General features: G+C 35.1%; 8 protein-coding genes and 1 pseudogene across 11 annotated transcripts in view; 3 read left to right on the forward strand and 6 right to left on the reverse strand.

Annotated features, from left to right (window-relative positions):
* Positions 1 to 19947: 19947 nt before the first annotated feature.
* LOC122296028 (E3 ubiquitin-protein ligase RNF12-B-like) lies at positions 19948 to 20643 on the reverse strand. Its single transcript, XM_043105410.1, has one exon. It carries the CDS (start codon positions 20641 to 20643, stop codon positions 19948 to 19950), a length of 696 nt encoding a protein of 231 aa, XP_042961344.1.
* A 3445-nt stretch (positions 20644 to 24088) lies between these two features.
* On the reverse strand, positions 24089 to 24784 carry LOC122296030 (E3 ubiquitin-protein ligase RNF12-B-like). The gene has a single exon (XM_043105414.1). It carries the CDS (start codon positions 24782 to 24784, stop codon positions 24089 to 24091), a length of 696 nt encoding a protein of 231 aa, XP_042961348.1.
* Positions 24785 to 29992: 5208 nt separating this feature from the next.
* On the reverse strand, positions 29993 to 30826 carry LOC122295466 (E3 ubiquitin-protein ligase SDIR1-like). The gene has a single exon (XM_043104499.1). It carries the CDS (start codon positions 30788 to 30790, stop codon positions 30095 to 30097), a length of 696 nt encoding a protein of 231 aa, XP_042960433.1. The 5' UTR covers positions 30791 to 30826; the 3' UTR covers positions 29993 to 30094.
* A 1889-nt stretch (positions 30827 to 32715) lies between these two features.
* On the forward strand, positions 32716 to 35536 carry LOC122296075. Of its 4 annotated transcripts, none has more exons than XM_043105482.1 (2): positions 32716 to 32876; positions 34984 to 35536. In XM_043105482.1, the coding sequence occupies exon 2, from the start codon at positions 35003 to 35005 to the stop codon at positions 35294 to 35296; it is 294 nt and encodes a 97-aa protein (XP_042961416.1). In that variant the 5' UTR covers positions 32716 to 32876; positions 34984 to 35002; the 3' UTR covers positions 35297 to 35536. The 4 variants fall into 4 exon arrangements, with proteins under 4 accessions (XP_042961416.1, XP_042961414.1, XP_042961415.1 ...); XM_043105480.1 differs by having other exon boundaries at positions 32717 to 32876; positions 34970 to 35536; XM_043105481.1 differs by having other exon boundaries at positions 32718 to 32949; positions 34970 to 35536.
* Positions 35537 to 35684: 148 nt separating this feature from the next.
* Positions 35685 to 38490, forward strand: LOC122296076 (annotated as a pseudogene).
* Positions 38491 to 39067: 577 nt separating this feature from the next.
* LOC122296031 (putative 1-phosphatidylinositol-3-phosphate 5-kinase FAB1D) lies at positions 39068 to 46417 on the reverse strand. Its single transcript, XM_043105415.1, has 10 exons — positions 45765 to 46417; positions 45309 to 45456; positions 44888 to 45229; positions 43351 to 44160; positions 42528 to 42862; positions 42176 to 42302; positions 41893 to 42048; positions 40004 to 41455; positions 39675 to 39941; positions 39068 to 39358 (listed from the first exon to the last, which is right to left on the reverse strand). Exons 1-10 carry the CDS (start codon positions 46346 to 46348, stop codon positions 39068 to 39070), a joined length of 4512 nt encoding a protein of 1503 aa, XP_042961349.1. The 5' UTR covers positions 46349 to 46417.
* Positions 46418 to 58909: 12492 nt separating this feature from the next.
* On the reverse strand, positions 58910 to 64814 carry LOC122296077 (angio-associated migratory cell protein). Its single transcript, XM_043105485.1, has 11 exons — positions 64627 to 64814; positions 64447 to 64500; positions 64256 to 64297; positions 63768 to 63887; positions 62513 to 62658; positions 62282 to 62429; positions 62100 to 62183; positions 60870 to 60985; positions 60243 to 60313; positions 59484 to 59574; positions 58910 to 59327 (listed from the first exon to the last, which is right to left on the reverse strand). The coding sequence occupies exons 1-11, from the start codon at positions 64727 to 64729 to the stop codon at positions 59100 to 59102; spliced, it is 1203 nt and encodes a 400-aa protein (XP_042961419.1). The 5' UTR covers positions 64730 to 64814; the 3' UTR covers positions 58910 to 59099.
* A 1376-nt stretch (positions 64815 to 66190) lies between these two features.
* Positions 66191 to 70062, forward strand: LOC122295933 (IST1 homolog). The gene is made up of 6 exons (XM_043105210.1): positions 66191 to 66529; positions 66825 to 66957; positions 67099 to 67202; positions 68200 to 68371; positions 68470 to 68610; positions 68702 to 70062. The coding sequence occupies exons 1-6, from the start codon at positions 66480 to 66482 to the stop codon at positions 69713 to 69715; spliced, it is 1614 nt and encodes a 537-aa protein (XP_042961144.1). The 5' UTR covers positions 66191 to 66479; the 3' UTR covers positions 69716 to 70062.
* A 468-nt stretch (positions 70063 to 70530) lies between these two features.
* Positions 70531 to 71852, reverse strand: part of LOC122295932 (somatic embryogenesis receptor kinase 2) — a 7689-nt gene continuing 6367 nt past the window's right edge. The window contains exons 10-11 of the mRNA XM_043105208.1: positions 71698 to 71852; positions 70531 to 71054 (exon numbers count right to left, since the gene is read on the reverse strand). The exon at positions 71698 to 71852 is cut by the window's right edge and continues 240 nt beyond it. Coding sequence (XP_042961142.1) covers positions 70740 to 71054; positions 71698 to 71852 — 470 coding nt within the window. The 3' untranslated portion in view covers positions 70531 to 70739. The remainder of the gene's footprint in view (positions 71055 to 71697) is intronic.

Here is a 71852-nt window from a genome sequence, read left to right on the forward strand (position 1 = left end):
ACTCTATCAGTTTTTTTTCGATCTGCATATAATTTCATCTTGACTTGGGCTTCCTTTAAATTTTCTTGGACTAGTTTGTTGATAAGCTCTTTGTTTTTGAGTTCCTCATCCACGGCTTGAACCCTCGTGGATCCTACTTCATATGGCAACATTATTAGGGGTGGTTGCTCGTAGACTGCTTCATATGGTGAAATCCTAGTTGAGGTATGCTCTGATGTATTGTAAGCATACTTAGCCAGAGTTAACCATCATGACCAGTCTCATGGTCTGTCTCCTAAAAAGCACCTCAGATAGCCTTCTAGTACTTTATTCATCACCTCTGTTTGGCCGTCAGTTTGGGGGTGGTAAGTTGAACTTAGTAGAGGTTCAGTGTCACTTAATTTGAAAAGTTCTTTCCAAAATTGGCTTGTAAAGATTGAGTTCCTGTCACTGACAATGGTTAGTGAAAAACCATGCAATTTAAATACATTGTCCAGAAAAATATGTGCTACTGTCACTGCTGTATATCGATGTGAAAGAGACATAAAATGAGCATATTTGCTCAATATGTCTATCACCACCATGATCACTATGCGTCCTCTTGAAGGTGGCAGCCCTTCAATGAAATCCATGCTTATATCCTACCAGTTCCTGGTGGGAATTGGCAAAGGTTAGAGCAGGCCTATGGGTTGAATTGTTTCTACCTTATTTCTTTGGCATGTATCACAAGCTCGTATGAAGGCTCAAACATCCCTCCTCATACCAGGCCAGTAAAATTCTTTTTTTAATCGAGCATATGTTTTATATACTCCTATTTGGCCCCCTAATGGACTGCAATGGAACTGTTGTAGGATCTATCACTGCAATGGCACCAAGTTCCCTAAATGTATCATGCCCTTGTAAAAGAGTAAGTCATTGCGGACTTGGTACTGAGTTTCGTCCAAGATTCTCTGATGGTAGTTGCTCAACAACTCCTGTAACTAGGAATCTTGGTGGTAAGTTTTCTTTAGCTCTCCTATCCATTGGGTTTGCATGAGGCTTATGACTTATGAGTATGGGTGATTGGTTCGTGTGTTGTGGATAGGGGTGAAAATGGTCCGGTCCGGTCCGATTCGGTCCATCATTTTTTCGGTCTATCATTTTTCCCGAACCGGATCGGACCAAACATCTATTCAGTCCGTTCGGTCCGGTCCCATTCGGTCGGTCCATTCGGTCCGATCCAATTATTCTTTTTTTTTCTAAATAAATCAATTAAACATTTTATTTAAATTACTAAATTAAAATTAAGTAAATTATTAATGTAGATTATGTGACTAACTCATTAAAAGAAATTTTATATGGTCAATGATACATATTATAAATTATATATACATAATACATATTCTAAATTATAAATTATAATATATATATACTATATACATATATACATAACGGGGAATTAGTATTAGGTTAGTTAATTTATAATTTAGCAATTATTTTATATTTACTTACAATTTAGGTATTTCCCAGAACATTTATCTAATAACTTTAATTATATATAGATGTAGATGTTAGTAATTAGTTAGTGGTGAATTGGTTATAATTAATTGATAATATACACTACTTAATTAATAGAATATTATTTTGTAATTACATATTTAAAATTTTATATTATAAATGGGAATAGGTTAGATGAAAATTACATAATTAATTATATAAAATAATATATATATAAAATAAAATATATATTTTTAATTTGGTCGGTCCGGTCCACTTCGGTCCGTGGAATCATGGACCAAACCCTAACCCTATATTTTTCGGTCCGGTTGGTTTTTCCGGTCCGGACCGACTGTTTTACAGCCCTAGTTGTGGAGGAAGGGCTATTTGTGTTCTGTTTGGGAGGATGGAATAGATTTTGGTTGGTTGTTGGTTCTAGTTTTTATGTACAAGGTAGCCGAGATAGGGCGTCAACCACCTTATTGGTTTTTCGACTTTTGTACTCCATCGAAAAATCATAGCCCAGCAACTTGGATACTCATTTCTATTGGGCAGGGATGCCCACTCTTTGCTCCAAAAGGTATTTAAAGGCTTGTTGATTAGTACAAACCTTGAATTGTTGCCCAACCAAGTAATGTCTCCACTTCCTTATGGCCATCACCAAGGCCAACAACTCATTCTCGTACGTAGATAGCATAAGACTTTTTCCCTTTAAACCTTGACTTAGATAACCAATCGGCCTGCCTTCTTGCATTAACACAGCTCCCAACCCTTCACATGAGGCATCACATTCAACCACAAAATTCTTAGTAAAATCAGGTAATTTTAAAACTGAAGGACTAACCATGGCTTCTTTCAATTTGTCAAATGCTGCTTAAGCCTTGTTAGACCACACAAATGAGTTCTTCTTGAGTAGAGCTGTTACGGGTGCTGCTGTGGCACCATAACCTTGCACAAAATTTCTGTATTATCCAGTGAGACCCAAAAATCCCCTTAAAACCTTCAAATTTCTGGGTAGTGGCCAACTCTGCATTGTTGTAATCTTGTGGGGGTCGGCTTTAACGCCATCTTTAGAAATTAAATGACCAAGATATTCCACTTCACTAAACCCAAATAAACACTTTGACTATTTTGTAAACAATTGATGAACTTTTAATGTATCCAATACAAACTGCAAATGTTGTCAATGGTCTTCCAATGACTTGCTGTAAACTAATATGTTATAAAAAAAAAAAAAAAACCAAAACAAACTTCCTTAAATAGGTTTGGAATATCTCATTCATCAACCCTCGGAACGTAGAGGGGGCATTGGTAAGCCCAAATGACATTTTCAAAAACTCATAGTGACCCTCATAAGTCCTAAAAATTGTCTTGTGTATGTCCCATTCATGCATTTTTATTTGATGATAACCAGAACACAAATCCAACTTGAAAAATATTTTAGCCCCATAAAGGTCAACTAATAACTTATCAATGTTGGGAATAAGATACTTATCTTTTACTGTATCTTTATTGAGGGCACGATATACATTCTCCAACTCCCATTCGCCTTCCTTACAAGCAACATCGGCAACGAATAGGGACTTTGACTTCCCTTTATAATTCCACTTTCTAACATTTCAGCCACCAGTCTATTTCAACTTTTTGGTAGTATGGGTACCGGTAAAGTCGAACACAAGATGGTTTTGAGTTTTCATGCAAAAACAATTCTATGGTCATGACTCTGAGGTGGAGGTAGACCATGAGATTCTAAAAACACAATTACAAAACCCTTTACTATTTTTTATATTGCTGGTATATTGGCTTCTTCTACTGTCCTCACTTCCCCTCCAATTAAATGCAGCCAAATGCCTTTAATAGCCCCTTTTGAATTTAGGAATATGTTTCTCTTCCTTTAAAGATTCTCGAGGTGGTTGCAGTGCCTGCAATTTGCACTCACTTCCCCTGAAATTAAACTTCATAGTTAAGTCAGTAAAATTTCATAAGATGGAACCGAAATTTCTTAGCCAATCAACCCCTAACATAACATCACAACCTCCCAAAATCAACAAATAAAGATTTGCTTTAATCCTTAAATTTTGCAGTTGGAGAGGAATTGCCCTACAGTAACCTTGGCAAAGAAAGTTGTCTCCATTAGCCACTTTAACTGTCAACTGGCTTTCTCCCACTGGCAGCTTTGATCTCCTTACTACATATATATGGATCCACAAAACTATGTGTGCTACCTGTGTTAATAAGAATTAAAATATTTTGATGATTAATAAAGCCCTTAACCCTCATGGTTTTAGGTGATAGTGAACCTGCCATGGCATGCAGTGATATGCCTAGCAATTCCCCTAACTCATTTTCTTCTTTAACAGGATCATCTAACTGAATCTAGGCCAGCTTCCCTTCACTGGATTCAGCTTCCTCCTATTCTTCTTCCTCTAATCCTTCCAACAGAAAAATCCTCGGCCGACTACACTTGTGATTAAAATTGAATTTCTCATCACAAAAGTAACAAAGCACTTTCTCTTTTCTTTCTTGCATTTGGGTAGGAAAGATTCTTTTTATGGAAAATGTGGGTTTTTAGTTTGGGTTGTAGGCAGTGGGGTAATTTGTGTTTTCAGGTTTGGGTGGTGGTGGTGGTAATCTCATTAATGGTGCAGGTGCCGGTTATTTTGGTGTGTAGGTAAATGTGGTTTGGGTGGGGTTTATATTTCTACTGGTTCCTCCTTTCCTTCTAGCAACCTCTTCCTCCTACAATTTAGCTAACTCAAAAGCAGCTGAAATAGAGTTAGGCTTAAGCATGGTCACCATTATCTTCAAATCATCCCTTAACCCACTAATAAAAGTGCTAATGTGAAATTCCTCCATTAATCCATTGATTTTATTAGATAGGTACTCAAATTCTGTTTGATACTCTTCATCAAGAGCAGTTTGTCTAAACTTAGTAAACAACCCTACTGGATCCTCATAAGTTGAGGGCTCAAAACGCACTTTAAGTGCAGAAACAAACTCTTCCCAACCCTGAATCCATCAACCAACAATACCAAGAAAGAGCCTTTCTTCCATATGGAAAAAGGCTATATATAGTTTTTAATCCTCAGGAGTATTAAAATAAGCAAAGAATTGTTGTGCCTTTAAGATCCATTCCATGGGTTCAAACCATTGAATTTTGGAAAATCCAACCTTAAGGTTTTAGCATGAATACCCCCATTCCATTCAAACAATGGATTATTACTCACATGATTTCCTATTGGTGTATTACCTGCTGCTACTGCTAACTGATCACATGAAGCTGCCAAATTATTCAGTTGTTGTAACATTGCTTCTAGCCTATTTTTTTGTTGGTCTTGTTCTTCACGTAGGTGCACAGTTTTTCCCTTCAGCATGGACACTGTTTCTGCCAACTGCGCATGGCATGTACCCTCAACAATGTCACAAGAACGCGGCTATGATACCACTGTTATGGCTGCTGTAAATTTTTATGTAAATTATATAGGCTCTTCGAGGGGCCTAGACCTCCAATTTGTAATACTCAATATTGTAGAAACTGAATGATTCCATTACTGAAGTACTGAAAGATTATAGACATTACAGATAGATTTGGTCAAACGATGACCAACAGACTCATCATAGCAATTGATGCACTACTTATAACTAACCATTAAAATAGGCACGGACTCCACTTGCAACATGACCCACTAAGCCAACGTGGTCCACGTGAAATAAATGCAATAGACTTAAAACATAACTAATTACAAACAAATGAAATAACAATACAAACAAATAGAATAAAGAAACGAGCCTTTATAATGACTCAGCCCATGGACCCTTAACAATGTTTCAACCCAGGTGAAGAAGACAAATTCCCTAAAGATTAGGGATTCCTTCCAGCTGTAATTGCATAACATTTCAAAAGGGGAAATCGATTCCTAAAAACACAGCATCAATAAAAAGAAGCCAACAAGCATGCAATAAAAAAGAATGGTTGTATCATTAATATAAACCCATATGCCACAAAAGCAAAACACAAATTTCTTGGAAAGAGAGTGAGTATATATCCACTAGAAAATACCAAAGAATCGAAAGTTACAGATAGGGGAGGGAATGCGATGGGTTAGAGAGGGGTTTGGGTTAGGGATTTCGATGTCTTGAGATGGGGGAGGAGATTTCGATGGGGGAAGGAGATTTTAGTTTCGATGTCTTCAGATGTGCCAATTTCAGATGGGGAAGGAGATTTTAGTTTTCAGAATCTCAAATGGTATACGAATACAAAATGCACCATTTGAAAAATTCAAATTTTCCTTCCTCACTCCAGATGCATGAAGAGACTGTCTTCAATGAAATGAATCGTTTTATTTTCCAGATCAGCGTTGGTGCACAATAGGTATGCAACTTCGCCTGAAGATAGACTTTTCCAATCTCAAAACAAAATTAATATTAAAAAATTATATTATAACAATATTTTTTTTAACTTTCAATAAAACATCTCATTTCATCTTATTTGAACCGTGTAATCAAATGAGGCATTAAATTATCTAAGTTTTGACAAATCATTTATTAAAAAAGATAGTTTGTATTAAAAAAATAATTTTTATTATGTCTTTTTAGTAATATTAGATACAATTTTAAGATGTGCAAGTCTCGCGTACTCCTTTTTTATTTATCCACTTTTTAAAAAGTGAGTGTGCAGAGCTTATACAGTCTAGGACTGTAAATATCTTTTCTCTATATTTTTTATGATGGATTGTTATACAGAATTTTTATTTATTTATTTTAATTTTATAGACCAAACATTTCTCATTCACCAATAACACAATACTTTTATATTAAATGAAATATGAAATTAGAATAAGCGAAGAACAAACATTAATGTTAGTAGTGTACGTCCGTGGCCAGATTAATGTTTGCGTATAAGAAGAACAAATTAAGGTTGCATATTAGAATATGATACGAACTGACTTGTTTAATAAATGAATTGGTGATCACTAACATTGACTCATGCAATATTTCAACTCTGTTATAGTACAACATGTAGATTAGGGCTGGTTTGGTTACACAGATAAAATTAGATGAAATAAAATAAAATTTGAATAAAATTTTATTAGAATATAATTTTTATTTTAGAATTTGAAAAAGTTAAATTGTTTATTATATATATTTTATATGAAAATTTTAAAAAAATTATAATAATGAGATCTCAATATATCATCTACTAGACCAAACCGGACCTAATTGATCATCACAACACAAACAAATTAAGTTTGAAATAAATAAATAAAATTTCATTAAATAGGTCGAGATTGATTTATGTGTGATTCGAGCTTGGTTTCACATGAACTAAATCCTAGAATATGCTTAATTTGCAGGTATTTAATTAAATATATAGGATAAAAAATTAATAAATAATAAGGAAAACAAGAACCAGAAGTACTCATAACATAAATTAAAGATCAAAATCTTCTATTAAAACAAAAGCAATATTTCTGGATCAAAGACTTCATTACAAGATTGAAATTTGAATGTACATGATTGAGACTGAATAATGGATCAAAGTTTCTGAAGTAATTAAAAGATCAGATCAAGAGTCAATCCACTTGGCGACGGCATGCTGGACATGTATTCGACTTGTACAGCCAGGGCAATATACAAGCACGATGATAAACATGTGAGCAATCCAAGCGAAGAAGCTCTTCTGCCCCATTCGAAGATGCAAACTCCTCCAAACATATGCTGCACATTCCCAACTCTTGATCATCGTTCTTGCTCGCAACAAAGCTCCCCTTCTCCATCAATCTGATGATCGCACTTCTTGATGCGCCGCCATTGGGTGCCAAATCCCTATCACTCAAGGACGTTATAGGATTAGAGGATCCCTCATCGCGAAATATATTGTGGAAGAAATTCAACTCGACCGTCATGAAATACCCCCCGAACCGGGAGACCGCCTGATGCTGCAACGCGAACGACGAGATATGCTCGGCCACGGTCGCGCGGAGTGGAGCGTCTTCGAGGTTGAGCCGTAAACAGAGCATGGAGTTAAGGTAGCGTTGGTGCCATTCCGGGATTAAGAGCACCTGGGGGGGAACTCGGATGAAAGCCGCAGGTATCGAAAGGTAGTTGAAGTTATCATGGATTGGGGTGTAGCCGCCGTTTTGGTTCCGCATGAGTTCTCGGCAACTCCCGACGAAGCGAATTTCGACGTTGCCCGAGTCGTTCACCTCTCTTGCCCTCATTTGCAGAGATATACCAAAGGATTCAGAAGCCACTACTTGGGAAGCCATGGATTCAGTACTGGAAAAGCGAGAAGTACTCAAAGGTCGAACGAAGGATCAGAGGCAATAATCTTTATATGTACGTAAGTGAGAATGAGATCGCATATATATAGAGATAGATCATGATAGTATTAGAGCAACAGACTACTGCTAAGTTTCCTAAACCGATCCGGAAAAGGACTGCTTTAATTAATTAATTAGTTCCCTAACCCTAATTGACCTGCAGATACGTACCAAGATTGATCTGCAAGTAATTACAAACAGTGCATGACTAGGTTTCTGTCTGCTCTCTAATTGCTCGTCTATATCCGACATGCACAGCGCGATCACAACCTCCCGCCGCTTCAATTTTTATTCATTTATTTATTTTCCTTTTACGTATTATTATTGATAATTATTCAAAGCAATAAATATAAATAATATAACTCAACTTCGATTTCTTTTAACCAAATAAAATATAGAGAAATTGTGTAACATAAAAATTTCCATGAGTAATACTTTTAACGTACAAGTCTACTTTCTTAATTCGTGTGTAGACAGACTTTCTTAATTCGTGTCTAATTTGGGCATCGTTTGTTTATCCAAATATAAATTATCTCATGTCATATTATTATTATAATTTTTTTAAATTTATTTATAAAATATAATAAACAATTCAAATTTTTCTAATCTAAAACAATAGGTGTGGTGAAAAGAGATTAGATCAGAAAAAATAGTCTTGGCAACTAGCTAGCAAATCCACACAATATTTTCTTTTTTGCACACTTAATTTATTTAGTGGAAATTTCAGCTTTTTTTGTTACTTAATCATGGTAAGAAGAAAAATGTTGCATGTAGTAGTACTATTACTACTTAATCATGTTGTTTCTCTAGAGACTTTAAAAGTTATAAAAATCCATTAAATATTCTCTAGATGAAGAAACTTAGTTGCTTGTAGTAGTAGTAGTACTACTTTAATGGTTGTACACTATTAGCTGTAAGTTGGTACTCTTCTACTTCTCCTTTCTTCTTTTGGTAAGCTGTAATCTAATTTCTATAAGAATGTGCTAAATTTCTTCAAATTTAAACAAATGTATTGTTTTTGTTCTTTTTGTTCGTGGCTACTGTTGTGTGCTCTGATTTCAGGAAGAAGATTGGTAGATTCATGGCACTTTTCAATAAAAATAGGAAGAGTAAGGGGAAGAACAATGGGGAGTCAAGCAACAAGGTGTCTAGTATCTTGGGTGATGATATATTGGCCAGATTTGTGGAGCTAGACGAGCAAGAGATTTGTCTAGTATCATTGTTGTTGCTTTTACAAAAAGAAAAATGTGAAGAAGAGCAAGAAGTTGATGATGGAAATCCTCGTATCAATGAACAATCACGGGATAGTGTTGGTTACTTTCTGATCAAGTGTTAGTGAAGCCACGAAAGTATATTCTGAATGCTCAGAAAAATAGAAACACCAACTATTTTGTTGGCAAAATCCAACTTGAGTTTTTGTATTTTGAAATGTAAATTTATAGATACAAATTATAGTGCCCCTCTACTTATGATTTATTGAAGTAGAAACAAAGTCTGAACACTTTCATTAATTTTAGATCGAGTTCAAACTTTTGAACCTCCTAATATCTTCTTTCAGAATCCCTCTTGGGTTGTTTGATGCACTAATGATGAAAGTAACGGGTCAATTGAGGCTCAGGATGCATGGTTATGAATAATGTCAGGGCACCTAATGGGTTGTTTGTTAATCCACATGTCATATTTTCAAATCTTGGTTTCAACACTTGGTCAACTAGTTTGAATTGACTAACTGTCATACTTTCCAAAACTTTGAATTAGTTGCAATATAATCTGAATTAGTTGCAATATAATCCATGGGAAAACACAATCAAGAGTCACATTATTCATGATACAGATTGCATACAGTTTCAAAAGTAATGTCCCATGTGATAAAAAATACTCAACAAATATTTCTTACAATTGTTCAGTACATATTCTAGGCATTTCTAGAACTAATAGTCTAAATCTTACAATCGTTCAGATTTATAGACTAAGTTCTCGTTCAATGGGTATTCACTGTGTACGTATCAAGTACAAATAAATTAATATAGAAATTGCCCAAGAAATACGAAGAAGTGTGCGTTCATGCTGGATGTGTGCTAGTTGACTTTGAATATCGAGATGGTTGTTGTGGACTCCCAACTCCCTCATTAGAATCTTTTCCTCTCTTTTTCAAAGCTTTTCATCTTTCCTTAACGTTTCAATTTCTTCAACAAACATGCTAATCTACAGTCCATAAACAGTGTCAAGAAATGAACCAAAGAATACCAAAAGAATTCTGCCAACCAAATGCACACGTGCTTAAGCTTTACTAACCATAATAAGAAAATCAAAACAAATGCACACATGCAGTTCAAGTTATTGTACCAATAACTTGAACTAAAGCCTCTGTATCCTAATGATGCACAATTTCACTATACTGAAGCTTGACAAACATAAAAGGTTTGACTTTATAGTTCAAACAATTGATGAGTATTAGGTAGAGAAGTCTATCTTTGTTTCTTTTGCAATCAAGAGCTTATTTAATGTGAAAATTACACAAAAAATACCTTGCAATGCAACCTGATCGAGTAAAGCACAAGTACTTAATTGGGCAGAGTTTTACTTCAACCTACTTTAAAGATTTGACAAGTATCCATTGAGCATATGAAAAACACATTAAAAAACAAATAAAAAAGTAGGAAATTGCAAACCACACATGTGAACTGGTTCTCATAATTAAGCTTTTAGAATGATTTTATATCATGGCTTGAACTTGCATGTTTGGTGTTTTGGATAAGATCTATTTCATAAATTTATGTGTTGTCGATATTGAACCAATTCCTTTGGGTACCTGTAAATATCTTTGGAAATGATTGTCATGGAACCTTTAGTTTGGTAAATGTCAAGGAAAGAAAATGAAATGATTCTATATCAGTGACATCATCTAAGGAAATTCATGAACTGGGCAAACTTTGAAGTCTATATATAAGGGAAGATACATATAATGGAACATCTTTAATTTTTTTTTTATCTCTTTTCTTTCTCAGCAGTGGCATCTTCAACCCATATATTGCTCTTTAGGCATAGTGGGGAAATGAATTAGGGTGATCTTTACCTACATGTCGAAAGAAACCACACCAGACCTTATTCAATGCTTCTCGCATATGTTATGGCTGCTGTAAATTTTTATGTTAGGCTCTTCAAGGGGCCTAGACCTCCAATTTGTAATACTCAATATTGTAGAAACTGAATGATTCCATTATTGAAATACTGAAAGAATACTTATAGAGATTACAAATAGATTTGGTCAAACGATGACCAATGGACTCAACATAACAACTGACGCACTACTTACAACTGATCATAAAACAAGCACAGACTCCATTTGCAACATGACCCACTAAGCCAACGTGGTCCACATGAAATAAATGCAATGGACTTAAATCATAACTGATTACAAACAAATGAAATAACAATACAAGCAAATAGAATAAAGAAACGGGCCCTTATAATGACCTAGCCCATGGACCCTTTACAATGTTTCAGCCTAAGTGAAGAAAACAAATTCCCTAAAGATTAGGGATTCCTTCTAGCTGTAACACATCCTCCTTCTTCAGAAAAGCTTGTCCTCAAGATTCGGGAAGCATCGTTTGAGCTCTTCGTGTTTGACCCATGTTGCCTCTTCTGCCAGCCATCCCCTTCTATTGTACCAACATCTCAACGCCTGCCTTCCGTCCTTTCTTAATCAACCTTCTATCCAGTATTACTTCAGGCTCGAGCTCTAAGGTTCCCTCCATTGTAACTCGTGGCAGCTCGGTAAGTGGTTCTATGTGTTCTCCAACCATTTTCTTTAGGCAAGAAACATGAAAAATAGGGTAGATTTGTGAGTTTCGTGGTAGATCTAACTTGTATGCAACTTTTCCTATTTTTTGAACCACTGTGTATGGCACATAATATCTTGGTGATAACTTAAGGTTTCTTTGCAGCACCACAGACATTTGTCGGTAAGGTCGTAACCTTAGATACACTTTGTCTCCTACTTGAAACTCTCTATCAATTCTTTTTCGATCTGCATATAATTTCATCTTGACTTGGGCTTCCTTTAAATTTTCTTGGACTAGTTTGTTGATAAGCTCTTTGTTTTTGAATTCCTCATCCACGGCTTGAACCCTCGTGGATCCTACTTCATATGGCAACATTCTTGGGGGTGGTTGCTCATAGATTGCTTCATATGGTGAAATCCTCGTTGAGGTATGCTCTTATGTATTGTAAGCATACTTAGCTAGAGTTAACCATCATGACCAGTCTCGTGGTCTGTCTCCTAAAAAGCACCTCAGACAGTCTTCTAGTACTTTATTCATCACCTCTGTTTGGCTGTCAGTTTAGGGGTGGTAAGCTGAACTTAGTAGAAGTCCGGTGCCACTTAATTTGAAAAGTTCTTTCCAAAATTGGCTTGTAAAAATTGGGTCCCTGTCACTGGCAATGGTTAGTGGAAAACCATGCAATTTAAATATATTGTCCAGAAAAATATGTGCTACTGTCACTGCTGTATATGGATGTGAAAGAGATATAAAATGAGCATATTTGCTCAATCTGTCTATCACCACCATGATCACTATGCGTTCTCTTGAAGGTGGCAGCCCTTCAATGAAATCCATGCTTATATCCTGCCAGTTCCTGGTGGGAATTGGCAAAGGCTAGAGCAGGCCTATGGGTTGAATTGTTTCTATCTTATTTCTTTGGCATGTATCACAAGCTCGTATGAAAGATCAAACATCCCTCCTTATACCAGGCCAGTAAAATTCTTTTTTTAAACAAGCATATGTTTTATATACTCCTATTTGGCCCCCTAATGGACTGCAATGGAACTGTTGTAGGATCTATCACTGGAATGGCACCAAGTTCCCTAAATGTATCATGCTCTTGTAAAAGAGTAAGTCATTGCGGACTTGGTACTGAGTTTGGTCCAAGATTCTCTGATGGTAGTTGCTCAACAACTCCTATAACTAGGAATCTTGGTGGTAAGTTTTCTTTAGCTCTCCTATCCATTGGGTTTGCATGAGGCTTATGACTTGTGAGTATGGGTGATTGGTTTGTGTGTTGTGGAGGAAGGGCTATTTGTGTTCTGTTTGGGAGGATGGAATAGATTTTGGTTGATTGTTGGTTCTAGCTTTTATGTACAAGGTAGCCGAGATAAGGAATCAGCCACCATATTGGTTTTTCTACTTTTGTACTCCACCGAAAAATCATAACCCAGCAACTTGGATACTCATTTCTATTGGGCAGGGATGCCCATTCTTTGCTCCAAAAGGTATTTAAAGGCTTGTTGATTAGTACAGACCTTAAATTGTTGCCCAACCAAGTAATGTCTCCACTTCCTTATGGCCATCACCAAGGCCAACAACTCATTCTTGTACGTAAATAGCATAAGACTTTTTCCCTTTAAACCTTGACTTAGATAACCAATCAGCATGCCTTCTTGCATTAACACAGCTCCCAACCCTTCACATGAGGCATCACATTCTACCATAAAATTCTTAGTAAAATCAGGTAATTTTAAAACTGGAGGACTAACCATGGCTTCTTTCAATTTGTCAAATGTTGCTTGAGTCTTGTTAGACCACACAAATGAGTTCTTCTTGAGTAGAGCTGTTAGGGGTGCTGCTATGGCACCATAACCTTGCACAAAATTTATGTATTACCCAGTGAGACCCAAAAATCCCCTTAAAGCCTTCAAATTTCTGGGTAGTGGCCAACTCTGCATTGTTGTAATTTTGTGGGGTTGGCTTTTGTTACCCAGATGACTAACACAAAAGGGGGGGTGAATTGAGTTGTATTAAAAAAATATCAATTATAAATCAAATATATAATATAAAATATAAACAAAATATGAAATAACAATAAATATAAAGATTAAGGGTAAGAGAGAAGCAAACTCAGTATGTTAACGAGGTTTGACTCCACTGCCTACGTCCTCGCCTCAAGCTACCCCTTGAGGATTTCCAAATTCACTATTCAACCTCCTTCAAGTGGAGATAGAAACCTATTAATCTTTGAACAACACCGCTACAAAGGATCCGTGTAGAATATCCTTTACACTTGCAATCACCTTACACGTGGTGATTCAACTATTTCCCGTGTAGAATACTTTCTACACGCACAAGGGTTACACACACTTTTTCTGATACAAAAGCTGATAGTGGGTAGGTTATCAGAAAACATTCCTCAATGAGTGAAATAAGAACAATACAACGCAAACTATATCTCTCAAAATGAACAAGGATTAAGGCTCAATATTTAGAGAAGAGAGAATGAAAGTTTTGAATGAATGTTATATGCTCTTGGTGTTGTGAATGTGAAGCTCTCAAATGATCTATTTATAGGCATATGAGACTTCATATTCAAATTAAAAAAGATTCACATGTCAAAGACAACATCATTCACTTTTTCAAAAAATTCAAATAAAAGGTTCTTCTTTTTCAATTGTCAAAGACAGCATCATTCATTTTTCAAAAACTTCAAACCTAATCTTTTACTTTTGGCATATGACAAAAGGAGCACACTTTTTTTTTTTTCAAACAAATCAAACCTAATCTTTTACTTTTTGCATATGACAAAAAGAGCACACTTTACTTTTCAAGAAATTCAAACCTAATCTTTTACTTTTTGCATATGACAAAAAGAGCACACTTTACTTTTTAAATATTTCAAACAAAATCATCTACCTTTTGCATAAGTAAAAAAAAGCATCAATCACTTTTGAAAATGTTCAAATAAAACATGCACATGTGAAAGATGACAATCAATCATATTTAATATTTTCAAAATTCAACCCTTTAATCAATGCATGCATATGTAAAAGATGACAATCAATCATCTTTCAAAATTTTCAAATTTAATTTTCAAAAAAAATTCATGCACATGTGGAAAATGTATTTTAATACTTTATGATAAAATATTAATTTTGAGCCTTAATCCTAATTTCGAATTTTAAAGAGATTTACTACATTACTCTATAATTTTAATGTGAACTTGTTCCTTTCTTGCTCATGCTTGTTTCCTTAATGTGCTTGACTCTATTGTGTAGACAACTTGAGTTTGAGACTTCTTTATTCTTTGAATTCATTTGTTATCATCAAAACCCATGTGTTGATATCTAATTACACAAATCTTGAAACTTTGGGTTCAACAGCTTTAACACTATCTTTAGAAATTAAATGACCAAGATATTCCACTTCACTACACCCAAATACACACTTTGACTGTTTTGTAAACAACTGACGAGCTTTTAATGTATCCAATAAAAACTGCAAATGTTGTCAATAGTCTTCCAATGACTTGCTGTAAACTAATATGTCATAAAAAAAAAAAACCAAAACAAACTTACTTAAATAAGTTCGAAATATCTCATTCATCAACCCTTGGAACGTAGAGGGCCCGTTGGTAAGCCCAAATGGATTTCCAAAAACTCAAAGTGACCCTCATAAGTCTTAAAAACTGTCTTGTGTATGTCCCATTCATGCATTTTGATTTGATGATAACCAGAACACAAATCCAACTTGGAAAATATTTTAGCCCCATAAAGTTCATCCAATAACTTATCAATTTTAGGAATAAGATACTTATCTTTTACTGTATCTTCATTGAGGGCATGACACACATTCTCCAACTCCCATCCGCCTTCCTAACAAGCAACACCGGCAATGAATAGGGACTTTGACTTCCCTTTATAATTCCACTTTCTAACATTTCAGCTACTAGTCTTTCTATTTTAGCTTTTTGGTAGTATGGGTACCGATAAAGTCAAACACATGATGGTTTTGAGTTTTCATGCAAAAACAATTCTATGGTCATGACTTTGAGGTGGAGGTAGACCATGAGATTCTAAAAACACAATTGCAAAACCCTTTACTATTTTTTATACTGCTGGTATATTGGCTTCTTCTACTGTCCTCACTTCCCCTCCAATTAAATGCAGCCAAATGCCTTTAATAGCCCCCTTTTTGAATTTAGGAATATGTTTCTCTTCCTCTAAAGATTCTCAAGGTGGTTGCAGTGCCTGCAATTTGCACTCACTTCCCCTGAAATTAAACTTCATAGTTAAGTCAGTAAAATTTCATAAGATGGAACCGAAATTTCTTAGCCAATCAACCCCTAACACAACATCACAACCTCCCAAAGTCAACAAATAAAGATTAACTTTAATCCTTAAATTTTGCAGTTGGAGAGGAACTGCCCTACAGTAACCTTGGCAAAGAAGTTTGTCTCCATTAGCCACTTTAACTGTCAACTGGCTTTCTCCCACTGGCAGCTTTAATCTCCTTACTACATATGGATCCACAAAACTATGTGTGCTACCTGTGTTAATAAGAATTAAAACCTTTTGATAATTAATAAAGCCCTTAACCCTCATGGTTTTAGTGAACCTACCATGGCATGTAGTGATATGCCTAACAATTCCCCTAACTCATTTTCTTCCTTAACAGGATCATCTAACTGAATCTAGGCCAGCTTCCCTTCACTAGTTTCAACTTCCGCCTTTTCTTCTTCCTTTAATCCTTCTAACAAAAAAATCCTAGGCCGACTACACTTTTAATTAAAATTGAATTTCTCATCACAAAAGTAACAAAGTATTTTCTCTTTTCTTTCTTGCATTTGGGCAGGAAAGATTCTTTTTATGGAAAATGTGGGTTTTCAGTTTGGGTTGTAGGCAGTGGGGTAATTTCTGTTTTCAGGTTTGGGTGGTGGTGGTGGTAATCTCATTAATGGTGCAGGTGCCAGTTATTTTGGTGTGTAGGTAAATGTGGTTTGGGTGGGGTTTATGTTTCTGCTGGTTCCTCCTTTCCTTCTAGCAACCTCTTCCTCCTGCAATTTAGCTAACTCAAAAGCAGTTGAAATAGAGTTAGGCTTAAGCATGGTCACCATTATCTTCAAATCATCCCTTAACCCACTAATAAAAGTGCTAATGTGAAATTCCTCCATTAATCCATTGATTTTATTAGATAAGTACTCAAATTCTGTTTGATACTCTTCAACAACAGCAGTTTGTCTAAACTTAGTAAACAACCTTACTAGATCCTCATAAGTTGAGGGCCAAAACGCACTTTAAGTGCAGAAACAAACTCTTCCCAACCTCTAATAGGTCCTGAATCCATCAACCAACAATACCAAGAAAGAGCCTTTCTTTCATATGGAAAAATGCTATATGTAGTTTTTGATCCTCAGGAGTATTAAAATAAGGAAAGAATTGTTGTGCCTTTAAGATCCATTCCATGGGTTCAAACTATTGAATTTTGGAAATTCCAACCTTAAGGTTTTAGCATGAATACCCCCATTCCATTCAAACAATGGATTATTACTCACCTGATTTCCTTTTGGTGTATTACCTACTACTGCTGCTAACTAATCATATGAAGCTGCCAAATTATTCAGTTGTTGTAACACTGCTTCTAGCCTTTTTTTGTTGGTCTTATTCTTCACATAGGTGCACACTTTCTCCCTTCAGCATGGACACTGTTTCCGCCAACTGAGCATGGCTTGTACCCTCACCAATGTCACAAGAACGCGGCTGTGATTCCACTGTTATGGCTGCTGTAAATTTCTATGTAAATTATATAGGCTCTTCGAGGGGCCTAGACCTCCAATTTGTAATATTCAATATTGTAGAAACTGAATGATTCCATTACTGAAGTACTGAAAGAATACTTATAGACATTATAGATAGATTTGGTCAAACGATGACCAACAGACTCAACATAGCAATTGACGCACTACTTATAACTAACCATTAAAATAGGCACGGACTCCACTTGCAACATGACCCACTAAGCCAATGTGGTCCACGTGAAATAAATGCAATAGACTTAAAACATAACTTATTACAAACAAATGAAATAACAATACAAACAAATAGAATAAAGAAACTAGCCTTTATAATGACCCAGCCCATAGACCCTTAACAATGTTTCAACCCACGTGAAGAAGAAAAATTCCCTAAAGATTAGGGATTCCTTCCAGCTGTAACTGCATAACATTTCAAAAGGGGAAATCCGTTCCTAAAAACACAGCATCAATAAAAAGAAGCCAACAAGCATGCAATAAAAAAGAATGGTTGTATACAAACCCATATGCCACAAAAGCAAAACACAAATTTCTTGAAAAGAGAGTGAGTATATATCCACTAGAAAATACCAAAGAATCGAAAGTTACAGATGGCGGAGGGAATGCGATGGGCTAGGGAGGGGTTTGGGTTAGGGATTTCGATGTCTTGAGATGGGGGAGGAGATTTCGATGGGGGAAGGAGATTTTGATTTCGATGTCTTCAGATGGGCCAATTTGAGATGGGGAAGGAGATTTTAGTTTTCAGAATCTCAAATGGTATACGAATACGAAATGCACCATTTGAAAAATTCAAATTTTCCTTCCCCACTCCAGATGCACGAAGAGACTGTCTTCAATGAAATGAATCGTTTTATTTTCCACATCAGTGTTGGTGCACAATAGGTATGCAACTTTAAGATAGACTTTTCCAATCTCAAAACAAAATTAATATTAAAAAATTATATTATAACAATATTTTTTTTCAACTTTTAACAAAACATTTCATTTCATCTTATTTGAACTGTGAAATCGAACGAGGCATTAAATTGTCTAAGTTTTGACAAATCATTTATTAGAAAAGATAGTTTGTATTAAAAAAATAATTTTTGTTATGTCTTTTTAGTAATTTTAAATACAATTTTAAGATGTGCAAAGTCTCGCATACTCTTTTTTTATTTATTCCATTTTTAAAAAGTGAGTGTGCAGAGCTTATACAGTCTAGGACTGCAAATATCATTTCTCTATATCTTTTATGATGCATTGTTATACAGAATTTTTTTTTTTAATTTTATAGACCAAACATTTCTCATTCACCAATAACACAACACTTTTATATTAAATGAAATATGAAATTAGAATAAGCGAAGAAGAAACATTAATGTCAGTAGTGTACGTCCGTGGCCAGATTAATGTTTGCGTAAGAAGAACAAATTAAGGTTGCATATTAGAACATGATACGAACTGACTTGTTTAATAAATGAATTGGTGATCACTAGCATTGACTCATGCAATATTTCAACTATGTTATAGTACAACATGTAGATTAGGGCCGGTTTGGTTACACAGATGAAATTAGATGAAATGAAATAAAATTTGAATAAAATATTATTAGAATATAATTTTTGTTTTAGAATTTGAAAAAATTAAATTGTCTATTATATATATTTTATATGAAAATTTAAAAAAATTATAATAATGAGATCTCAATATATCATCTACTAGACCAAACCGGACCTAATTGATCATCGCAACACAAACAAATTAAGTTTGAAATAAATAAATAAAATTTCATTAAATAGGTCAAGATTCATTTATGTGTGATTCGAACTTGGTTTCACATGAACTAAATCCGAGAATATGCCTAATTTGTAGGTATTTAATTAAATATATAGCATAAAAAATTAATAAATAATAAGGAAATTCACTACAAGAAATCGGGTCTTTTCCAGCAAATTTATTGTTGTTGCAAATAAAATCGCTGAAATAGAATGCCAAAAGCAGCGATTTCAGTACGCTGCAGGTTTTTAAAACAGTAATTTTCTTTTAAAATTTTTAGCAGCGATTTTTGAATTATTGCAACGAAATTTTTTGCTGCTTAAAAAAATTACTGTTCACTATCGAAAATTACAGCGATTTTCTATGTTAATACAACGACTTTTGCCGTCGGGGGTAGAATTAAGTTTAAGCAACGCACTAATCTTTGCTACAACTGAGACTAACGCGCTAAACACCAATTTCACTTTAATTTCCCCCAAACTTTTTTTTCCCCATGTTTGCTCACTCCGACCGATTTCTCCAACCTTCTGCACTTCGAGTCTTCGATACATTCCCACCAACAATATCGTAGCTCAATCCACCCAACCGAAAACAAATTTATCGCGTTCGAGAGTGGCTTGAGCTCCTGATTTTAAGCGCTGCAAAATACCTGATTTCTTGTAGTGAAAACAAGAACCAGAAGTACTCATAACATAAATTAAAGATCAAAATCTTCTATTAAAACAAAAGCAATATTTCTGGATCAAAGACTTCATTACAAGATTGAATGTACATGATTGAGACTGAATAATGGATCAAAGTTTCTGAAGTAATTAAAAGATCAGATCAAGAGTCAATCCACTTGGCGACGGCATGCTGGACATGTATTCGACTTGTACAGCCAGGGCAATATACAAGCACGATGATAAACATGTGAGCAATCCAAGCGAAGAAGCTCTTCTGCCCCATTCGAAGATGCAAACTCCTCCAAACATATGCTGCACATTCCCAACTCTTGATCATCGCTCTTGCTCGCAACAAAGCTCCCCTTCTCCATCAATCTGATGATCGCACTTCTTGATGCGCCGCCATTGGGTGCCAAATCCCTATCACTCAAGGACGTTATAGGATTAGAGGATCCCTCATCGCGAAATATATTGTGGAAGAAATTCAACTCGACCGTCATGAAATACCCCCCGAACCGGGAGACCGCCTGATGCTGCAACGCGAACGACGAGATATGCTCGGCCACGGTCGCGCGGAGTGGAGCGTCTTCGAGGTTGAGCCGTAAACAGAGCATGGAGTTAAGGTAGCGTTGGTGCCATTCCGGGATTAAGAGCACCTGGGGAGGAACTCGGATGAAAGCCGCAGGTATCGAAAGGTAGTTGAAGTTATCATGGATTGGGGTGTAGCCGCCGTTGGGGTTCCGCATGAGTTCTCGGCAACTCCCGACGAAGCGAATTTCGACGTTGCCCGAGTCGTTCACCTCTCTTGCCCTCATTTGCAGAGATACACCAAAGGATTCAGAAGCCATTACTTGGGAAGCCATGGATTCAGTACTGGAAAAGCGAGAAGTACTCAAAGATCGAATGTGTACGTAAGTGAGAATGAGATCGCATGATATATACATAGAGATAGATCATGATAGTATTAGAGCAACCGACTACTGCTAGGTTTCCTAAACCGATACGAAAAGGGACTGCTTTAATTAATTAATTAGTGCCCTAACCCTAATTAACCTGCAGATACGTACCAAGATTGATCTGCAAGTAATTACAAACAGCGCATGACTAGGTTTCTGTCTCCTCTCAAATTGCTCGTCTATATCCGACATGCACAGCGAGATCACGGACAGCTCCCGCGGCTTCAGTTTTTATTCATTTATTTATTTTCCTTTTACGTATTATTATTAATATTTATGCAAAGCAATAAATATAAATAATATAACTCAACTCCCATCTCTTTTAACCAATTAAATAAAATATAGAGAAATTGTGTACCATAATAATTTCCTTGAGTAATAGTTTTTACATACAACTCTGCTTTCTTAATTCGTGTGTAGACACGTACATAGTAATTTGGATAACGTTTATTTATCCAAATTGAAACTATTTTGTATTATATCATCATTATAATTTTTTTATATTTTTTATAAAATATAATAAACAATTCAATGTCTTTAGATGGGCCAATTTTAGATGGGGAAAGAGATTTCAATCTTCAGAATCTTAGATGGTATACGACTACGAAATGCACTGTTTGAAAAATTCAAATTTACCTTCCCCGCTCTAGATGCACGAAAAGACTATCTTCAATGAAACAAATTGTTTTATTTTCCACATCAGCTTCAGTGCACAATAGGTACGCTACTTCACCTGAAGATAGACTTTTCCAATCTCAAAACAAAATTAATACTAAAAAATTATCTTATAACAATTATTTTTTACTTTCAATAAAATATCTCATCTCATTTTATTTGAACTGTGTAACCAAATGAGGCCTTAAATTGTCCAAGTTTTGACAGGTCATTTATTAAAAAAAATAGTTTGTATTAAAAAAAAAATTTTGTTATGTCTTTTAAGTAATATTATATACAATTTTAGGACGTGCAAGTCTCGCATACTCTTTTTTATTTTTTCACTTTTTAAAAAGCGAGTGTGCAGAGCTTATATAGTCTTGAACTACAAATATTATTTCGCTATATTTTTTATGATGGTATCCACTGTTTTATAAAAGGACTAGTATGCGATCCTTGCATGTATTTCATTTATCTACTTTTTTCAAAGAGAGTGTGTGAAGCTTGTACAGTCTAGGATTACAAATATTATTTTTTTAAAAAATAAATCTCTTTAGTAGCCATACACCATGCACACATCTGTTTTTATTTTTTATTTTTTTATTTTTTTCTCAACAAAAAGAATTCTACTTTTTTATGGTAGGATCCATTGTTTTGCAAAAAGACTTTACGAGAATTGTATATTTAAAATTTGTATAAATTATTATTGTCTCACACACACACACACACACACACATATATATATTCTTCATCTCAGTAATTTTTTTTTTTTTTTTTAACGTTATAGTTATCTCCAATTATCCCTCATGATGTTATAAACCTTTTTCAAATTAAAGCAATATTCTAAGATTATCCCTTTGAATTAAAAAGGATAAAATACTTTAAGATTGAAAGTTTTGCATGGCTCTAAATTATACCAATTTATAACAAACTCATAACTTTTTGCTTTCTGTATTTGTAACGATGACCCAATGGTGTGAATTTTTTTTTTTAAATTTAAGAATATAAAAAAAATGAATGAAAAAAAAATTTAAAAAAAAAAGTGCATTTGGTGAGAATTTTTGGGATTTTTTCCAGTACCTGTAGCATGCATCACTATTTAATTTTTTTAATTTGATTTTTTATTTAATAATAAAGAAAGTGATTATTAATGTCTTGACCCCCATGTTAATTTTGTATTCTTTATTTACTTTTTCTTTCAAATATAATCTACGAGTGATCCACGAATTAATTAAGCGCCAATATTATCTGTATTGATATCATTATATATATTTTGTTGATATCATTATGGGCCACGTCATAATATCAATATTATAGCCATGTATATATACTTTTATGATATAAAAGCATATTTTTAATTATCATTATATATATTTATTTGATATCATTTTGGCTTCCAAAAAGAATTTAATAAAAGTTTAACTTATAATGATATCAACGTCAGATCTACTTTATAATAAAATAATTTTTATAATATTATGTAATATTTATAAGTTTATTTTTATAAAAAAATTTTATAGACCAAACATTTCTCATTCACCAATTCCACAATATTTTTATTAAATGAAATATGAAATTAGAACAAGTGAAGAACAAACATTGTTAGGTAGCGTTTGGATGTTGAGTTAAGCTGAGTTTATGAATAGTAGTAAGTTGAATAGGTAGAGTGAGTTATATAGGGTATAAGATGAGTTTAAATATGTTTAAATATTAAGATGAGTTTAGAAATATTTATGAGAAATTAAAAAATATTGTGAGTCTTATGTATAAAGATGTATTGAGTTAAAAAAGTTTATGAGTCTTACGTGTGAAAACGTTTTGAATTGAGATGAGTTTATTAATTTGAGAGTTGAGTGTTTAGATGTTAAACTCAATTTAAAATTACATTGAAATAGGTTGATTTCAATTGAGTCTAAAAACCAAATACAGCCTAATTGTCCATGGCCAGAATGATTGTAAGAAGATCAAATTGAGGTTGCAACTTTATGAAGCTATATATATATATATATATATATATATATGCACATTAGAACATGATATGAACTGACTTCATGTTTAATAAATGAATCTGGTGATCACTAGCATTGACTCATGCAATATTTCAACTCTATGTAGATTAGGGCATGTTTGGTTACACATATGAAATCAGATGATATGAAATAAAATTTGAATAAAATATTATTAGAATATAATTTTTATTTTAGAATTTAAAAAATTTAAATTGTTTATTATATATATATTTTATATGAAAATTTAAAAAAATTATAATGATGAGATCTCATCTCATGATCTACCGGACCAAACTGGACCTAATTGAAATTTTTTATCACAACACAAACAAATTAAGCTTGAAATAAATAAATAAAACATTTCATTAAAAAGGTAGAGATTGATTTATGTGTGTTTCGAACTTGCAGTTTGACATGAACTAGATCCCAGAATAACCTTAAATTGCAGACATATAATAAATTAAATATATAGGAAAAGAAAATATATACATATATATAATAAGGAAGACAAGAACCAGAAGTACACATGACATAAAAGATCAAAACTCCTCAAAATCTTCTATTAAAACAAAAGCAATATTTCTCGATCAAAGACTTCATAATTACAAGATTGAATGTACAATATGATTGAGACTGAATGGATCATCAAAGTTTCTGAAGTAATTAAAAGATCATCAGATCACCAAGGGTCAATCCACTTGGCGACGGCATGCCGGACATGTATTCGACTTTTGCAGCCAGGGCAATATACAAGCACGATGATAAACATGTGAGCAATCCATGCGAAGAAGCTCTTCTGCCCCATTCGAAGATGCAAACTCCTCCAAACATATGCTGCACATTCCCAACTCTTGATCATCGCTCTTGCTCGCAACAAAGCTCCCCTTCTCCATCAATCTGATGATCGCACTTCTTGATGCGCCGCCATTGGGTGCCAAATCCCTATCACTCAAGGACGTTATAGGATTAGAGGATCCCTCATCGCGAAATATATTGTGGAAGAAATTCAACTCGACCGTCATGAAATACCCCCCGAACAGGGAGACCGCCTGATGCTGCAACGCGAACGACGAGATATGCTCGGCCACGGTCGCGCGGAGTGGAGCGTCTTCGAGGTTGAGCCGTAAACAGAGCATGGAGTTAAGGTAGCGTTGGTGCCATTCCGGGATTAAGAGCACCTGGGGAGGAACTCGGATGAAAACCGCAGGTATCGAAAGGTAGTTGAAGTTATCATGGATCGGGGTGTAGCCGCCGTTGGGGTTCCGCATGAGTTCTCGGCAACTCCCGACGTAGCGAATTTCGACGTTGCCCGAGTCGTTCACCTCTCTTGCCCTCATTTGCAGAGATATACCAAAGGATTCAGAAGCCACTACTTGGGAAGCCATGGATTCAGTACTGGAAAAGCGAGAAGTACTCAAAGATCGAATGTGTACGTAAGTGAATGAGATCGCATGATATATATAGAGATAGATCATGATAGTATTAGAGCAACCGACTACTGCTAGGTTTCCTAAACCGATACGAAAAGGGACTGCTTTAATTAATTAATTAGTGCCCTAACCCTAATTAACCTGCAGATACGTACCAAGATTGATCTGCAAGTAATTAGAAACAGTGCATGACTAGGTTTCTGTCTCCTCTCAAATTGCTCGTCTATATCCGACATGCACAGCGCGATCACCAGCTCCCGTGGCTTCAATTTTTATTCATTTATTTATTTTCCTTTTACGTATTATTATTAATATATATGCAAAGCAATAAATATAAATAATATAACTCAACTCCCATCTCTTTTAACCAATTAAATAAAATATAGAGAAATTGTGTACCATAATAATTTCCATGAGTAATAGTTTTTACGTACAACTCTGCTTTCTTAATTCGTGTGTAGACACGTACATAGTAATTTAGATAACGTTTATTTATCCAAATTTAAACTATCTCGTATTATATAATCATTATAATTTTTTTAAATTTTTTTATAAAATATAATAAACAATTTAATTTTTTTCAAATCTTAAACAGATCTACTACGTATAAGTAACCTACGCATTGATTGCACACCAATTACCGACGTGGCTTTCCATATCTTTTATTAAAAAAAGAAAAGAACCGGAAAAACATATGAAATCGAATTCTCAAGGAGTTTTTGCCTCAACCATTTTCATCCAAAATATGATTTCGTGCAGGAGAAAACCCCAAACTTTGTCTCTATCTGCTACTTCAAACTATCATTTGTGCTCTTCTACTGCCGCCCAGATTATATGTTGAGCAAGGTCATCCCTTTGTTTCTAATGCCAACCTATTGTCGCCCAAATTATACATTGAACATGTGACGCCCCCAAATCCCCACGCCCGAACACGGGGAAATCGAGACGTCCGGATGGTGACAACCCGGGTCACCATCCCATCGACGGGTGCCAAGTGTGTGCAAAGGTAACAAATGTGCAAAAAGAAATGCAGCGGATAACGAAAGTCATATTGTTTAAAACATACGTAAATAAAATATTACAAAAACCCAAATACAGTTTTAAACAAATATAAAACATATCATCAGCAACCCGGCGGAGCCGCATTCTCGGGCTCAGCCTCCTCCTCCTCATCCTCATCACCTGCACCAAAAGCTATGGAACCACAAATGGTTCCACAGGTAAGTAAACCCAAACGCTACCAGATAAAAACACATAGGACTCAAACAATATGCATGAAACATGCCCAATGCACAAAGCCCATAAAACATAATTTTTTTCCACACACGCCAAAAATCACATTTGGCCCAAAAACATATCCTTTCCGAAAAACACGCCAAAAGTCACATTTGGCCGCCAAAAGTCCATTTGGCCCAATATCTCGCCAGAAGTCCATCCGGCCCAATATCTCGCCAGAAGTCCATCTGGCCCACACCAAAAGTCCCATTTGGCCTCACAAACCATTATCCAATTTTAACCGTATACACCATAACCTCCCCTAGGGGTCATCCGCACACCCTGGCTCCAGTGTCACACCGTAGAGTACCACCACGCATGTGACACCTAACGAGCGATGCCCAGTTCCGCGCCCCGCGCGTTCGTAGCCAAGCATCCTCTAGCCCTCGCCAGCAAAGGGCCACGGAGTCGGTGAGTAGGACGATGCCCGGTTCCGCGTCCGGTGCGTTCGTAGCCAAGCATCCCCTAGCCCCGCTCCCGTCATCGCTCTCGACAACTCAGGGGACATCACTCAGTTTATTCCGCTCCCGAGTGACCAGAGGAGCTCCACCGAGATAATAACCCATCCCGGCTTGGGCTTGTGATACACACGCACCCGCAATACACTTACGCCAATACACAGGCTTTTCACATAAATCCACAAACACACGTGCATGCACCATGTAATGCCATAACAACGCATAATAAAATAATCCAACAATCATAAATCAAATAAACAGGCAACTCCGTCCTCCATCCATCCGACCCCCGAAACTCCTCGGACTCAGTCCGGAATCAACAACCAACAACAGTAAATAATTGAATGAGCAATATATATTAAAATCTGAAAATAGGATTTGGAAAATACTTACAGCGCTATATGGCAATTTTAGAAAACAAGCGGAGTTGCAAACGACGGAGGAAAAGCAACGTAACAGTGTAATTTACACTGTTGCCGTGGGTAATAAATTACCCACTTTCGAACGAGGACAAACCAAAGCTCGGGATTGATAGGGAAGGGTCTTGAGATATTTATGAAGCTAAAGGAAACGAGTTTTGGCCGTGGGTGGTGGTGGAAACGGCGGTCGAAGGCCAAAAAGGGGCTGAACGGAGATGAGCTCCTGGGAGCTACTCCGGCAATGGATCGGGGCTGAAATTAGGTGGGTTAGGTCGGCAAGAGGTAGGGGAAGAAGCTGTGAAGAGATGGTGGCCGGAGGTGGTGCGACGGCGCCGAAATCGGTGAAAAACCGTGTGGCTTCAAAGGGCTTTTCCGGCCAAACGGCCGGCCGGATGGGGGAGATATTTGGTGGGAAGGTGCGCCGGAGGGAGGGGGTTCAAACGAGACCGGCGGCAAGCCAAACGGTGGCCGGACGGCGGCGGTCTGGGCTGAAGAAGATTCTGGCGACAGGGGCAAAAACAGAGCAGGTGCAGCGACTTCCGGCGGCTCTCGAAAGCTAACGGCTGGTCCAATGGCTCTGAAAATTGGTGAGGATGATCTATGGTGGAAGGGAAATAGAATGGTGGTGACAGTGCATCAAACGGTGGCCGGACGGCGGAGAATTGGCCGGTCAAAGGGGCAGCGACTGGATGGATAAATGAGAGAAAAACGCACGGGGGGGGGGTCGACGCACGGGAAGAAAAGCAGGAGAAGAAAAAGAAAAAAGAAAAAAAAAAGAAAGAAGAAGAAAAAGGAAAGAGAAAAAGGAAAAAGGAAAAAGATGTGAAAAGAAATGAGGTCCAATCCTCACTCCGGGAAAACAAAACAAACCGCCGAAAAGAGATTAAAAACCACAAAACAACTAAAAGAAATAAAACACAACATCAAGTAAATTAAAAACCAATTTTAAAACGCATGTAAATTAAAATAATAAACTAATATATTAATTAAAATAAAAACAACCATTTCAGCGAAAATACACTCAAAAGCGGGTCGTCACAGAGCAAGGTCGTCACCCTTGCTTCTGTTGTCATAAAGATTTGCTTTTATCATTTTTCCTGAGTTTTTCTAGAATAAAAGTGCATTCCTACTTGGTAGCGATTATACAATTTGTAGAAGTGTTATATATGGTCTCAAGGGCATTGTTTTGGTGCTTTGGAACGCTAAAGAGTAAATTAGAGAACTTAGATTTTGTCTAAAATTTGAGACGAATTGGAACTCAAGGTTCATTTAGAGCGATTCAATACCTTTGGTTATAGCCATACACTACAAGAAAAGTGAGCTTTTGTGACCAAACTTTTATGACCAAAATGACTATTTTCCACGAAAACCGTGAGAAATAGTCATTTTGATTATTAAATTTTAGTCACAAAAGCCTGCTTTTCTTATAGTGATATTTCTAAGACTTTATGTTCGATGATAAGATCCTTAGAGCTAGTTATGTGCTTTGGATTACATATAATGTATTGGAACTAGATGCAACTGAGGGGATGAAAATATTACTCTTAAATAAGACTAGAGAGAGAGGAGGATAAGATGGTTTCCTTCTGCTCAAATAGAGAGCATGGTGATTAAATTATTTCCTTGCGTTAGGGTAAAGCCACTAATTTGAAAACATAGAAATTTGTCTAGATGGATGAACTATTTCCAGGTTCATGGTCAAGAATACTTAACACAATGCAGCCAAATATCCAATAGGAAATTAAGTAGCCACTGATATTAGGTTAATTAGAGCCAATCTCCCACTTGTTAATCTTTTCTGGTGGGATTCTTTTTTTGTTTTGGTATTAGCTAATGACATAGAGTATTTGCTAAAATCATTAAAGAGAAGTTCACTAGCTTGCATCATCCTAATAGGAATGTTCATGAGTACTGCGTTAGAAATTTAGCCCTTCAGCTTTCTCCATCTCTAAACAATATATATATATATATAAGTAATGGGTGGAAGCTCTTCTAATATTCTAATGTCATGAACTTCTTTACATAGTCTTTATTAATATTATTCGACATGAATGTAGCAGCTTCTTACTAGGAGTTTTAAGGTATATTGGTTTGCATAATCAATATTTATATATTCTAGTTTTGTTTTCCTTGCCTTTAAGTCGTCATAATTAATTGGACTTAATGTTGCTTTGAGGCCCACATGCATTAATATAATAAATTAACAGCCAGTAACAACGATGAAAAGAGATTAGATCAGAAAAAGTAGTCTTGGCAACTGGCAAATCCACACAACATTTTCCTTTTTGCACATTTAACTCATTTAGTGGATATTTCAGCTTTTTTTGTTACTTAATCATACTGAGAAGAAAATAGTTGCTTGTAGTAATACTACTACTACTACTTAATCATGCTGTTTCTCTAGATTATTTTTAATGTTATTAAAATCCATTAAATATTCTCTAGATGAAGAAACTTAGTTGCTTGTAGTAGTAGTAGTACTACTTGAATGGTTATACATTGTTAGCTTTAAGTTGGTACTCTCCTACTTCTCCTTTCTTTTTTTCTTATGTTGTAATCTAACTTCTATAAGAAGGTGCTAAGTTTCTTTAAATTTAAACAAATGTATTGTTTTTGTTCTTTTTGTTAGTGACTACTTTTGTGTGTTCAGATTTCAGGAAGAAGATTGGTAGATTCATGACACTTTTCAACAAAAATAAGAAGAGTAAGGGGAAGAACAATGGGGAGTTGAGCAGCAAGGTGTCTATTATCTTAATTGGGTGATGATGTATTGGCTAAATTTGTGGAGCCAGACGAGCACAACATCAATAAAAAGAAGCCAACAAGCATGTGTGATTGATTTATGTGTGATTCAAACTTGGTTTGACATGAACTAAATCCGAGAATATAATTTAATTAAATATATAGGAAAAAAATTAATATATAATAAGGAAAACAAGAACAGAAGTACTCATGACATAAATTAAAGATCAAAATCTTCTATTAAAACAAAAGCAATTAATATTTCTGGTTCAAAGACTTCATAACTACAAGATTGAATGTACAATATGATTGAGACTGAATGGATCATCAAAGTTTCTGAAGTAATTAAAGGATCATCAGATCATCAAGAGTCAATCCACATGGCGACGGCATGCTGGACATGTATTCGACTTTTGCAGCCAGGGCAATATACAAGCACGATGATAAACATGTGAGCAATCCATGCGAAGAAGCTCTTCTGCCCCATTCGAAGATGCAAACTCCTCCAAACATATGCTGCACATTCCCAACTCTTGATCATCGCTCTTGCTCGCAACAAAGCTCCCCTTCTCCATCAATCTGATGATCGCACTTCTTGATGCGCCGCCATTGGGTGCCAATTCCCTATCACTCAAGGACGTTATAGGATTAGAGGATCCCTCATCGCGAAATATATTGTGGAAGAAATTCAATTCGACCGTCATGAAATACCCCCCGAACCGGGAGACCGCCTGATGCTGCAACGCGAACGACGAGATATGCTCGGCCACGGTCGCGCGGAGTGGAGCGTCTTCGAGGTTGAGCCGTAAACAGAGCAGGGAGTTAAGGTAGCGTTGGTGCCATTCCGGGATTAAGAGTACCTGGGGAGGAACTCGGATGAAAACCGCAGGTATCGAAAGGTAGTTGAAGTTATCATGGATCGGGGTGTAGCCGCCGTTGGGGTTCCGCATGAGTTCTCGGCAACTCCCGACGTAGCGAATTTCGACGTTGCCCGAGTCGTTCACCTCTCTTGCCCTCATTTGCAGAGATATACCAAAGGATTCAGAAGCCACTACTTGGGAAGCCATGGATTCAGTACTGGAAAAGCGAGAAGTACTCAAAGATCGAATATGTACGTAAGTGAGAATGAGATCGCATGATATATATAGAGATAGATCATGATAGTATTAGAGCAACCGACTACTGCTAGGTTTCCTAAACCGATACGAAAAGGGACTGCTTTAATTAATTAATTAGTGCCCTAACCCTAATTAACCTGCAGAAACGTACCAAGATTGATCTACAAGTAATTACAAACAGCGCATGACTAGGTTTCTGTCTCCTCTCAAATTGATCTGCAAGTAATTACAAACAGCGCGATCACCAGCTCCCGCGGCTTCAATTTTTATTCATTCATTTATTTTCCTTCTACGTATTATTATTAATACCATCTCTTTTAACCAAATAAAATATAGAGAAATTGTGTACGATAATAATTTCCATGAGTAATACTTTGTACGTACAATTCTACTTTCTTAATTCGTGTGTTCACACGTACATAGTAATTTAGGCAAGGTTTGTTTATCCAAATCTAAATTATCTTATATTATATCATATCATTATTAAAAAATTTCACATTCTCTTACAAAATATAATAAATAATTTAATTTTTTCAAAACTCAAAACAAAATTAATATTAAAAAACTATATTATAACAATATTTTATTTAATTTTTAACAAAATATCTCATATCATCTCATCTGAACTGTGTAACCAAATGAGGTCAAGTTGTCCAAGTTTTTATAGGTCATTTATTGAAAAAAATATAGCTTGCATTTTAAAAAAAATAATTTTTGTTATGTCTTTTTGATAATACTAGATACAATTTTAAAATGTGCAAGTCTCGCGTACGCTTTTTTATTTATCCACTTTTTAAAAAGTGAGTTTGCAGAACTTATACAATCTAGGACTACAAATATCATTTCTCTATATTTTTTATGGTGGCATCCACTGTTCTACAAAAGAACAATTTGTGAGGCTTGCTTGTATTTGATTTATCCACTTTTTTCAATTGAATTGTGCAAAGTTTGTACAGTTTAGGATTACAAATATCAATTTTTTATATATATATTTTTAAAAAAAATCTACTTAATAGCCATACACCATACCTGTTTTTATTTTTTATTTTTTTCTCAGCAAATAAGAAGAATTCTACTTTTTTAATGGTAGGATCTCCTGTTTTGCAAAAAGACTTTGCGAGAATTGCATATTTAAAACTTGTACAAATCATTATTCTCTCACATACACACACATATATATATTCTTCATCTCTATAATTTTTTTTTAACGTTATAGTTATCTCCAATTATCTCTCATGATGTTATAAACTTTTTTCAAATTAAAGCCATATTCTAAGCTGATTATCACTTTGAATTAAAAAGGACAAATTAAATACGTTAAGATTGAAAGTTTTGCATGGCTCTAAATTATACCAATTAACAAACTCACAACTTTTTGCTTTCTCTATTTGTAACGATGACTCAAAATTTCCCGCAATAAGATACAAAATTGAATTTTTATTCTTAATATTTACTGTCTTTGAAATAAATAAATTTATTTATTCTAAATTAAGAGCAAAAATAATGAAAATCATATCCTAATCTCTGTGCCTCATTTGTTTTTACAGATGAGATGAGATAAGATAAGTTGAGATAAAAGTTAAAAGTTGAATAAAATATTATTAAAATATATATTTTTAATATTATTTTTATTTTGAGAATTGAAAAAGTTGAATTATTTATTTTATTTTATGAGAAAATTTGAAAAAAAATTATAATAATTAAATAAAATAAAATGAGAATAATTATGAAAACAAACGGACCAATGGCTCTTCGATAAAAAGAAAGAAGATTTAAAAAGAAAAAAAGAAAAAAAAAATGACATCCGAGGTGGAGCCTAAACGCACAGCTTAGGAAATTACAGAGACGCTCCTTTGTAGATGGCTAGATGCCCACAGAATCTAATCGCTCTCTGCTCCTTCTCCCACATATAAAATGAAGTCCACTTTCTTAGATCCCTCATTACAGCCTCCCATGAATCAACACCAACTCTATCATCACGGCACTGTATTGAACAAACACCACCACACAGACTGACAGACCGAGAAAGGAAGCGGTGTGTTGCTCAGATCTCAATTAGTTCCTTCACGTTTCACTCTTGTTAAGCACTTTATAGCTTCCTTCCCATTGTATGATTCAGAACCTTTTGCAAATTCTTTCAGCTCATACGCATTAATCTTTGCCCCGATCTTATTACTTGATTTTCTTATGCATGCATCCGCTCGCTTCTTTTTTTAATTGACTTTTTTCGGGTATTCATATATTTGAGTCATGTATGTAATTTTCAATAATTTTGTCATTCGAAGTTCGTCTTTTTCCTTCAATTGCAAAAAATTTCAGGAAAATACTTATTTCTTAACGTGGGTTTCTGTTCTTTTTTAATTTTGGAGTGCTGGGAGGATAATAGTTTGTTCCTGTGAGGTTCTTAGGCTTTGGGATAGTGGGTATATACGATCCGCATAGACTTTACTTTGGGCGCCCATTGAAAATGAAGCCTTTTTTTTTTTTTTTTATTATATGTAGGTCGTTAATCGGATTCGGTAATATTTGGAAGAGAATTATTGTTCTTGTTTAGGTCATACATACACTTTTTAGGAGCATGGCATACATGGCTGCTTTGCAGGGTAGAAAGCTTTTTTCATTTAATAGAACACCTTGGAACAGTATTGGCTTTGGGCAGTTCGTGGTTTTGGATGTGTGCCGAGGATTTAGCCTGTCCTACTTCTAACTGTCAAGATAGGGGGCTTGGTAAAAATGTTGGTCGCATCAAATGGCTTCTCCTTTCACCAGATGTAAGGGATGGAGGCGCATCATTTTTTTTTTTTTTTATAAGTAAAAGATAAATATTATTGATATGAATGAGATAGGCATAAGCCATGTACACCGGAAGTATACAGAAGAGGCGCATCATTTTACATCAATGATGTAAATAAAACACATCATAGCTCATATACTGTGGAAATATACTCTGGAACTTTATAAACCATGTCTTCCTCTCGCTGTGGTTATTTTTCATACAATTGAAGTATCAACCCAGTTCACATTCTGAGAATCATTTTGTGTTCTACTTTGAAAAGTCTGGAGATTTCAACTGATGTGCAGGACAATTTTAGCTAGTCTGCTTCTAGGATTTCCCAAAAAGCACTATATAATGGAAATGAGGTTAATGCTCCTGTAGAAAACCAATTGCAATTTATTGCGTTCGTTACCACCAAAATTTTAAGAAAAGGTTTCACCACCCTCTATTGTGTGCAATCCCAAGTGATGAGCATAAAAATAGTGGGTTTGTGGGGTGATTGCCATGTGTGAAATGTTGATGGGAACAGATACAATTTTGTAAATCTTATTCTATTTATGACTTTGTTGCTGCAAACTTTTTTACATTTCACAAAATGGGTGGGGATGCTGTGTTACTGTTTCATTGAATAAAATAATTAAATTTGAACACCATTGAAGGGTGGTTTTATGGTTTTACTCAGGTGGTTGAACTTCTGTGTTCATTTTTGCTATTAGGAATGAATTATTTTGTAAATAAGGTCTTCCATACCTGTATGATTGCTGTTATCCTTCCTATCCATAGTCTTTTATATACGTCCAACCTTACTGAAGAGATAAATAGCCGGAGTAGCAATTCTAGAATCAGTATAGAGCAAACTTATTTGATTATACAAATGTGTATATGTTGTTACACCGTTATTTAAATACAAACTGACAGATGCAGTTTTGAGTTCTTCTCTATTTACTTTGCTGGTCTGCCGCAAATACTAGGACATTGGATTATATTTTATGATTAATTTTTGTAGTAAGTTTATGCTCTGTTCTCGATCTTTCTGTAGCCCAATTGAACCTCAAGTTTTCTTTCTGGTTATTGATGTAGTTTATTTATATAGTGTGTGCTTGTGTGAGAGAGAGGAGGTCAGTTTTATCTCACCAGCTTTATTTGTACTCTCTAAATTAGTCTTTGACAACTTGCACTAGTATGAATATGATTTCTAATTGTTTCACTTCACCCGTTACACACGCAACATGTAAACCTCAATTTGGTTTCAAGACTCATACATTATTCTCTTTCTTCTATATGTCAATTGGAAATTCCAGTACTATAATGCTGACTCTCTTTTGTTTTATCATCATATATAATCGCCACAGACAACTTTTGGCAGATTGCTCAGGAGTCAAAACATGAGTCTGCAGTGTCTTGTGTGTCACTGTGTAGAAAGTCCTTCGCACTCTTTTAGGAGTTTTTCAACTTCTGACAATGATGGAAGATGTTCCGCTATTGCCAATTGCTTAACCCGGAAATTATCGCTAACCCCCACTGCGGCAACCTCTTGTTACACATCATCATCCAAAGTGACCCCACAACCAACAATTCCAGGCAACAATGTGGGTGCCCCTCGACTAGTTCGAAGCCGGGCTGTGAGAAGGGATCTTGTGAGAGACTGGAACTTTGATGAGGTGGTGCTGGAGCGTTGATTTTGTGAGTCTGGGACTCTAGGATAGGAAGAGTACAGCGCTCTTCTCGTGGGATAGGTTTAGAGCAATGCCTTGCTCTGTGTACTAGTTGTATTTTGCCATGGGTGCATTTGAACTCGCTTTTTCTTTGGAAGAGTTTGAGCATTTGTAACCATTTTGAAAAATTGAATTTGTTCTTAACACTTTGTCCATATTTCTAATCTCGTGGTATTCTTTTGATGATAGATGTTACTTGGCGAAGTTGGGCTTTGGTTCTGTTATGCCATCACCTACGGGTTTGAGTGGTTTAATATGCATATGCAATGAAAATACATTTAGGTCTGCATGGGTGGAAATGTTACCTGAATTTCTTCCCAAACATAATTTTGAAGATCAAAATCTTTAACATTCAACTTGTTATGTTTTTCTAAGATTAGTTCATTCTCTTCATCGGAAATTTACAACAAACAAAGTCCGGAACTTGAATCAAAATTGATCCTCTTGAGCCAGCTGAGAGCGGTAATGAGGAGCAGAACACAACCAAAAGACAGCACAACCACCATTTCTTATCTCCTCTTGTTCAGTTCCCACTCTGTTTCTAGCACTCACCACTCTCATCTTCACTCTCTCCCTCTCCTATATCTTCCTCTTCTCTAGCCGCCGTACCCAATTAATTCCTCAAACCACCCCTCCACAGCCTCACAATTCCATCAAAGTCTACGTTGCCGACCTCCCCAGATCCATCAACTATGGCTTCCTCGACAAGTAATGGTCTTCCGACGCCCGCCGCTCCGCCGAATCCGACCGCCAGATCATGTCGACTCATCTCCCCGCCGAGTACTGGATCATGGGGGGCCTCTTGACCGCCAAAAACTTGCGGACTGGTTCGTTTGCCAAGCGGGTTTTTGACGTCGTTTTCGTATCCTTCTTTACGAGATTGAGCGCGGAGTGCAGCTAGGAACGGCGAAGGAGCGTTTAATAATAAGGTGGGAAACGAGGGCTGGTTGTGGATTTGGAGATGAAAACTCCAGCTTGGAAGCGCTCCGGCAGGCGGGACCATGTCTGTTCTGACAGGTTTATTTTATTTTATTTTATTTTATTTCAGTTTTGGTTTTTAGCATTGTTCTCGACCCATTATGCCCTGTGGATATCAGTAATTGATGGCTTTGGTACGATTAACTTTTAATGCTCGGCGTGTTCTATAAATTGATGAACTTGTTTCTGACTTTACTCAGTTACCGAGAATGATGAGAATAGAATAGGAAACGACAATAATTTTATGATTTAGTTGTACGCTGTTCTCCTTAACGAGAAACTTCAAGATACAAACTAATTTGTGTATAATCTTCTGTAGATATCATTAATCATACTTATATGATAAAGATAACCGGTCAGCTTATTGTCTACACAATCCTCACATGCATTGAAGACAACTACTAAAATGAACAAGAATGCTGGTCTTTAAGCTTTCAAAATATTTGAGTTAAAGAGAGGATACTCTAAAGACAGCTTACCAAGACAAATAAATATGTAGACTTTATAAGATAACCACTAAAATACAAATAAATATGGAGATTTTTAAACTGGCTTCTCAGGATTAAAGCTTCACGCTTCCAAAATTGTCTATTGTAGCGGATATGACCAATCTATATTTCCAGTTTCTTCATTTGCAACTAGGTATTGTTAATTTCCTTGACTTGGATACAAGTTCAGGTTTGGCTAGACTCGTTTGGTGGATGTCAGCTTAGAGTGTAACAAAATCTTTCAGAACTACAGTTTTAAGTCAAACTGAGATTATTGCTTGATTCAGTAAAACTTTATTTTTCTTATCAAAGAATTATTTTTAATACAAAAACTAGAGTCAGAATGAAAACAAACATTCTATCATTTTTGCCTGAGTCATCACTCTGCTTGACAGAGAGAGAAATGAAAGAAACAAATGATTTGTTGCATGTTTTTGCAGCTTATATTAGTCTTTGGATTGTCGTGTCATGTTAAAACTCGTAGCATTATTTGGCATACCACGTTGCAATGTGGCATGTCCTAGCTGAGATAGCACCAGCTATTCTTCTGGTTGTAGATTTTTGGGGATGTTGCTGGCTTGACTCAAAATCATCAAATGGTAGCTCCCCAGATATGATTCTACACACCTAAGTTTTGCTACTCAAAGATGTAATTGTGCCGTACACCCATCTACTACCAAGATCGCATTTGTCAGAAGACCAGAGATGCCATATTCTTCTTTAGTTTAAAGGGGCTAAACATAGGCATCGGGTCAGTGGTATATATTTATAAATCTCTTTCATGGTCAGGGCTTAATTTATGTATTTTTTAATTGCAGATTAATATGCTATTCTATTGTTTTATGGTATTTTCAACTTCCTCAATTCCTCCTGCTATAATATTCTTCATCATATTTTACTGTGTCATAAAAGATAACTGGCATCTATTCACAACATTTTTGCAAGAGTTCCTACAAAATAGCTGCCTTTTTCTATTATGAACAATCCGAACCCCAATCATGCTTGTAACAGTATCTTTTTCCATCAACAGGGAGGCATAGTTCGAGAGAAATTGTGAGACCGTTGATTAATGAGTCAGGCGTTATCATGGAAGAAGGCTTCCCAAATGGCCACTGGGAGGGAGCCAACCAATTAGAGGGATGAGAAAATCAGGGTTCTGCTTGCACCCAGCTGGAGACACTCCCAATTGATGCCAACTTTTTGATGCCACTCAAAGTCTCTGTATACCTGTTATTGTCAGTGATAACATTAAGCTCCCTGTTTGAAGGTACGATAGATTATACAGGGTTTTCAGTTTTTGTGGCGGTTAAAGATGCCTTGAAGCCAAATTGGCTATTGGATCGCCTCGAAACCTTTTCCAAAGAGCAGAAGGATAAATTTCCTTGAAATATGTCCTGCATCCAACCTATTTTCTAGGATGTCAATGGGTATACGGTTGTCATTGGGCCAATTCTTCTTGATGGTGCTGTGAATCACGTGGAAAAAGGTTTACCGAAAATTGCCAATGATTAAGGAAACCACAAGGTGTATCAATACCACGTCGTTGTCAATGTATGTAAAGATCACAAGTTCAATTTCTTATTTTGTGATTCTATTAGTTTCTTCATTGAATCATATCATACGATGTTCTACCATTCATATGAGCCATGGACTTTCTTTAATGCTCCTTTGAATTTCTATTCCATTATTCAACATAGGGTGTGATGCTTTGCCATTCAATTTGAAGAGAGAAAACATGTCTTTCATTGCTTCTTGTCCAAAAAAGAATCTTAAGAGTCTGAGAGAAACTTTAATAAAAATGGGTAGAAATGGAACGGAGGCGACAGCTATACTTAAAAAAAGAAAAGAATTTCAGTAAGCTTCTTGTCCACCCGAGAGTGCTGATTGATGGTTAAATATGAATAAAACAGCAATGTGAATGATATATATCAATTATCACGAACATATTTGGGGGCTGCAACTTTGCATTTATATCATCACTAGTCTTCCAACTATCGCAACTCTCTATAATTTCTCAAAAGACTTTACAAAAACTTATCTCAAGAGTGGACTTTGGACCTAGAAGAATGGATCTAACCCCAGAAATCCACTAAAAATCGCAGAATAACAGGGCTGGCATATAAACCAGGATGCTCATCTATTTACACTAGAAGTAAACTGTAGGAGCGAGCAGCAGCGAAATAATAATCAATATTAACAGTTAAAAGACTCATGTAGAAAAACCATTAAGCCTTCCTTCCCTCTGAGACTGGGATTTTGGCTGGAAACTTTAATCATCTTTGACACCACAAAGTTCACAAGGGTCTGAGGATAATTCTGAGCACCAATGATCTGGGACGCACAAGAAATGCGAAGACATGAACTTTCTGAATCTCCTCTTGTACTCTTTTGGAGAGATGACGGTTGGCAAGAGATTCCTTGGAACAAGTGAAGATTTCACCCAAGTCTCTAGTTGCTTGTCCCAGGTATACTGCCTTAGGTAATCAATGATACCACATACAAGTTCCCGCCGCTCAGTATCCACAGCCACAAGTAAAGAATAATCCATAACATTTATAGACTGCAGATAGAACAAATATGAAGTTGTCAGCTGAACCAATAAAATATACATCGTTTGAAGCCAGAATTTATGTGAAACTTTTAAATCAATAAAACTCATGGATGAAAAACAAAATTCAAGAATAAATGACTGCAGAAAAATTAGAAAAGCAACTCTTAGGATTCACTGGATGACAGCGAATTCTTTTCACAAAAAAAGGATATTTATCCCTTGTGGAAAAAAAGGTTTTTGGACCAAGTACAGTACTCGGAGATAGTGTAGAGAAATGAGTTACAGAAGGTCCACCAAAAAAAAAGAGAATTAATTGCAAGCTTACATTAAGGAAAGCTGTGTCATTCCAAACGGCTCGTTGCAAGAAACGCTTGGCTTTATTACTAACATACAAGGGAGAGGAATTCATGTCATTGACAAAGTTCTGATCCAAAAGAACGTCGCCAGAACCATCAGCTGCTGCAGTGTACCTACTATGAAGAGCACCTTTAAGATCATACTGGCGAGTGATTTTCCGACCGAAATTAAGATTCTCCATGACCATCAAATCATGCCTGTTCTCTCTCCCACTTCTTGCCTGTCTTATGTTTACCTGCCAAGAAATGCATATGATCAGAACTAAGATGCAACGTCAATACAAATTGAGAAATCAACCCAACAAACCTGATAGATCCCAAGAACTTTGGCAAGGCACGTTTGGTTCCCCAACTCAAATGACTGATTCATGTACTTGAAATAATCCCGAGCAAACTTCATAAATGAATCCAATTCTGTCTTCTTAATCTCCTTTATGATAAACCTGTCATCTAATGTTTTAGCAAAAAAAGATTTGCTCTTCCCACCTTTGGCATCCCAGTTCCTACAACGGCTAAGGGAAGCAATGTAATCAACCTCAGATGGGCAGCAGCGATGGCGTAGGTCATGGAACTCATTGGCATAAAGACAAGCTACTGAGTATTTACCCTTCCCTTGCAGGTTGACAACTGGATTAAAAGGTTCAGGAGGAATATGAGAATCCAACAAATTCAACCCATCAAAACTGGAGAACCGTGAGTCTTCTAAAGAAATGCTAGGTGTAGAAGAGACTGAATCTGAATCTGAAGAACCATTAGAAGACCAATAGGGGGAAGGAAATAAGGAAACTCGAGGTAGGCTGTGTAAACTTTCAAACTGCTTAGCTACCATTCCATTCTCTCTCCTCCTATCCTCATCAAGAGCTTCTAAAGGAACATGCAGATCCTCCAAGGAGGCCAGAGCACATGCAATTACGCTTGAGAGTTCACCGTCATAGTCTGACACAATAAAATTATCACTTTCCAGAGGGATGTGCAGCCTTGGGCCTTCCTCAAGTATCAGTTGATAGGCTGTGGGAATGTAATCTGGAGTATAGCTACTGATAGATTCGGGTTTCTGCAAGTAACCTTTCAGGATATCCTTCATGTCTACTGGCTGTATTTCTGAGAATGGTGTCCAAGGCCATCCAGACAACTTTCTTAAGCTGGACATTGCTGATTGCAAAGATCTATCCTGCTTTGATCCATGTAACTCAGAAACATCATCGGTATTACCAACACCTGCAGAAATGGGAATCGATCTTTCCACTTGTACATGATCAAATGAAGGAAGAGCCATTGCTTGGCAGTTATCATCACCAGACTGAGACTCGCAATGGGCAGAGCCATTCTGTTCTGCAATGCACCCATCTTTAGATGGTATATTTCTACTTATATCCACAGTAGGCATCTCACCCTCAGCCACATTGGATGTATTAAATAAATCACCTCCATCACTAGATTCTGGAGCTTGACCTTCAACCGTGTCTAAATTAACTATCAAGCCAACATTACTGTTCTCCAAAATTGTTTCTGTGCCCACATTGCCTCCAGCAGCAGGGCCATCCGTCCTTGAGTTAACTTGTTTCAGCCTTACTTTCTCAGCAGTAATAGAGTCGCCTGCTGCAGGATCAGATGAGAGTAAAGAATGCAAACGTCGATCCCAGATGCATGATTCAAGCAGAAGCTCCAATAATAATTGGTTCAAGCTGAGAAGTTTGTAAACAGTCTGGTCTGGATTCCCATTCTTAAAAACAGCATTCTGAATGTTTACCTGTTTTATATTATAACTATTATAACAGAACCTAAAAAGAAAAAAGATAGAACAATTTGACAAACTTAGGTATAAAAGAAGATAACATGCAATTGTTGCATTTTAATAATAGAAATGAGTATGAAAAGAACAAATGTCCTGTACATGAATGTCAAAACTAGAAAAAATTAGTACAGCCATAAAATTTGAGACTAGGAGGAGAAACAATCCTCATTCAAGAAGAGGACCGAGCAATTTCTCCATCAGTTTATCACTAGAGTCCAACGGAAAAAATTTTCCCCATATTTTATATGCCAAGTGGTTAAGTATTGGGTTTGTAAACACAAACATATGTGCAGATGAAACACATCACACATGCACAGACACATCCTTGTAAGTCCTGTGTATTATCTGTTACAAGGGAACCTGTCAAGAGTATGTACTAAAGGAAAACGAACCTCAAACTCAGATCTTTCCTGCTTCAACATATCTTCAATATCAGATAAGTCTAGTGATACGCCTTGCAAGTTTAAGGGTTTGCCTGAAAATTGAGATCTGATCCTCTTCAAAGAGTTTTCGACCTCTGTGAACATTGACATCCCTTTTGTGTACACCTAGAATAAAACAATGATAAGACAATAAAATAAGTTAAAAGTGGGTCACAACAATATTGTATCTTCCAGCCAAACAAAACTCTAGAACATTATCACAAATCAAGTCGTGAGCATAAAAAAGACATACATTCATGGTTTCTTTGTTCAGCCACTCTTGTCGGACTAAATTTCTGAACTCCAGCTTCTGAGGAGGCAAAGAAACATTATATATCGTAGCTGTAGAGTACTTGAATATTGCAGCCATTGGGCCTAACCTGCAATTGTTGAATCAAGTTACCATAATAAGCATTATTTAAAATCATAAATTACCAGTTACACCTTGAAAACCTACTTCATTCCAGTGCAAACAAATAATTGCCTCGTAGAGAATTCCTCTGTACAAGGGTGAAAACTTGAACAGATCATAGATATTTCTTCGCTTCACATCCAATGCGTGACAGACATACAATTAGGAAAAAGGGTTGATAAATGACACATACCCAAAGAAGTAAAGGAAGTCCCTTTGCAAAGAATGGCCACAGCTGGATAATCTGCTAGACGAAGAGGAGAGAGAGAGATTGAGCTCCAAGAATTTTCCAAATGACAGACTACGGGCAGCATTGGAAATCAACACTCGTTTTGTAGATTTTATGGTTCCATTTCTGGGTTTACATTTGCCACAGTGACTCCACATCCAAAGCTTCCCTTCTGCTTCCCCAGGCAAATGCTTTCCCTCAAGAAGCCGTTTAACTTGTATGGTAAGCTGCTTACTATGATGAGCATAATGGTAAAAATGAGCTTCAGGTAATTCACCACATGTGGCACACTGGCTTCTCTGCACATGCAGAGTTTCTATCAGTGCTATCTTCACCTAATGCGAGCTAAACATTAAAAAATTTGGGCACTAACCCCAACCCACCATACCATTGAACTGAAGACAACTTAAGTCAGCGCACCAAAAAGCAAAAACCCTTTTTCTTGTCTTTGATGGAGAAAATGATTTTGTTTATTTAAAAGAAAAAGGGAAAGAAAAGAAAGAAAAGCACAAGGCCCAAGTGAGTTAATAGTTATACAAGATCCCAAGAAAAATTATACAAGATCCCAAGAAAAAGGATGAGCCTTCTCTTTAGAAGCATGGACCATATTTATGACGACATCACAAAAGCAACTTTCAGAAACCTAACATAGTGATGCACTCTTCAGTTCCAATGATACATGAGCAATTAAGTCCAATTAAAGCTTAACTCATTCAGGACCTTATTCATAGTGATTCACAATATCATAACTATAAAGATGACTTGGTAAGTGAATGTTTAGAGAAACCTGATTGAGTAAATTATCCTTCAGAAACTTTCCAAGAGGGGCATCAAAATTCTTGTAGAACATAATATGAGAAAAATGGCTCTGCTCACAGATTGTCCCTCTCAAAGCATTCCGTCTAGACATCAAAACCAAAATACTCTGAGAATCCATCACTGTGTTGACATCATCGCAACTTTGCATTTGGTCTTCATTAGTACCATCTATTTTTATTTCTAGAGGGACTTGCCCACCATCAAGTGACTTTTCTTCATCAGAACTACCTTTAGCCTCCATATCACAGTCGTCAACTGCCTCTGGAGTTGTTAAAAGAGAAGCAGCTTTACTTATATGACCGTTGGATTCATTGAATCCAAAGTATGATGACAGGGACTGATACGAAGCAGAGGATACAAAAGGGAAACTTTCTCCAACAACTTTCTTCAACGATGCCGAAAGAGACGAAAACCCAGTAAAAATGGCTGGATTATATGGTTCATAAGCTAAGGGGGAGTTGCTTTCCGAATCTAAGTTTGAATTGTGGTTATTTTCAGCATGGAATCCATTAGAGATCGGAATATCAACTGTACATGTCCCATCTGTGCTACAATCACCAATACAAGGAACACTTGAGTTCCCAGATCCTAAATTAGGGGATTGTCGATCAGTCGGCAGGACATTCTCCACTTCAGGAAACTGAATTGTAGAGAACATTGCCCTCTGATCAACAAGGAAAGATGTCTCAAGAATTAAGTGGTATGCTGCGATAACAGCACACTGCACGACAAGTTTAATCCGCTTCAATTCATCACTGTGTGAGCCTTTCAGCAAAATCTGCAATGTCATGTCATACAGAAAGTCAAAAGGCTGCTACACACCGTGAGAATTATGGCACAAAAATATATTAAATTAGACATAAAAAAAATTCTAACATTCATTGCAAAAATGGCAAGAAGGCTATGTTAAACAGGTAAACTAACATAGTATAGATTTGTTAACTTTGCAGCCTAAATTCAATTATCACTTACAATAACATGATGAAGTTTCTTTGACACATCGTTCACAAATTCTGATCCAAGGATTTAATAATCAAAATTTTTTGAAAAAGAAAAAACAGATATTGTGGAGCTATCCTTAACATTATCTTGCATAAGGAGAACTCAATAGTTAATACCGTATTGCACATGTTATTAAATATTTATTTTATTTCGAGTATGTCATATGAGATTGTTGTGTCCTTCAGATTAACTTTTCAAATTTTTTCTATTTTAGGAATATTGTAAAATTTTAACTAGTTTTTGCATATAGCTAGTGGAACCAATACCCCACTACTTACTCAGTGCCAAGGCCTTGTCTGAGTTCAATAAAGATGGAAAGACTAAATGCTACAAGTGAATGCAAAAATACATGTCTAAGAAATGTCCTTGACCACCAAAAAAAGCAAAAAGGTGGTTTTGGGAGGAAGGGGGGGGGGGGACCTTCACAACTGTAGCCCAACCAAAAATTTAAAATTTCATAAAAAAATATACAACAAAATTGTAATGAGAAGTAATAGACTGACCGTACAACCAAGACGCGTAGGACAGCCTTCAAGAAACATCAATGTTTTACTTGGCCTCTTACCCCCTTCACCACAAGGGGCATGTTCCTCTACAAATTTCTCAATATAAAAAGACTTGAATTGCTTTAGCTTTTGACAGGTCAAAGTATCAGCTGATAGAATTGGTGCACCAGTACAACGGGCAATTCTCTCTAGGCGATGATGCTTCATATCAGAGACCAGAGTCATTCCTTTTGCACGAATAGACTCTTGGATATCACGAGAAACAGTTTTTTCTACCAAAATCACATTTGGATGGCATGATTCTATCATATCAATGAGCGACTTCAGATAACCCTTTTCCTGTTTGCAAATAATATATTAGAAAAGGACGTAGTATACTTTTCAGGTGCAAAAATTGAGAATGGTCTGATCAGGCTACCTCCTGCGCCATTGAAGCAAATGATGACAACCCACTAGAAGACTGACCAAGCACACCACTGATCAGTAACAACTTTGGATTCTCGTACTTAGTTGGCATGTGCTTGTGAGCAGCGTGCTTTTTGAAGACCAATCCTTTTACTAAACAGCTGCAACATCAAATTGAGAATAAGTATCCATGATGGGCGGAAAGGGGACAACCAAGACACAGGGAATCATCTCACATCTACTAACAAACATTTGGGAGGTGATCTGGTACACTATTGAAATGCACTGAATGAGTTAAATGCCATTTGGTGTTGCTTGTCAACACAAGCATATACATTTCTTTTAAGTAGAAACCTAACGTTTATGTCAGAGAAACCTAGCGTTTATGTTAGAGAAATGCTCAAGTAAAAATAAGAGGGAAAAAAAAAAGTAAATACAAAAAAGAAAGAAAGAAGGGCTTTACTATTACCTTTGGCCGCGAGAACCAGTTGCAATGCATTTCACTTTCACATGACCGTTTGGATCCATTACTTTGCCATCAATAGTATCAGGCTTCAAAAATGAAGCAGCTTCCCATGATAAAGAAGTAACTATATCCGCCCAACTTTCACCATCTTCCCCAGAAGAGCTAACACCCACAGATTTCAGAAGATGACATACAAGTGCCCTGAACTTCCCATTTATCACCTCTTCCATTGCCCTTTGTTTTTCCACTTTAAACTTGTAACTCCCACTGCGTTCATCTCTAAAGCGACTCAAAGTAAATGGTTTGCTCCAATTACTCCCATCACCACACTCATCATCATCATCATCATTATAAGCCATGCTCCCCTCCATGTCATCCTCTGGGTCTTCTGCTTCCGGAGGTTCCCAGATTTCAGCATCCAGTTCATCATCAATAGAGTGAAATTTCTCAGTTACTTCAGCAGAGGATTGGTCAAGATTTCCAGAAACACCATCTTTTGCTTCCTGACCGTTAGTTGTCTGTATTTCTACATCTCTTGCAATATGCCTATCATCGCCATTACTGCTTTCCTTTGAGTTGCTTTCCATCCTTCTACAACTCTCTTGACCATCATCCGTTGTAATTTCTTGTCCGTTAATCCTAATAGATTAATAGTAGAAATACGATAAATCATAACTCATTCAGAATATCCAGGACAGGTATTCTATCAGCACCACACTCAGCAGAGGAGATTACCTGTCAAATGAATTTACATCAACCGAATACTCACCTGTAACAGCAGAACATTAATTTTTTAAATTTTTTTATAGAGGGGAAAAAATCAGTTCAAACAACTACAGCACTGTCCAGGTTGAAGTCAGATTTAGCCAAAATATATCAAAGACATAAAAAGATAGAAATTTACTGCAATTAGATAAAAGATAGAAATTTACTGCAATTAGTTACAAAACTATCACTACTGGACAATGAAGTGGTTGGACTGATCATCGGTTTTTCATGCTGACTCGCACCATCCCACTTTATTGATTCTCCCTCTTGCTTCTTGCGACAAAATTTACAAGAACCGCCAGTATGTAGTTTTAAAGAATTCCCATTCTCCTGTCTCTTCTTTTCCTCCAACTTCAACAATTCTGCACCACAATTATGACACATACTACACATCGTATCCCAAAATAGAAAAATGCAGCATATGGGCTTCCCTAGACAAGATCCAACATTATAACCTATTTAGTTCAAGCAAAAGGAAAAGATCAATAAACAATTTTTGTTTTCATGAGCAAACGGAAAAGATCAATTAACAAACAAGTAAAAGAATGAAGATACTTCTTTTTCGATATATAAACATAAATCTCGAAAATCATCTCAACAACAGTCGCTTTGTCAAAAACCAATTCAATCATCATAACTCCCGTGCATGAACCAAACCAAAAACTTAACAAGAAAACATTAAAGATATAAAATTCCTAAGAATAGTGTAGTTGACATGGAATTTCTTTCTAAAGATATAAAAATTAAAAGGATCACTAGAAGTTCTTCAGTTATCAAACACTTTTGGAACAGCAATGAAATCTCACATCCAAGTAACCAATTATCACAAACAACGCATCCAAAGACCTAGTCCCGAACCATTCAAAAAAGAAGGAAAATCATCAGCATACCAATTTTACTAATCCAATAAAAAAATGGAGAAAAACAAGTGAGAATGAATACCCAAATCTTGAATCTTTACCTCTACCTAGAGTACCTCAAAGATGGAGAAAAACAAGTGAGAACAAATACCCAAATCTTGAATCTTTACCTCTACCCAGAGCACCTCAAACCGACCACGAAGTCAACAAGGACTCAGGAAAACTCAATACGGAAAGGCCAGCACAGAGAAAAACCTACAGACACAGAACTCTGTTCGAAGCTAAACAACCAACTTCAATTCTCCAATCAATCCCCCAAGATTTCACAATGGTAACCAAATAAACTGCTCAAAATATTTCCCATATTACCCGAAGATTACACAAAGAAACTTCCATTTCCAGCTCAAAGCGACGTATAGAATTTAAAACAAGAAAAACCAAAATAATAGTAAAAAAGTGAATGACTTACTATCAAAGCAATCCAAAAGAACAAAGATATGGCTCTGACCTCCACCTCAATCAATCCCAAATATAAATGGATAAAACAAAATAGATTACAAATCTCTATAACACACAAAGTTCCGATATTTCTGCTTTAGAAAGAAAAAGCAAGGAATTGTAGTAGGTTTTCTGGTGTGAGAGTCCAAGAGAATATACTACTACGGATAAAGAATTTAGAAAGAGAGAGTACAGAAGAGGGAAGAAATGTGAGGAAGAATGAATGAGGTTATAGGGAAAGAAAAAGCATATTGAAATTTTGGAGAAAATCCAGAGGAAGGTGTATTTTAGAGTGGGATCCACACTCTTGGAAACCAATGGGAATCAAATTTTTTTTTTTTTTTTTTTTTGAATTTACAAAAAAATTAATTAATTAATTGCGTGAAAATAACGTTGTAGAATACAACAAGTATATACAGCTATACGCTAGATTTGGGCCGCTTTTTGAGAAGTCCCCGTCACAGCGTAGATGTAGACGTCCCAGTGTAAACACTAACGTTTAGTTTTTATTTCTTTAATTTATTCTATTACCCTGTAATTCTTGATATTTGTGTATGTCCCATCCCATGTCTTTTTAAATATTTTCCAACATGCCCTTGGAATAACCAAGACTCTTTCTTTTATGAACAATGCTACTCATAAATTCATATATCAAATACTATATAATTTTTTATTTTTTTTATTTTTTAAATTTTATTCTTTTTAAAATAATAAAATTTTTCTATTAATTATCCATATATTATATATTTGATAAGAGAAAAAAATTAAAAAAATAATAAAAAAATAGTGTGTGGTGTATGAGGTTTATGAATAGAATTTTTATTCTTTTATAAGCTTTATTTTCTTTCATTTTTTTTAATCTCAACAAATAAAATTAATTTATAAATTAATTTTTATAATTTTATTTATATTTAAAATGATTTCTCTTTTTTAATTCCATGCATCTAATAATTTTTTAAAATAAATTAAAAATAATAATATACCTATGCTTGCAATCAAGGTTTGGATTCTGTCCCGTTCCTATCGGAATAATCGGAATTTACTGTTCCAGTATAGTGTTCGGTACACTCTACTATCCCATTCTATTTCGCTTTAAATTTTGGTCATTCTGGTCAAATTCTAGTCATTTCGACTGGAATTGAGCATTTCCTTCTCATTCCATTTCGGATTTTTTTTATACTTAGATAACATTTTTGTAAATTTTAAATCTAAATAGTATTTAATTAATTCTAAAACATAAAATATATTTATATAATTTTATTTTTTTATAACTTTAAATATGTCCCCTCATTCTCTATTTTTTTAAATATCATTATTATTAATAATTTATCTATTCTTTATTTTTCTTTATTTTTATGTCTTAACTCAAATTTGTAATTTTTTACAATATATATTCATTTTATAAATTTTTAATTCTTCTATAAATATATATATACATATATATGATATGTATTTATTTTATTAATTATTAATTTATATATACATATAAAAATTTATATATAATATATAATTAATTTTAAAATAATATATCAAAATATATTAATATCAAAATATTCCATTCTAATGCCGAAATCTAAAATAATCATCGAAACGGTACTTAATACTTTACTTATAATAAATACATGAAAACAAAGGTGGCAGCAAATTGCAAAAGAAACGTAAAGTATGGACTGGTTTGAAAACAATGTCCTCCCCCATAGTAAGACGGCTTTGTCGTTTATAGTTCGAACATTGGGATATTTACGATGTATTTTCCCAACCTCCTTTTTCTTTTCCTGTAATTCTACTTTCCTACCCTTGATTTCGACATGTAATACAGCGCAATTTATCAACTGCAGGTGGGAATACTGTAGTACCGTCGCCAGATCTTGACTTTTTTCACATATGAAATCCTATGCCACTTGCCGGACTTTGAGTGGCTGGAAAGATAAATTCTAGGAGCACTGGGATTTGTTACGGCACTCAATAATTGAAGAGGGGGTTGCTAATCGCATGGTAGTTTGACGCGTGGAAATTGGAGAATGTATCCGTCATTTCCGCTACAGTAGATTACCTAATTGCCCTTCTTCGTTGAAGTGAAGGTATTTCCATCTTTTCAGTACGTGGAATGCCGTCGGTGGACAGAGAGGATGGAAGATAATTGAAAAGGGGGAGCCGTGGATTGAACGGAAGGCAATTGTAGTTTTTAATCCCCAAAATACCCTTTTCATTTTTTAAATAAATGAAAAAAGAGTTTTGTATTTTATTTTATTTTATTTTGTTTTATTAGAAATAAATTGAAACATCTTCATTATGTAAATTTGAAAATTCAAATTGCAAAGCAAATTGATGATGAATACATTTCAAAATTTTGGCTCCTCAACAGGAAGGACTTGCAACCAGTGGGGCCAGTCCCATCAGAGCCCCACATTTGTCCCAAGATTTGAATATATAATTCAATTAAAAAAAAAAAAGGAGAGAAAAAAACATTTGGGTTGTCTTTGTTTTTTCTTTTGTTTCTTTCTTTCTATGTAAATTTTATAAAGAGAATTATAACAGCCAACAAAGATGGATTCATTAAAAAAATTATTATTATAATCACAAATATATTATATAAAAATAATTTTATAAATTGACTTAATTTCATATAATCCATCAGATCTATTTTATAATTAAAGTAATTTTATAATATAATAAATCATATCAAATAACGTCAGTTTGTAAAATTATTTTTATATAATTTTTTTATATTTAAAATATTTATAAAAATAAATAAAAAGAGAAGAGAAGATGGTTTATAAGACAGTTAGTGGTTAAGGGGTTGTTTTGACTTTTGTTAAAAATGCATGGCAAAAGGAAGACCCTAACATAAGGAATAGACATGAAAATGGGAATTATGTTCCAATCTTGACTTGACTATGTGGAAAATGGGAATTGGAATTGTATTTGAATTAATTGGGCTGCGATTCCTTCATAATCGGTGACCTTTCTCCACTTGGAAGTCTTCGATTAGATATATATCATAAATAGTTTTTTCAAAGACAACAATGGCGGAAATACATTGCCTATAAATATATATATATATATAGAGGGATATCATTTAATTTCGTAAGTTCTTGGAACTAACGTATTTTCCAATCCACGTTGTTGAATTTATAACCATCTTGATCTTAATGAAAAACAAAAGAAAAAAAAAAAACTATTTATTTGTTTATTTACCTCAATGCCCTTAAATTATACTCAAAAAACATTATCTGACCGTTCGGATTAAGAAACACTCTCAATCTATCTCATCATTATAAGTTTTTTAAATTTCTACATAAAATATGATAAATAATTTATTTTTAAAAAATTTTAAAATAATAATAATATTAAAAAATAATATTTTAACGATATTTAATATAATTTTTAATTTTAATCTAAAACTATCACATTTCATCTCACTATCTAAATAATCTTTAAATCTTCAAACGCAATTAAAATATGGCATTAAAAGAAGTCAATATTCAACACAATGAATTATTTGAAACAAAGTTTATTTTTCCTGAAAAAGCCAATATTGATTGGACAGCATAACACTTCAGTCCCATATTGGGAAAAAGGAATGCCATTTTTTTTTTTTTTCCCATTTTTGAAGCAATACCAACAAAACCGAAAAGGTCATAATACAGTACTGTCAATACATAGTCGTTGCCAAGGAAAAAAAAATATGATAATTCCCCTATACAATCTTTGCTCAATACTTCAATTATTTTTCCAGCAGTTGCTCTCTCTCTCTCTCAAAAAACTCGTATTTTTTAACGAACGAATAATGTTAGATATAGTTTTAAAGTATATGATGAGTCCCGCTTATTTTTAAAAAAAAATAAATTTTTAATACAAATTTTAGATTTATTCATATTTAAAAAAATATATATACGAGATTTACACACTTTAAAACTATAAATATGATTCCTTTAACAAATAACTAAAATATGCACCTTGCTTGCCAAAAGCTTCTACCTTTTCTCCTTCCTCTCTTAACCTTGTTGATCTCTTTCTAAAGTGAAGTCTTTTCATGAGTCTCTAAATACGGCACGATATGTAGATAACTTTAAAAAAAATAATCCTATTTTTAACTTTAAATTATATGGCCTGGAGAGAGACTAAAGAAACAAACAAGGAACTAAGTTGAGTGCAAGCAAGGATGTTTGCTTTAATAATATAAAAACAAATCAAGGTTATATACATTAAAAAGGTTGAATAATAACAAACATATATATATATATATAGGTGAAGAAGATATACATGAGCTTAAAAGAAGCTTTGGTTGATTCCAACACGAAGATATATATGACCTTTTATATATATATTGTTTTAAATTATATAAACAATTTATAATAAAATAATATTTGTAAGAATGAATGGTACTGTTGTTCGATAGAAACTAATTAAGCTTTTGTTAATATTATAGATCTTAGAAGATGAGCTATACCATTAATTCAACAGACATCCTTGACAACATTCATACCATGCGCGCTTGCAATATATATATATATATATAATGTATTGATATAAGCCACGCATGTATATATGTAGGGTTCCGATCGATGATCCGGCTCGCTGGAGATGATGATGAGTAAATGTAGGGTCATGGTCATTCGGTTGGGGAGTCAACAAACAGACGGTGATGAATTGCTATCGGTGAAATAGAACAACATACATATATATATATATATATGATATATATATATGCTCCTTTGTTTATTGAGACGTAGCCTAAAATCTGGTGTTTACAATATTGGTTGCAGCCTGCAGATCAGGCCATCAGAATCTTGCCTTAAAATTATAGGTAGCCAACTAATATCAATGCCTTTTTTCTTGTTGTAATATCTCAATGTTATGGGTGGCCGGCAAACTACATGTGCGAATATTGGCCATTGATTCAAAAACTTGCATGAAAAATAGACTGGCTAGCTAGCTGTTGTCTAATAATATCACGAGTTGTACTAGGTTTGCCGCTGGGCGTGCAGCCTAGCACATTTATGAGTTTTTATGTTTTTGTATTTTTTTAATATATTTAAATATTTTTAAAAAAATATATACTAATATATTAAAAATTAATTTCTTAATTATTAAATAAAAAAAATTAAAAATATTGAGAGGTACACTTGAGTGATACAATGTGGGCATTTCTTTAATATTATTGAATCTTGGCAACCTTTTGTTGTTGTATATTTATCAACAAATCATCTATATAATATATATATATATATATATGAAGATAAAAATTATTTGTAATAATACAAGATTCAAACTCATTAGAGTTGTTGGCTACATGCATACAAACCAACAACCCACCCCAACAACACACATCCTAATTTTTGTTTTGCAATATTGCTTCTCCATGCAACAATATCTCCTCCTATTCAAACTCATTTGGTTTGGATAGTAACTCGAGAAGAGATGAATAGAGATAAAAGTTAAAATTTGAATAAAATATTATTTTTTAATATTATTATTTTGATGTTTGAAAAAGTTGAATTGTTTATTGTATTTTGCGTGATAATTTAGAAAAATTATAATGATTAGATGAGATAAAATGAAATGCTTTTTTGTATTCAAACCTAGCCTAAAGGTACATAGATATCATATCCTTGAAAGATAATATAATTGAGTATTACTAATACAATTTATAAGTAACCTAGCTATTTAGCAAGCAAATTATATAAGAAATATGATTAATATAAGCCCAAATTAATTAATTTATCATCTAAAAAATTCATAAGCTCGTGGCTTCCGGTCTTCATGATCTTGATTAAGAATATAAGTCGTGTACTACTCGTTATATTTTTGACATAAATATCTATAATGAGTGGTGACCACCATCCCCATTAGACAAGAATGGTTCGACTTTAGACAATTTGAGAGACTTTTATCACCAAAGTTACTTTGGTGTTTCATGTATTGATGGTGGCCCCCCCATATAAGAAAATTTGTATCAATTGTCATTGTGAGTGCTGATCATGAGCAACTTGATTTCCCCAACTACCAATCATACCAAAAAGCAAAATACATTAATCCTTGTTTGAATCTCGATCGAATGGATTAGGAGAAGTACTAAGTTTCCAAGTTGCAATTTAACCAAAAATGTAATCATGTGGTTGAACTTAAGAAAATGTAATTTATAAGGAGAGCTAGCTAGCTATCATTAAGTCTTGGATCATAGTTTTTACTATATATATAACATAGTTTATTAATATTGAGAAGTGTTATGACCATAAAGAGATTTCATAAAAATAAACTCTTAAATTGATATTATTTTATATGATACATTGTATTTACTTTATATATATATATATATAATAAAAATAATTAATATATAATCTAACATATTATATCAAACCACGCTAGCGGTAAGTTTACTTTTATAGAATCTTTTAACAAAACATTTCTTTAAAAGAATATCTGTTCGATATAGTGTAGGTTAATTAATAGTTATAATCCTAGTTGCACAATATATATATGTATTTATTTTGGAACCGCGCGTTAAAGTGATCAGGCGATGAGAGCCTATAGAACATAATATAATATATTGATGGTGCACAAAAGTCTCTATACTCAAGATAGGAAAACAAATAAAAAATAGAATAATGTTACGTACAATCATGAAGTATATAAGCGTTATATAGTCATTTTAAAAAAGAGAGATTCATTATTAAAAAATTAATTTTTTTATATGAATCTTATATTTATTCACTTTTATCAAAATAATTGTGCAGCGCTAACATATTACGACTATAAGTATCATTCTCTTAAAAAAAGTAGAAAAAATAACATTAATATCTATATAGGTCTTGTATTTATTCTTTTTTTTAAAGTGATTATGCAGCACTGACACATTCACGACTATAAATATCATTTTTTTTTAAAGAAAAAAGAAAAAAATAACATTAATGTCCATTCTTGACAGTTAAATTATGTTCAACTTGTTGTAAGAAAATTGTGTTGCCAGCAATTAACTTTCGACCAAGGCCCAGTCTTCCCATGTTACTTTCAGAACAACTCCATTTTTATTCATGTTTTTTGTTTTTTAAATCAGAGTATTCCTACCTTCAATTATATGCAGCTTGACCTGCAGCCATTAGAATCATCACTGCCACAAAATAGATAAGAAATCATTTTTTTTAATAATAAAAAAACTACACTTTAAATTCTCAAAACTATCATGTATTAAGTAAGTTTTACATTTTGCACCACAAATTATATATAATCAAATTATCAGAGACGATGCAAAGTATAAAACTTATGCATATAGTTTGAGAGTTCAAAATCTTATATTTTTCTATTTTTTAACAATGACCCGAAGATATAAATTTCTTTTATAGAGAAGTGTACGTTACCGACACAAGTCAAAGAGATTTTACAAAAATAAACTAAAAAATTAACGTGACTTTAGTTTGATCCCCTTCATGCATGATCCATGAATTTTGCCCTAGGTAATGAAGTATACATATGCCTCGCTTTTTTTGTATAAGGTGTTCCTCTACCATAAGTAAGGGTTTATCAAAAAAATTAAGGTTTCGTTTTCTTATATATATATATATATACATAAGCGTTGATCTTTGAGTTAGAGGGGAGGTTTCAGTTGGTGTGGAATGATACTTTCATATCGTGGGATCTGAGTGTAGTTGAAGCTAGCACTAAGCTTTTCATCGGAAGGATATGCAATATTGTAACCACTAGTCAAATAATTCAACAACTTATGATTTAGCTAAGAGGAAAAAAAATAAATGAAATAAGTTAATGGATGATCTTTCTCTATCATTAAGTATCAATAGCAACAATAATAGTGTTAATGTTGACAATAGATTAATGTTAGGTTTGAATTAAGTTCGTTTGTGGGAGATTTTTTGTGGGTTTTGTTGAAATTAAAAGGGCTTAATTAAGAAAAGTAAACGACATTATTGCATGATATTTTTTTTTGTCGTTTAAAACGAGAAAACAAATTTTTTTTGTATATCTAACTCGAGTAATGCTAGATACAGTTATAAAATATGCAAGCGTTGCGTAATCTTTTTGAAAAAGAGTAGGGTATACTATTAAAAAATTAGTTTATTTTCATATAAGTCTCGTATTTACTTACTTTTCTTAAAATGATTATACTGCATTTGTGCATTCCACGATTGTAAATATCATTTTTCATTAACGAATTCTATTGGCAATGGTCCAAACGTGCATGGATCCACAAACAAAGAAAAAATAATTAATTCGCATGCAATATATATATATATATATATGAGTATGGTGTGTAAAATTATATACTCTGATGTTACATGTTTTCGTATCAGCGGTGTGTTGCATGTATAAATAAATAGAATTATCAATAGATTCATTGAAAAGAAAAAGTAGAGAGGGGTTAATTATGCTTTATAAAACATTTGGCAAGCCCACCAATACACATGATTTTGATGAAACATCAAACCATTGCCGTGCTTGCATGTGGAGTTTGTGTTAGATCAATTAGAAGGAATAGGGTAGTATTTTCCTTTACACATGCATTTGTAAACAATGGGACATGACTCTGTGAAGCACTTGAAGCCGACCAACACCCTCTTGCATGGAAAGCATGGTCCACACGCATGAGAACAGTCCGGCAAACTTGAACCTGTTTGGTATGGTTTCATGATCCCAAGCTTTTCTTCTTCATCTAATTCCTACATATATATAAATATATATATGTCATTGTCATTGTTTATATCGTCTGGTGTTGTGTTTTTCATTGCAATATATATTGTGCTTTCTAAGAAACTATAGATATATGTGCATAAAAAGGCAATCAATAATGGCAAACAGACAGACCTGTGGAGAGACATGACCTTGATCTCCAAACTTGGTGCCCTCTTCCAGGAAACTGACTGAAATATGTAGCAGAAAGTGAAAATGAATGAAACATTGTGACAAAATTCCTCAGTTTTGACACCTATAATATTTTATAAACTTGAAGACATAGTACTCGTAATTCTGTTGATGAGAATAAGGTGGTTGTTTTCTTATTTTCAAAGGGTGAAAAAGAAGATGCAGTACTTACAATGAGTACCACTCACTGGAAGGCATCTACAACTAGTAATTACCCCCATGAAGAAAATCAAAACCAGGAAACAAGTGTGGGCTCCGAGAGACAAGTTGTTCTTCATGTTTCTTTGTCCCAGCAGCTGGCAAATACGATTGAGTATATGAGAAAGATATTGTATTGCAGAGGTTATGGACAGAAGTAACTAAAAACGATGCATATTTATATATAAAGAGTCGAAAGGAACAATGTTGTGAAAGTAGAAAGAGGTACAACCGGTGCATTTCACATGATCCAGTAAGTACGGCCATCTTTTGAAAGTTTCACATGTTTTGCTGGGTCACTAAAGATGACCATAGCCATTAAAGCTTTACATGGGTAAAGTCATTTGATCTGAGTAGTACTTAATGTTTGGAAACTGTCCTGCAACATCATATTTCCAAGCAGGTTTGCAACTTCTGCTAGCTAGCAAGGCGATATACTAACATTAATTTGATAGATGCAAGTTGAGAAAATAATACATTTATATTTATATATATATATATATATGATCATTTGGGAGCAATGTACAAGCTAATTAGATGGATCACGTTAAAACTTGATCGGCCTGAATCTGATAAAAGCTGTGACATCAGTGAATACAGAAGTTGGAAGGAGACATGAGGAAGTTCACGTGGATACGCAGCTAAGAACTATATTTAATGTCAGATATGATCTGTTGAAGAGCAATTGAAGAAGGTCTCTGACATAAACGTGAAGTTGCGGCCTCTCTGGCTTAAATGAAGCTTTAATGAACTTCTTCGTTCCAAATCTTTTATGGATCAAAAACTCGGCGTGAATAACATATATATAGTAAAGTGTTTACATGACATAATTTGATTTGAATGATAAATTTTAAAATTTGAATCTTATAAATCAAATATAAATAGTGTTATACACACCGACTTAAAATAAAATAACTCTTTATGGATGAATGGTGCCCTGCCCCAATACAGATTAGAAGGCATACACGTATAGAGGGAGGTGGGGTTATTAATCTTAAATTGCCATTTCTGGACATGTTTCTTCCACCAAACTCTCTAATTTTATAAATCAAATATAGATAGTGTGTTATACGCACCGACTTAAAATATAATAACTCTTTATGGATGAATGGTGCCCCGCCCCTATAAAGATTAGAGGGCGTTCACATGTATAGAGGGAGGTGGGGTTATTAATCTTAAATTGCCATTTCCGGACATGTTTCTTCCACCAAACTCACTAATTTTATAAATCAAATGTAGATAATGTGTTATATGCACTGATTTAGGATATAATATCTCTTTATGAATGAATGGTGCCCCGCCGCTATACAAACTAGAGGGCATACACGTGCATAGAGGGAGGTGGGGTTATTAATCTTAAATTGCCATTTCCGGACATGTTTCTTCCACCAAAATCACTTCAATTTACACATTATTTTGCCTTGAGAGGCAACCGTAACGATAGGTGTTGAGAAGTAACTTTTCAGGTCTTTTCTAAGCCTATGGGCCTGCGCCAATGCTCTCACAGCGCTTTGTTTGAGGATCTTGAACGACAGGTTTTTCTTTTGTAGCCTTGAAAATTGAGTTGGGAAATGGGATTTCCTAGGTAGCAGCCACTATTCATGTTGCACACCAAACACTTAGAGGTTTTTATAGGGTGTAAGAATGCTTTTCATAGGATATATAGATATTTTTTTATAGGATGTGTGGTGTGCAGTAGTAAATAGTCGCTGCTCCCAATATTTTCTCTTGGGAAATTGAGTTTACTTGTGTGTGGAAGGAATGTGGAGAGTGAGTTCTTAACCACAAAGTGCAGGGTTACTACTTTTCCCTGAATGCAGTTCAAACTACTTGCATTCATTCATGTCAAAAAAGAGCATAAGGTGTTCATTGTCTGATGATTTTGGAACCAACTTTCAAGTATCAATCCATATTTAATTAAAGAGATGCGAGTGCTCTGATTCTGGGTTTATCTAAAACAGCAACACAACAAGAACCACTAATAAATGAAGAAACTTTACAGAAGTACCTGAGTTGTTGCAGACATGGTCACAATTGATTATACATTAGTAAATATCAATGTGTTCTTTGTATGTCAAATGGGATGTGCCCCAGGAAGACTTCAACAACGTGAAGCATAGAAAAAAGTTTGATTTGTTTAGTGAAACTCTGCAATCTCAAAGACTCTGGCAGTTTCATCAAGTGAAACTGAAACGAGGAAATCGTGGTTAGGAGATACAGATAGAGACTGAATTGCTCCGGCATGCCCACTGAAGGTTCTAGCACAAACACCAGAGCGGCTGTCCCAAACTCGAACTTTGCCATCAACACAACCTGTAGCCACGTAACTAGAAGCGCCGATCCATGTCAAGCATGTCACTCCATCCTGTCAGAAGGTAGAACTCCCTCTCTTAGATTTGTGAAGTAAATCTTAAATTACAGAGTTTTAAGTCTGGCAACACAGCTGACCGGACGAGTACTAGTTGGAAATTATTAAAATAAATAGAATGCTAACTTTCTACAAAATATAACACATTTAAACCTCATGTTCGCATGTGCTACGGGGAATGGAGTGCTGCAAATCCCAGATAATAAGCTTCTGGTCCATGCTTCCTGTTGCTGCCCAAAGCGAGCTGCCACTCACAATTTTGAGTCACATAAGAGTTACTGATAGGCTTCATATATATATATATATATATAAAGTTAAATCCATTACCATAACTACCATTTTTTTCCAACCAATATGCATGCAAATCTGTTTTTTAAGCAAGTTCTTTTTTCATTTCTTCTTCCGTTGGAGGTCAACTTAGCATCTCATTATCCTATATAGTAACTTATAATAAGAATTCCAGTGCTTATCAGTTGTTGAAGCAACCTAAACTTCATTCCCAAATCTGACTCTCTTTTGAATTGTGGTGCTAATTTATAGATCCTGCTCCAGTTTTAGTATCAAACCTCCAGTCCTGTCTATGTCTTTCATTTCAGCTATGCCCCTTATTTCTACAAAAATTTTCTTCATAAGATTTTCTTTTACAATGAAAAGAACCACCTTTTGCTTTTCCTGGGTAACTAATAGAACACACAGACACACATTTTATTTTTATTTTTATATAAGGAGCTAGGGGTATAGGGACTCAATCCCTAGACATCACTCATAAGAAAGGGAGAAAGTGACACAAGCTACAAGGCAATGTGTATATATATAAATATACATCTACATACACACGCGAGAGAGAGAGAGAGAGAGAGAGAGAGAGAGAGAGAGAGAGAGAGAGAGAGAGAGAGAGAGAGAGTTGATTACCTTGCTCCGGAGCTTGGTGCAAAACCAACACATTCAATTGAATCTGAGTGAGAGTGGAGCATACTAACAACCTGTCAAGAAGCATCATGAAAGTATATTACAGGGCAGCATTTAAATTTGGAAAAATCACATTCACCAATACTTTCAATCACATTAAACAAGCAAATATATGCATACACTATCAATTTTCAATTGAGCTATGACCAAAATGGACACTATATATTAATGTGATTAGGTGACATGAACAACCTAGCACAGAAAAAAAGTGGTGCATCCTACAGAACAAGGAGCCTGAGCACAGAAAAAAAGAACCCTGGGCGCCCCCAGCACCATGACAGAGATTACTCCACATTGAAAAATAGCTAAATTATACCTCGACAGCTACTTTAATAATTGATATCAAACTTGCATAATGAATCCTATTTTATTATTCTCGCCATGGATTTTGAAGATATTCAAAGCTTACACCTTAAAGATCAAGTTAAAGTTAGGCTTGAAACACCCATGCCAAAATTATGATCATCATAAAGTAAGAGAAGGTAATTTACACAAAAACAGAACATCAGAATTTATTTTTTTTAATATATAATGCAGCATAAGAATATTATATGCAACAAAAATACTTACTCTCCCACTTGTTATATTCACAAAGCCAACAGAACCATCCTTAGAACCAGTAAGGGCAAGCGTAGAATCGGAGCTTATCGCCATGCATGTAAGTCCCTCAGTATGATATGCGTGACCTTGAGATGATGCAAGTGCCAAGAACATCAAAGAAAGCCCAAATAAGCACCATCTTCATGCCAATATTCTTTAAACATAACTACTCAAAATCAGAGAGCATATTCCACCACCTAGATTCCTGACTATTTTTTTTATAAGTATAAAATTTATTAATATCAATATAGGAATTGGCATAGCCCAAGTACACAGAACGTATAGAAGAGAAAATACCTTGTTAGGTTCCTGACTACTGAACAGCTTTTATCATGTCTTTTTGGATTTCTAGAGTTGAGGATATTTTCAAATTTGTTTGATCAAAAGGATATTTTCAAATTTCTATAACTGCTGGTCGTGGGCCATAGTCATGGGCCATGAGTTTCTTCATGAGAAAGTAAGAGCTTCACACCTATTAGGAGAAGTTTCTATCAAGAGTCTATATGGGTGCCTTTGGACTTGATGATTTTAGAGTCGATTAGTAGAAAAATATAAAGTACTGTTCACATCAACAGCTGTGAACAGATTCAATTCAATCTCATCGTCTTATCATCTCTTCTGCAAGCCCAAATCAAACCCTTTCGTTAATCCTATAAAAATCATGAAACCTGACATATGATCCCTAAGCCTTTGGCCACAAATAACAAATGAAACAAACCCTAACATAATTATTTTACAGAACAGAAATCTTCCAGCGTGTGTTCTTTGTTTTGGCCCCCTTTCACCCTTTCAAATCCAATGCTTTCCAGGCCATTTTCTAAACCATAGACCCTAATCACATCATAATAAAATCCCAAGTCCTTAACTCACTAATTTCACACCCTAAGGCCCACCAGAGCACACACAGACAGATTCTCTAAATCTGCCCTACCTCATAAGGTTCAGCAGATGGGAAAGTTTTTCAAGATTCTTCCTCAAGTGGCTTAAAAATGTGCCAATATTTTTGGTTTCCAACAAATAAATTTGCAGATCATGAATTCTCCATTGTCACTTTATTTAAGAGTTTTGACAGTTCCTTTTATACTTAATTTCTTGAGGTTGAAACTTCTACACTTTCCTTTCTGAGGTTGAATTTTAACTACTAGAATTTCCATAAGAAAAACAAAACAGGAGATTTGGAGCTGAAATTCAATTACATACCTCCTACCACATGAATGTTTTTACCACTTTTTGGATCCCATATCCTCAATGTTGCATCATCAGAACCAGTACAGACTACTTTACCTTAAGCAACAGGAAAAAGATTAAAAACACTGAAATAAGTGAAATAGATAATAAAAATTTTCCTGATACCAGAATAGCACAAAGGAGTAGATTGATACCATCGGGGGTAAAATCACCACAAGTAACGCTACCACCATGACCTGAAAATGTATTGAGGCAGGCACCTTTATCAGCATTCCACATCCAAACAATAGAGTCCTCCGAACCAGCCAAGACCAAATGTCCTCTTGGATGCCACCTGATCCACTGGGAAGGAAATTTACAGTCAATTTTATTTTTAATATATGAAGGCACAACATATTATGTCCAATAGTACATAACAAATTCACCTCAATGCCCTCTCCGGGACCATCAAGTGAAAATTTGAGATTTTGGGACGGTATGTCCCAGATTTTAATAAGTCCACCCAAGCATCCAGATGCCAGCAACCGTCCATCAGTGCTAAAGGCTAAACAGCAAATGGAATCTCTATGACCTGCAGAAAAAATACAAGAGAGGTTCGATTAAGAACTTGGAGATGAACAGCCCCAGGACCCAGCTTATGCAAGCTTTACCAGTGACCAGGTACAGAAGATGAATTTGGCTCATGTGCAAGCCACTACAGCAAACAATAATCTTCAATGAGGGGTCAGGTCGAGCCATGTGAAACTTAATGCGGTCAGTTGCCTTCATTTAAATTAAAAATCACACTTAAAACCTAAAATTTCATAAAGGTCCACCCACTATAGAGGAAGGTACAAATGAAACATGGAGTATGTGTTGAAGCTACTTAAAAATTATTAAAATAGGGGCCAATTGACAATGTTGGAAAGAAAACTTGATGGTCAATTCAAAATAATGCATTGTTACAAGGTACTCTGTAACGTTGAACCATGAGTCTAAAATCATAGTCTTTTTTTTTTTTTTTTTCCTTCTCAACATATATGAATACCCAAGAATAGAATGGAAAACACCAAATCTCAACCTTTTGATTTTGAATCAATCTATCCATTTCTTTTGATGTTTGAACCAAATAAACTGCTAGTTTAATGTTTTACTGCTAGTTTAATGTTTTAATTTTTAAACTTCAATTAATTAGACACTTGTACCTATGGTGGTGTATTTGGAGGGAGAGGAATGTAAGAATTTTTGAAGATCAAGAGCGGTCAATGGATGAGCTTAGAAACTTATTTTTCACTACTTTACTACATTGGCCGATTGTAATTGATTTTGATGGCATGACCTTGCATGAATTCCTTGTATCACTAAACTAGCACGCTTAGGCATTGCTCTTGTATACATCCCATATACTTGGGTTCTTGCCTACTCCTCTTCAATATAAATTTGTTTACCGATAAAAGAAAACAAAATTAGACACCTGTGTAATAGTGAATATAATTTCATTTCCTATAATATGTGAAATTAATGGCGTGGTAGGGTGTTCCTTTCTACAACATAATAGAAAGTTCTATTTTTCTGTTTGATGTTATAAAAAAGAAATCTTTAAGAATGATATGTTGTTATCATTTCATAGGAGGAAAATATTGCCCCACCACTGTAAACAGCAAGAGAGAAAACTATATAACTGGTGTACCTTGCACATACCTTGGAGCTCAAAAGCCCAATCTCCGTGCCCAATCCTCCAAAGAAATCCTTTGTCATCTCCACCCCCAGTTGCCACTAACGAAGCATCCACTGGGCTGCAGGCAACTGTATAAACCTCACCTGTGAAGAAAATAGTAAAACATAATCATAAATTTGTAGTTATAAAATGTAGGATATACTCAGCTTCACACATCAGTATGTGAAGTTCAAAGCCATGTTGATCCCAATTCACAACTAGATGAGCATAATCAATTAGTCCTATATAAGTATCTAACTCGCACAAATTAAGAATTAGATAATGAAGTAACACCATAAGTTTATTCAAAATAAGAGTTACTTAAGAACTAGGTAAGTCCCTTCAAAATAATACAGGAACTAAATAAAAAACATATACAGGCGACAGTCCGATAGGCTTTTATCAGATGCAATAATATTTGTGTAAGGTTTTAAAGGAAATGCTCATAAATATAGAAATCGAAAGTTCTTACCGGTATGACCGGTGAATATATGCACGGAATCATCAGGCTCCTCTGGAAACAACCAAAAAACTCATAAATTGAACTAATCATATTGAAAATGAACTAAAGAACGTACTTTTCCTTCGTTTTGATAACGCAGAAATTGTAAAAAACCGCATACGTAGACTAGATATGGATGAATTGGGAGTTGAGTGGCCTACCATCAATATCTGCATCATCAGAGCCAGCTTCGTCGTCGTCTGCATCAGGAAGATCTGCATCCACAGAAACACACAAGATAAAAGAAATAAATGACTACATCATATATCTAAACATAATTACATATACAAACATGTAGAGAGAGAGAGAGAGAGAGAGAGAGAGAGAGAGAGAGAGAGAACCTTCTTCATCGACGGGGAACTCTCCGACAATATCGGCTTCATCGAGAAATAACTCGCCATCTTCGTCGTCTTCTTCCTCATGCGGTGGCGGTGGGCCCTTCATTTCGGAGTTCTTCCTCTTGATTCCTTTTCTGCTGAGCGGCGTCTAACAGAGAGAGACGAAGACAGAGGTTTTGAAGGGTTTATCATGTAAATACTTGCTTAAGCTGATATTATATAATTATTATAATTTTTAAAATTTTTATTTAAAATATAATAAATAATTTAATTTTTTATTAAAATAAAATTAACATTAAAAAATTATTTCATCTCATTTATCTCATTTTATCTGAATTGTTTAACCAAACGAATTGAATAGAATAAAAAAGTGTCCTAGCTAAAAATAAAATTATAAAAAAAAAAATACATATAATCATATAGAAAAAATATAGTTGCAAACATAATTGTATATTAATCTGTGCACCAATATGATGTGATTAGTCAAAAAATAGATTTTATTGAAAACAGTGTTAATTTAAATTTTAAGTATGAATGAATCAGTATTGATACACAGATTAGTACGCGACTGTGCTTGTATATAATAAAACTCAATCATATAAGTTAGGTATATTTTATAATAGAAATAAAAATAATTTCACTTAATGTCATTGCACGTAATTTATTTTCATGATATCAATTTATAATTAAAATATTTCTCAACTAGAAAACAGATAAATGGTTAAATATTTATTGACTTATTTTATTAGGTATCTTTTTAACTATAGATATTAGATGATAGATCCCTTCCTATACATAATCTTAATAACATAATATATAATAAAAAAATAAAAAAATACTATATCATTTATATTTTAGAAGCTTTTAATAAGAAAAATATTAAGTTTACACATCAATTTTATTAAAATAAATTTAAAGATTGAAGAGTAATGTTATATATAATAGTGGAACATACAATTATTGTACAATCACTTTAAAAAAGAGCAAAGTCTATTATTAAAAAATTAATATTTTTATTTATGTAAATTTTATATTTATTCACTTTTTTTAAAATGATTGCATAATACTTACATATTTATAATTATAATTATTATTTCTCGGGCAGATTTAGGGCCAAAGAATTCTCATCTCAAGCTCAAAATTCTCATCTCATCATTACACATTTTTCAAATCTTCATACAAAATATAATAAATAATTCAACTTTTTCAAATCCCAATACAATTTTTTCAAATCTCAAAACGATAATATTACTAAAAATAATATTTTAAACTCTCATCTCAAATTTAAAATTCTCATCTCTACCCCCAAACCTCCCAATGTATAAATTTTATTATAAGAATATCTACCATCTCTTTTGGGCTTTGGAGACCCAAAATCTAAAAATATAAGCCCAAAAAAACAATTGAAAATGGCCTGGATATATTTAATAATGAAAGAAGAGGCTTCATAGCGGCCCAAGCAGCCCATTAGGCATGCGTGCAATTTCGCCAGAAGCTACCAATGAAGGTTACGTGGTTCTGTAGCAGTTTAGTGTCCCCACAATAACTGAGACCTTAAGAGCAATCAATCCGCAGACAGGTGAGGTGATCAGAAGGGAAGAGAAGATCTCCGCGCGTTCATTTCGTGTTTTTTTAACTACCTTCGCTCGTAAGCAAACGCTTTCGGATTTCGTTTTTTTCTTTTGTTTTTGTAAAATACGCGTCTCGTCCTTAAGCCTATACTGTTGGTAAGAGCTGGTTAACTTCTGTTCAACCTTTTCCCATCGTTCAATTTCAGTTCTGCTCCTCAATTACCGACGATTCAGTTTTCCTTTTCCCGTTTTTGGGTCCGATTGTGAGCTGAAAAGCATTGGATCATGTCGATGCTTGATTCCTTCTTCAACAAGGGCTTCAAAGCTGCCAAATGGTCTCTCTCTCTCTCAATTTACCTATTTTATGTGTTCGATCCTGTTTGGTTTACAACTCAGCTGAATTTTTTTTACCTTTACGTTGGAGTTTCTTTTCTGTGTTTTTCTTTCTCTTTGCTACCAACGGATGGATTGCGAATGGTTTGGATAATCTATATGTTTTTTGATCGGTAGTTTGGATAATCTATATTTTGTAAATGTGAAAAATGGGATTTCTTTTACTGATTCGGAGTTTTCTGGGTTTGGAAGATTGGAATATAATTCCTTTGTATCTGTTATGTATGTATATAACAGTAAAACCCTACTGAAATTGACGATTCCGAGGATAAAGTTGCTGAGGAATAGGAGAGAGCTTCAGATAAAGCAGATGCGCCGAGACATTGCCAAGCTTCTTGAGACGGGTCAAGAAGCCACCGCTCGCATTCGAGTATGACTATGTTTAGATATTCTGATTTAATGCACTATCTTTTGCAACCAATTTTGGTGAATCCATTGCCTTAATTTGAAAGGACAAAGTGAAACTCTGGCAATGCTGAGTGGTAACGATTCGTTTACATTATCCTTTCAGGTTGAGCATATTGTTAGAGAAGAGAATATGATGGCTGCTCAGGAGATCATTGAGCTGTTCTGTGAACTTATTGTCGTCCGCCTTCCAATTATTGAATCACAAAGGTTGACGTTTTAATAATAATAATTACTAATTAGTACACGTTCTTATACCATGTTTTACGTATTTTCTTTGCTTAATGTTTTGGTGTGTGGGACCCACATACCATATCATGCCTTGTTGAATTAGTAAAAAACATAGCGAACTATAAGCTGAAATTGATAGCGTTCAAGGTTCACAAATTACAGTCAACTTGGGGGGCTATGGATAAAACTTGAAGTCTTTGGCTTAGTGGTTCGAAAGTTTGAAAGAAGTGGGAGTAACGAACTTAAGCAATATATTTGGCAATTCAGTTTAATCAAAAGAATCACTATCTAATGCTGGTCCCACTTAATTTCTTAAAGTGGGGTTCTTGGACGCATGCTTGGAATTCAGTAGGTTCCATTTAGATTTCCTTTTTATTTTTCTCCTTTCAATGAAGTGGACACTCTCGAGACCCCAAAACGGAAAAGAGTCTGCATATTCAAATGAAAACAAAAATGTCTTTGTACTTTCGTGACGTTTGTGTGATTTTCAAATTCACTGAGTTTTAGTGTTTTGGATTTTGAAGAAGAGTGTGATAGGCCCTATGAGTTATCTTTGCTATTGATGGATCTTTTATGGAGTTCATGCTGTTGTTGTTTGTATTTCTCACCGTTCCCAGATTCCCTCCATCTGCCTTAATGACATCTTTATCAGCTACCTCATAGTTTAAGTTACCATTTAAGTCTATTATATCTCTACAGAAAAGCTCATTGGTTACCTTACTTTGAATTTCTTGGAACTTTACTGTAGATCACATTGTCAATCTGTTTATGCCTTCTAATATACCGATCACTTATTTCCTGTTCACACCATGAATGTTTTTACATGTATAGCCATGTTTCTTGGTTATTTAGATTCATTAGTTTCTTGTGAACGGTAAACAAAGGATTAATATTTATTAGAAGCTTTCTAGTAACGTTCAGTCAAGACTCTCACTATCTTCACTTGTAACATATATAAACCCTCAACGTTTCTCAGGGACTGTCCTCTAGATTTGAAGGAAGCAATATCCAGTGTGTGCTTTGCAGCACCAAGATGTGCGGATCTACCAGAGTTGCTGCAGGTTCAAATGCTTTTTGCGACTAAATATGGCAAAGAATTTGTATCAGCCACAACAGAGCTCATGCCAGATTGTGGTGTTAATCGCCAGGTTTCATGAGCTTCTCTCCTAATGTGACTTAATTGTGAGGATAACTAATATATTGTCTTTTATCTTCTGATGACATCTTCCTCTGAATTACAATGCAGTTAATAGAACTGCTATCAATTCGTGCTCCTTCACCCGAAAAGAAACTAAAGCTTCTGAAAGAAATAGCTGAAGAGCATGAGTTAGATTGGGATCCAGCCGCCTCTGAAACTGAGCTTTACAAATCTCATGAAGATTTATTGGTATGTGAAACACTTCCCTGCCTTTTAGTCTTATCTATTTTCAAATCCTTGTTAACTTCTTGCTTTCTTACATGTATTGTTTTCTTGCCAGAATGGTTCGACACAGTTTATTAGTGGGTCTACATTGCCGCTTCCTAAAGAAAAACATGATGAAACATTGTACTCTGCAGCTGAGCAGCCCCACGAGGATCACCTAGATTCTGATTCTGGCTTTGATTCACTAGATCTTCCTGAAGTTCCTAGAGTGTCGGTACAGCCAAATGCAAATGTTGCTTCAGCACCAGCTCTGGCCCCGCCATTACAAGCTGCTCCACAACCTAGTATTGATCATGAATCATCAAAGCATTCTGGAGTTATTGACATTTCTTCAAAGCAGCCACAGTTGGAACCTGAGAAAATGATGCGAGCAAATTCTGTTGCTAACAAAGATGACCCGCCTAGCGTCCCTGTTGGTGGTGTGGAAGATATACAGTTCTTGCCATTTATCTCTCCCCCATCGCTATCTTCTGCATCATTTTCTATGGCACAAAGTAAACCACAAACCTCTCTCTCAAGGGCAAAGAGTGAGGTCAATGTGGATTTGCAGGATGTCTTGACAGCTGCTCAGGCTGCTGCTGAAAGTGCTGAGCGTGCAGCAGCTGCAGCTCGCTCAGCAGCTAGTCTTGCACAGGTCAGAATTGAGGAGCTCACCAGGAAAAATAGTGACCAATGCCCTGAAAAGGACTGTGAGAACCCATTTCATAAGGATATTGCCAACCAGTCTGCTGGTGAAGAAAATCCAAATTTTGATCATCAAAACTTGGTTGGTAATTCTGATGATGAGGTTTTAAATTTCCCTGAACCTCATCAAGATCGTGAAGACAGCCAGAGACCGGAGGCATCAAGTCTTCCTTCACTTGACACAAGCAGAGTGAATGTTGATTCCTGTCTTCCCATTGATCATGGTTTTGAGAATGACTTTGCTTCTCACCAGCCGCAGAGACTGACTTCAATGGATGACGATCCATACTTCTCGTACCCAAACTTGTTTACATCACAGAATCCAAATCTTGGTTCTGCTGCTCACTCTGCCATGGACAATTCCCGATCCACCCATGAACTCTAAGTTGAATTATATATATACCATAAGACCCTTGTTCATCTTTGTTTCAATGTCATACCAGTGAGTGAATGATGCATTCTTAAACAACCTTTGCGCTGTGGTATTTATTCGTCTTTTATTCTTAAAGAGTGCAGTCATTAAAGAGTGCAGTCGTTATATATTAAAGGAATGTAATTTGTATCAAATCCCTTGATTGAGCGTCTAGCATCAAGAAGATTCAACTGCTTTTGTCGTTGAGAAGTCAACCTTGATGGTTGATTCTACAGTATGTTGAGTGTACAAACATGTATTGCTTTTGTTTTGTTTGTTATTTTTATTGGGTTATTTTATTTTATTTTTGACAAGCATCATTTGCTATGGCACGGAGACATCTGGTTGTTCATGTCTAACAGCTGACTCAAATGGGTAAATCGGATGAAAATGTGACATCATCCTACATTGTTGAACATAATACTGCACCCATTAAGAAGTAATTGGCGATCCTTAGAATGTGCAACGAGGCTAATCAGGCATGATTGTCAATGCAAGGGACATGGTAATGCCATTCTTTTATACAGTTCGTATGTGCAATCTTTATTTCGATATGCTTCCCTCTGTTGTGAGACGATTGTTAATGATACCTTAACTTCAGACAGGGGAGTCCATAAATTCCAGCCTGAAATGATCCATTTGCCGGCGTAATTGCTTGAGTGGCCATTGGAAGAGTTCCAGTGGGAAGGTTATCTAACACTACGTTCCCTCCCAAATCATAAATCAAATTAGAAACCGCGTGCATAAACATGACAGTGCACAAAAGATTAAACTGCCACAGCTTCATCTAAGCCAAAATCATCAAAGCTTCTTCGAACTGCAGCAAATGATACACATTGCACCTCGGCAAAGCTGACTCGTATGCACAAATGTAATGAATACAATGCAGAGTGAACTTACAGGTGACATCATCAGAAAATAGTCATTAAGTTAAAAAAAAAAAAAAGGAAAAGAAAATTTTATATTGATTTCTTTCTTTACTTCTACTGTGCCAGGGTCACCTTGGACCAGATAACTCAACTGCATGTAGATTTTCTGTGGAGTCAACAATCCAATCAGAGCTAGGGTGAGGAGCAAGTTCTACGTCCTGGCGGAGAACTTCTACCTTTTGCCACTCATCCCATCTCTCTGCCAACCCATCACCTTCGAGCATTCTCACTACTTCCGACATCTTGGGCCGGTCCATTGGGGAACCTTGCGTACAAAGCAGTGCAACCTGGATTAGCTGCTCTACCTCCGCTTCTATGTAATTTTTCTGAAGATCAGGGTCAACCAACATTTCAAGTTTCTTTTCTTTCAGAAGTCCTTTCACCTGACAAATTGCACAGTTCTATTAGATATCGAAAACATTGATTACCATAGAGCTCTTTTAAGCCATGAAACAACGACTTCTGGTGTTAAATAATACATAACAAATATTTCATTGTTTTATCCGTTTGTCTTAGAAAGAGTAAGAGCTATGCAAGGTGCAGCAGGCTTAAAAGGGAAAGAAACAAATCCTACATAAACAAGTATAAACAAGGCTTTCAAAACTGGATGATCTTGATTACAAGCACTCGTTCAACCCTTGGAGATCTAATTCTCACAACACAAAGGGGTGCCAAGAGCTCTGAAGCCTTTTCTAGCCAGTCAGATGCCTTTTGTGAAAAAATAAAAAGGAAACATAATAACCTGCATATCCATCAGCCAAAAGAATTTGCAACCTATGAACTTGACCTATATCACCAGACGGTATTTAATCTACCCAAAGCTTGCTACAAAATGTCGTTTTGTTTCTAAAAGTACATGACAAATGCAAACATCAAAAGTCAAGTTTTACCTATTGGGTTTCCACATGAACAACTTTCTCCTAGGTCCAAGAGAAAGTTGTCACATAGGTGTCAGCTAATGAAAATAAAATCCAGAGGAAAGTGAATTGAACCGATAAGCAGCGGTTAGGTGATAGAAGTGCATACCCAATCAAGCAACATGACGTCATCATCATTTGCAAGCCGAGCAAGGTCAAAAGCCCTCTGCCCAGTGATTAGCTCTAGAAGCATGATCCCATACCCAAAAACATCAGTCTTCTCAGAAGACTTCCCTGTAGATAGGTACTCTGGAGCTATATGCC

The sequence above is a fragment of the Carya illinoinensis genome, chromosome 15, assembly GCF_018687715.1.
Source record: "Carya illinoinensis cultivar Pawnee chromosome 15, C.illinoinensisPawnee_v1, whole genome shotgun sequence".
Taxonomy (NCBI): domain Eukaryota; kingdom Viridiplantae; phylum Streptophyta; class Magnoliopsida; order Fagales; family Juglandaceae; genus Carya; species Carya illinoinensis.

Excerpts from the sequence above, each read along its gene's own strand:
- LOC122295466 (XM_043104499.1), bottom strand. The coding sequence starts at position 30,790 with ATGGCTTCCCAAGTAGTGGCTTCTGAATCCTTTGGTATATCTCTGCAA.
- LOC122295933 (XM_043105210.1), top strand. The coding sequence starts at position 66,480 with ATGTCGATGCTTGATTCCTTCTTCAACAAGGGCTTCAAAGCTGCCAAA. Across the intron at positions 66,530-66,824 it reads GGCTTCAAAGCTGCCAAATG|TAAAACCCTACTGAAATTGA; the intron begins GTCTCTCTCTCT and ends TGTATATAACAG. Across the intron at positions 68,372-68,469 it reads ATTGTGGTGTTAATCGCCAG|TTAATAGAACTGCTATCAAT; the intron begins GTTTCATGAGCT and ends ATTACAATGCAG.
- LOC122296028 (XM_043105410.1), bottom strand. The coding sequence starts at position 20,643 with ATGGCTTCCCAAGTAATGGCTTCTGAATCCTTTGGTGTATCTCTGCAA.
- LOC122296077 (XM_043105485.1), bottom strand. The coding sequence starts at position 64,729 with ATGAAGGGCCCACCGCCACCGCATGAGGAAGAAGACGACGAAGATGGC. Across the intron at positions 64,298-64,446 it reads TGATGATGCAGATATTGATG|AGGAGCCTGATGATTCCGTG; the intron begins GTAGGCCACTCA and ends GGTTGTTTCCAG. Across the intron at positions 60,986-62,099 it reads AAACATTCATGTGGTAGGAG|GTCACGCATATCATACTGAG; the intron begins GTATGTAATTGA and ends CATCATCTCAAG.
- LOC122296031 (XM_043105415.1), bottom strand. The coding sequence starts at position 46,348 with ATGGAAAGCAACTCAAAGGAAAGCAGTAATGGCGATGATAGGCATATT. Across the intron at positions 45,457-45,764 it reads ACTGGTTCTCGCGGCCAAAG|CTGTTTAGTAAAAGGATTGG; the intron begins GTAATAGTAAAG and ends TTGATGTTGCAG. Across the intron at positions 39,359-39,674 it reads ATGACACAGCTTTCCTTAAT|TCTATAAATGTTATGGATTA; the intron begins GTAAGCTTGCAA and ends TTCTATCTGCAG.
- LOC122296075 (XM_043105482.1), top strand. The coding sequence starts at position 35,003 with ATGAGTCTGCAGTGTCTTGTGTGTCACTGTGTAGAAAGTCCTTCGCAC.
- LOC122296030 (XM_043105414.1), bottom strand. The coding sequence starts at position 24,784 with ATGGCTTCCCAAGTAGTGGCTTCTGAATCCTTTGGTATATCTCTGCAA.